Raw genomic sequence first — 72,089 nt, forward strand, 5'->3', positions numbered from 1 at the left:
AACTTGAAATGCTCACAGAAAGGCTAAGTGATCTTAGAAGACAAAATATATGCCTCAGAAATGATGATTAATTTTACTTGCCTCAATCCTCAAGAAAGTTACCTCCGAAAGAAATGAAGTGCTTCTAGTGCAAACAATTCGGTGACCTCATAGCTTATTGCCCCTGCTGGGAAAAGCCAAGCAATAGATGGAAATATCTTCATTGCAATGGATTCACTCGAATGGATCGTCATACTAAGCTCCCAAAGAAAAATGAATCTCCATCATCCTCTTCGACGAGACTAGTGACTGACGTATAAGCCAAAGCTACTATCGATCCAACATGAAGAAAATAACTTAGCTAAACAGAGTCTGTGCTGAAATGAAAATGGTTTCCGAATATGAGTCGTCTGAATCAGAATTAGATGATGAAGATCTCCACATAAGGATAGGAAGGAGCAATAGCTTTCATTTCCTACGAATCATCAGGAAATTCACTCGAATCAGATACTAATGATGATGCTTCAAGTGATCATGAACCAATTGCCTTCTATCTTATGGCGAAGCCTTCTAAGGACCAGGTATCAACAAAACATCCAAAATCCATGAATGGATATTCTCCTGAATACATTGCCTATGCTAAACTTGTTAAGATTGCAAAATCTCAACAAGATGAGCTTGAAATACTTGAGAGAAATCTTAGGAAAACCGAAGGATTACTGGTCGAAGATATGGAGAAGAATCAAAATTTGATCGAAGAGCATGATGGTTTTTCTTCAACTATTGATGATCTTACTAATCGATATGATTCCTTTCTGTCAACTACGAGAGTTTATCAGATGAACTCCTTAACCGGCATCAAGAACTCGAGTCACTAAAAGAGTCTCACAATGAGCTGGCGAAAGAAAAAGCTTCTCTCTTTGACGAGCAATCTAATCGTCTTCCTGATGATTTTGTGCCTCCTTGCTTAAAATGCCTAGAACGTAGCAATGTTGATTCACATGCTGAAACTTCTAATGCTATCATCGGGATTATCTGCCATTATGAATGGTAACACTAACCCCTCCTCCGAGGAATTTGCTGCTATTACCGATGAAGATTGCAAGCTAAAGGACTTTCTTGACACAGAAAAGCGAAGGAGCCTCAAAGGGCATCAAACTCTCTGTGTTGTGCTCAATAAGTCAATACTGCATAAAAATCCTCAAAAGGAAGGATTGGGTTTCGAAAGGAAACTCAACATCGATGGAACCTATTGGAGTCCCGAACAGTATCCTCGAACGAGTTGGGCTTGCTAAAACCAAAACACTTGAACTTGCAATTCTGCCAGGATATGATACTTCTGTTACTGTTGTTTCCGATGAGTCTGATGATTCGAACTACAAATTGTTCAAACAACAGAATGGTAAGGTTTTCGCTCGATATGTTGGGACTAACTGCAGGTCTGGTTCACCCAAGAAGCAAATCTAGGTGAAGAAATGGATCATTGAAAAATTGTCTGTCACTGCTAACTTGAACATGCAGAATAATTTCCTTCGAGACAATGATTATCATTCGCAGCTTGGCGCAGGAAAATTCTCGAATGGGTATCGGTCAAATTTTTGATAAATGTAAGTGCATCTAGTGCCCCTTAGTGATTTTGGTGTATTGAAGACTTACAGGTTAATGGACTGATGCGTTTGTGAGTGTACACAGGTCTATAAGTCTATGAGGAGTTTGATATTTACAGAGAAAGTCGACCCCCAAAAATGAAGTTCTTCGACTGAAGACTTTGGATTTCTAAACACTTTGAAAGTGAAGAAATTGGTGCGACCTTGAAGACTTGGTATTCATTCGAGGAACATGAAGCTTGAAGACTTTTGTTTTCTTAGTTTCATTTTCTCTTTCTTGAGTCATAGGAAACACCATACTGTTAAAGGGGGCCGAGGAAATAATAAGGAAAAAATTCCATGTGATGCTCAACTCAAAATCCTACACCTACCAATCCCTTCAAGTGAAGCCATTGGAAATCTCATAAAGTTCAGTCAATTTCTTCAGTGATAGAGACGAAGTTCTTCTTGTCTCTGAGGAATTTGTTCTGACTGAGGAGTTAGGAATTCATCAGTGCGGATTGCCTACAAGTGAGGAACATGATAGCCCTGAGGAATTTGAGCCTCAAATTTCCGACCGTTGCTGTGCTACGCGCCAGCTGTGCCAAAATATCTTATCCACCTAACGGTCATATCATTGAAGGGCATTTATGTCTTATCATGTCAGGCTACTCCCTAGGCTATAAATAGTCGGCCCCTACAATCACTAGCTGGTTGGCGGCTCCGAGAGAAACTGACACTTGTCATTTTAGAGCATCCCATCCTCCGAGGACTTTGAGCGAAAATCATCAAGTGAGGAAACCCAAACCCAAACACCTACAAACCCAAAGTGATTGAGCATCACTGAAGAGATTGATCCTGTGTGGATCTGACGCTTGTTACCTTTGAAGACTGTGCATCTTCCAAACAGTTAGGCGTCATGGTCTAGAGCATCCAAGAGGAAATTGTGCATCGCCGAGTGACCGAGTTTGTCAAGGTTCGGAAGTCACCTGAAGACTTACCACGAGTGATTGGGCGAGGTCTGTGTAACCTTAGCTCAAGGAGAATACGTTGAGGACTGTGTGTCCGGGACTGTGTGTCCTCAGGTTTAAATACCTAGCCGCTCCAACCAGACGTACAACTGTCACAGCAGTTGGAACTGGTCTACCAAATCATTGTCTTCACCAAGCCTACTAGTTCTATTTCCTCAACTCTACCAAATCACTGCCACAGCAGTTTGAAGACTTTGACTGAAGACTTTCTTAATTTCCTCAGTTCAATTTCTTCAATCTGTTTGTCTTCATCTTGTTTTATCCTGTGTTTACGCTTTCTGTACTCTGTGCTTACTTTCATTTCATCATGATGACCATGCTTCTGTTTGATTATGTTAGCATCTGAATACTTATTCCACTACAAGTAGTTCTTCGCTTAGGAATTCCCTCACCCTGAAATTTCTCAGTCAAGAATTCATAAAAATCGCCTATTCAACCCCCCTCTAGTTGATCTAATGCACTTTCAATTGGTATCAGAGCAAGGTACTCCCTTGTTCTATGTGATTTTGGTTTAACCGCCTGGAGTTTTAGTTATGTCGACCACAGGAATGAAGATTGTGTCATGCCCCATCTTTGACGGTCACAACTATCCCAAGTGGAAGGCCATGATGAAAAAGCGCCTCATGGGGATGAACAACAAACTGTGGACCGTCACTGAGATTGTTCTTACCGATCTGTGCAAGATGGCGGAAGATAATGACATTCGCAAGTACACTCTTCTCAACCTCACGACGAAGGACGTCATTTGCTCCTGTCTATCTCAAAATCAGTTCAGGAATATCATGCATCTCAATCATGCGAAGCTTATCTGGGACCGTCTCCCTGAGGTCTATGAAGGTCATCGAACCCGTCATGATCCTTGGTTTGAGGATTTCAAGGAATCACTCAAAGCAATGACATTCAAACCAGAATTATCATCTTCTACACGATGCCTTATGGCAAAAGGTGCTAAGGTAACTGAATGCTACCTATCCGAGTCCGGTGATGATGAATCTGGTGATGAATTTGGACCCAGTTATGTCAAACTTGCTTCCCTTGCCACTAAACAACAAAGAGCTTTGGAAAAAGTTCAATACATGCTGGATAAGAGCGATGATATGTGGGGTGAAGAAATGGATCAGTCGAAAGCTTTGGCTGAAAGTCTTCAGAGACTTCAGTCTGATTTTGAAACCCTTCAAGGTCATCATAACACTCTCTTATCTGATTATGAGAAGCTTTCCTATGAATTTCTTCAAAGAAAGCAAGATCTTGAAAAGGTGAGGGTGAGTTATGAAGATCTTCAGAAGGAGCGCGATTCATTACTTGCTCAACAAATCAGCCCTGCTCAGGGAGAATTTGTTCCTCCTTGTTTGAAGTGCATTGAACGTGAATCTGCTAATTCTTCACTTGAATGTTCAAATGCTTCTAATGTTACAATTTCTTCACCTATCTCTGCTATCACTAATTCCTCATCTGAGGACAATGCTAGTATCACTGATGATGCACGGTTGAAGGAATTGTACATGACAGGCATGTACAAAAGCTTCAAAGGGGATCAGGCTCTTTGTGATGTGCTTAAAAAGCAGATCCTCAACAGGAACCCTAGGAAAGAGGGTATTGCCTTTGAGAGGAAACTTAACGCTGATGGGACTTACTGGAAGCCTCCGTAGTATCCCAAAACATCATGGGTTGCCGCAAAAGGACCTCCAGTAGATCCATCTACTCTATCTGGCTTTACATGTGAATCTCCTCATTCTTCTGATGAGTCATTTGACTCCAACTATAAACTGTTCAAAAATCAGAATGGTGAAGTATTTGCTAGATATGTTGGCACTAACTGCAGGAATGGTTCCCCTATGAAGAAAATCTGGGTTCCCAAAAGGTGCCTTGAAAGTCTTCAGGTGAATGTCGTCATGACACGACCTGTGAAGAATGGGAACCCCGGGTCAAATTCCTCATATAGACCAAATTCTTCATATGGATCCAAGTCCTCATACGGACCAAATTCCTCACGTGGATCAAATTCCTCAAGAGGATCAAAGTCCTCATATGAACATCATCGTGCTGACACTTCTGTCTCGCGGGGAAGATTTAAGGGCTATGAATATGAGCATTATTCTTCTAACCATTATGTTCATAAGTCCTCGAAGAATTTCTCTGCTTATTCATATGCTTACCCTAACTCCTCTTATGCGAAACGAAGTGGACTGGTTTCAATGCCACAGTTCTCATATGGAGCTCGCCGAATGATGAACTCTTTGCCACCCCTTCAGATGTGGGTGCTGAAGAAAAAGAACTAATTTCTTATGCAGGGTGAGGTCTCCAGACGTGCTTAAACATCTGAAGAATTTGCTGGAGACCTGACATTGCCTAAAAGGACGCAGGCTAATCATGAATAAATGAATCCTCGTTTCTCACGTCCTCATACTGCTTTATCTGTTTATTGCTTGATAAAATTGATCTGGTGAAATTGATGTCATATTCTTCACTGGTGAAGTATATGAGTTCGTAAGCTGCACTAATTCATCTGCAGGATGATCAACCCAAAGCCAATGAGTGGGTCCTCGATACTAGATGTACAAATCACATGACTGGTGACAAGAATCTATTGATGGATGTTCCCTTATCTCCATCGCATCTGAAGCATATCATCTTCGCTGACAAAGGCAAAAGTCAAGTATTGGGTCTAGGTAAGGTTGCGATCTCCAAGGATCGACACATGGACGAAGTCATGCTTGTCGAGTCCCTAGGATACAACCTCATGTCAGTCTCAATGCTTTGTGATCTTGATATGGTTGTTATCTTTGGCAAGTATTGTTGTGTTGTGATCACGGAAGCTGACAATTCCAAAGTCTTCGAAGGCTTTAGGAGAGGAGATCTATATATTGTTGATTTCTCTACAGGACCACAACCAGCTATATGTCTACTTGCAAAAGCTTCAGAAGGCTGGCTCTGGCATCGATGACTTGGTCATGTTGGGATGAGGAACTTGCACACGCTCGCGAAGAAGAAGCATGTCATTGGCATTGAGAATGTCAAATTTCCTCAAGGATCACTTGTGCGGAGCTTGTGAAGCTGGAAAGATGACCAAGGCCAAACATCTAGCAAAGACTATCATGACTACCACACGACCATTTGAATTGCTTCACATGGATATCTTTGGTCCTAATCATTATTCTACAGTTACAAATGATGCATCTCTATATGGCTTTGTTATTGTTGATGACTACTCTCGTTAGACATGGGTGCATATTGTCACTTACAAACATGAGGTGCAGGAAGTCTTCAAATGATTTTCCTCGAGGGCTTCAACCAACTTTGGTGTGAAGATCAAGGACATCAGAAGTGACAATGGAACTGAGTTCAAGAATTCTGGTCTTGATGACTATCTTGATGAACTTGGTATTACTCATGAGTTATCTGCTCCTTATACTCCTCAGCAGAATGGCATCATGGAGCACAGGAACAGGACTCTTGTTGAGATGGCTCGCACTATCCTTGATGAATACAAGAGGCCTCGTCGTTTCTGGATTGAGGCAATTGATACTGTGTTCCACATCATCAACAGGGTATATCTTCACAAATTCTTCAAGAAGACTGCATATGAACTACTCACTGACAAGAAACCCAATGTGATTTATTTCATTGTCTTCGGAGCTAAATGTTGCATTAGAGATCCTAATCACAGTTCTAAATTTTTACCGAAAGCACATGAAGGTTTTATGCTTGGTTACTGAAAGGACTCGCACACCTACAGAGTCTTCAACATCGTTCACCACAAGGTTGTTGAAACTGTAGATGTGCGGTTTGATGAAACTAATGGCTGGCAAAGAGAGCACCTACCTTCTGTGTTAGATGAACAGTCACCTGAGGAAACCATCAAGTTCAAGGCTATTGAGGATGTCATTCCCACCGAAGAATCTGTTGAAGAAATCATTCCAGAACATGAAGAACGTCATGCAGATGCACCTGAAGAAAATGGTGCTGAAGAAAATGCTGATCAAATTCCTCGACGACAACCCGCTCATCCTCGCATTGCAAACAAAGTGCAGATTGAGAAAATCATTAGCGACATCAACATTCCAGGTCCTCTCACACGCTCAAAAGCTTCACATTTGTCTAACTTTTCTGGGCACTTTGCTTTTGTCTCTATCACAGAGCCCACTAATGTAGATGAAGCATTTCTGGAGCCTGAGTGGATTCAAGCTATGCAAGAGGAATTACATCAATTCGAGCTCAACAACGTCTGTGAACTGTTCAAACGTCCAGATCCTCGCAAGCACAATATCATTGGCACCAAGTGGATATACCGCAACAAGCAAGATGAAAATGGCCTTGTGGTGAGGAATAAGGCACGGCTTCTAGCTCAAGGCTACACACAGGTTGAAGGAAATGATTTCGATGAAACCTTTGCACCTGTTGCTAGACTTGAGGCTTTTCGCATATTACCTGCTTATGCTAACCATCATGATATCACTTTATATCAAATGGATGTGAAAAGTGCATTCCTCGATGGTAAGCTTGAGGAAGAAGTATATGTTGCTCAACCCCCAGTTTTTGAAGATCCAAAGCATCCTGACAAATTCTTCAAACTAAATAAGGCCCTCTATGGCCTCAAGCAGGCCCCTCGGGCGTGGTATGACACTTTGAAGGAATTCCTCATGAAGAAAGGCTTCAAACCCGGTTCACTTGACCCAACTCTTTTCACTAAATCTTATGATGGTGAATTGTTTGTGTGCCAAATATATGTTGATGATAACATTTTCTGCTGTACTGACCAACGTTACAGTGATGAATTTTCCTATATGATGAGTGAAGAATATCAAATGTCTATGATGGGAGAATTGAAATTCTTCTTAGGTCTTCAAATTCGTGAACAACGAAATGGCATATTCATATCTCAGGAGAAGTACCTCAAGGATGTAATGAGGAAATTCGGCATGCAAGATTGCAATGGCGTCAAAATTCCTATGCCCACAAATGGCTATCTATGCACTGATGAAAATGGTATTAACTTCGATCAAAAGGTATACCGCTCCATGATTGGTTCTTTATTGTATTTATGTGCATATAGGCCAGATATTATGCTTAGTGTTTGCATTTGTCCCCGATTTCAAGCAACACCGAAGGAATCACACCATAAGGCTGTGAAGCATATTCTTCGATATCTAGCTCACACACCAACCCTTGGATTATGGTACCCCAAGGGCTCAGATTTTGATCTCATTGGATATTCAGACTCTGACTATGATGGTGATCGTGTGGACCGCAAGTCAACATCAGGCACATGCCATTTCCTCGGACGATCCTTGGTCTGTTGGTCCTCGCAGAAACAGAACTGCGTATCACTGTCTACTGCCAAAGCTGAGTACATTGCTGCTCGTTCTTGCTGTGCTCAATTGCTATGGATGAAGCAAATTCTCAAGGACCACGGCGTCAACATGAAGAATGTGTCTCTCTACTGTGACAATGAGAGTGCCATCAATATTGCTCATAACCCAGTTCAGCTCTCGAAGACAAAGCACATTCAGATTCGTCATCATTTTCTTCATGACCATGTGTGGAAGGGCGACATCTCAATTGAGCATGTGAGGGCTGAAGAACAGCTAGCCAATATCTTCACAAAGCCCTTGGATGGGAAGAGATTTAGCAAGTTGAGGTGTGAGCTAAATATGTTAGAATCTTCGAATGTCCTTTGAAAAGGACACACATCCTAACACTTATGCAAAATTGATGGCTTAGATGTGCAACACATGAAGAAACATTTTTCTTCAATCAATGAAGATTAACACTCTAAGTGTGAAGAAATTAACGAAGAATTTGATTCTCAGAACCCTACGACAATTGTACGCGGTGTCTGATATCATCATGCTTATACGGTGGGTCACGCCACCACCAAAAGTTGAAAATCTTCAATTGAGTTTTCCCTCTTTTTGATATTCCTTAGTTGTTCAATTTCTTGAACTTTACAATGTCTTCACTCTTTCCGTTGTTGTTCTTCATTGGCTATATTTATATATGAGTTTAAGTCCTCTACAACATTCACTTATTGCTATTTCGTCAAGTTGTTTTTTTTGCTAAGTGAATGTGATCAGACCCTTCCCCCTCTATGCTAAACTCAACCCAGTCTATTCACAAATTCTTCATGTGCGTTCTATTTGAAACTCGTTCAAAATCTTCAGTGTGTCCTTGTCAGCTGAAGAATTTGCGAATGGGACTTTAAAACTTATCTTATCTAAATTTTCGGCTTTTGCTGCTCAAACCGTTCCACATTCCACGATACATTATTCTATTCACCCACGATCTCACACGATCGCCACCTCTCAGTACGTGGGTGACACATGTCGCGCGAATGAGAAGGGTTAGGGGCACGTTCGTCCAATTTCCTCGGGTGAGCAGTTTTTCACTTCGGCTATAAATACCCCTCCCCTTCCTCACTTCATTTTTACTCCGTTCGACCTCACTCCCTCGCTCGAGCTCTCAAACCCTAGCACCACTGCTACTTCCATCATCGCCGGTGAGGAAGAGTTTCACTGCCTCGACCTCGTCGCCGTCGTACTCGCGCCGGCCGCGGATTTCTTCACTCCGCAGCCGCCGTAGCTGTGTTCCTCAGCCAAGTTAGGGCATGGAAGATCTGAACCGACGAGCTTCAAATATACACTTCCCAGTGCGTTGTGTTCTTCTTCAAGGGTAATTAAAAGTTACTTTTACTACCCTTGTTGATTCTGATGTTTTCTACAAAATCATCAAAAGGTCTTTATTCTTCAAATCTTCACACACTAAACACCTCACATATCTTCTGTTCTTGATCTGTTTCCCTAAGCAACATATTCTTCAAGATTCCTAAATTGTGTGGATTCTTAATCTGTACAACTCTGGAACCTAAGACTAATAACGCTTAGTGAAATTCCTCAAGGCGCATGTGGTCAAATTCCTCAAACTTGTTCTTTTTGCAAAAACTTCTAAGAACGCATATGACCTCTCCAAATTCCTCGCAACTATGCTCTGTTCACAGGTACACATGTCCGCTGCTGAATCACTAGGTTCTCATCAACTTAACTCATTTGCAGCGTTCCTCGAAGAAAAATTGCACACCTCCTTAGAGAACTCTATTGTCCAAAATCCTCAGCTGAAGAAAATGGCTGATGACAAGAGACCTCAGAAGGGTGGAAAGAAATTGGAAGTCAACACATCGTTCGAAATCCCTGATGACATATACAAGGATTATTGCACTCTTGATGAGGCCACACATGGAAAGGAGGACAAAAATCTGCGCAAGGTGCGCATACAAAGGATAGAGAGGAGATGGGCACGTGAATGGAGGGAGTATAGATATGTCAGTCCTAAATACATGAAGAAATTTGCTCTTCACCCTCCATGCCGAAGACCTCCATTGGCACCAGGCCAAGAAGCTGATCCTACCAGCCTCAAGCGTGGTGAGGATTATCCTGATGAATGGGCCAAGCGTCAAGCTAAACTGGCCAAACAGGCGAAAGAAGCAGTGAGGAAATTCAATGAAGACTCTGCTGCTGCCGCTACCACTGCTGAGGCCTCTGCAAGCAAGCCTAAGAAGGCCATGCCAAAGAAGCCTGCTCACAAGCCCAGTGCTTCAACTTCAATGCTCTCACGACCAAGCTCCTCAACAATGCCCTCACAGCCAAGTTCAGCAAAGCCCTCACGACAAATTCCTCAAGCTGAACCAGCTCCTTCACAGTCCTCAGCTCCACGGTCCAAATCCTCAGCACCTGTGCATCTTGCCGCGTGCCAAAGGGCGACAGGCATCTCCATTGCCTCAGGAGTCTCTAGAAGTTCTTCCGCTCTCCCGCATTCTTCAACTAGCCCCACTACAATGAAGACTAAGGCCACTGCTGGACGCGGTTCTCGACCAAGTCCTCACAAGAAGTAGGTCGCCTTCCATGTTCCTTCTGATGATGATGAAGCTGATGATGAGGAACTAGCTGAAATCATCAGACAGACAACAAAGGGCCGCTAGAGCCAAGGGAAGTGATGTGCCACTTTTGCTGGATCCGAAGAAGATCCTGGACTTCATTGATCTATGGCACAAAGATCCAAACACTCCCTTGCTAGAATTGAATCTCACACCTGGCCAAAGTCATATGTTGTCAGCTTTGATTGCTGAAGAAAAATGGAAATTTGAGAAGGCCAGGCAGTTGAAGAAAATGCAGTACAAGAAGGAGCGCATTCTCAAGAAGAATATTGTGACAATGACCACTGATGAACTCATTGCTGCTCAGACTGAGATTAAAAAACTCAGTGATGAATTTGAAGCATACCGTGCTGACTGGCTTGGAGCCAAAGTCAGATTTGTGAAGTTAACCGAGAAATTCACTACCAATGTTGCAGCTCCATCGCAACAAGAAATTCCTCATGCTGACTGAAGAACATGCCAGCACCGCTGATGACAATCAGGCTGCTGATGAAACTGCAAGTACCAGGGCTAATGACTGCATTCGAGCCTCTGATGACTCTGCCAGGGCAACCACTAGTGTTGTGCCTGAAGAAACTGTCAGGACAGCTGAAGCATCAACGGTTGTGCCTGAAGAAACTGAAAATGCGAGGGCAACTGTATCAGTTGTGCCTGAAGTAAATGAGCCAATTCCCTCTGCTCCTCCTGCACCTACCCCAAGTCCAATTCTTCCTTCTGCATCAGATGCGAAGAAGACCAAGGCTGCAGAGCGCGCAGCTGTGAAGAAAAGGATAGCATCAACTTCATCAGATTCTTCAGCTTTGCAGAAGATGAAGAAATTCACTAGCTCTTTTGAGAATCCGATTGATGCTATTCCCGTCTCAAGCATGCCATCAAAGGAACTCGTTCCTTTTGATGGAGAATATGTGATCCCAAGTGGATCAGATGAAGAGATTCCTTCTGCTGCTTCATCAAAGCAGTTGGATGAAGAAATTGAAGCGGATGCAATCCCTTCAACCCCAATCGTCTTATCGCCCATGCCTCAATTCATAGCTGAAGAGGCCGGCGTTGAAGAAAAGGATGATGAAGATGAGGATGTGGACATTGGGTGCACAACACCTGTGATGAACGATGACTTTTGGGAAAGTCAGCACCCCAATTCTCCTCTATTCACACCTTTGCAACAAATTCCTCAGTCCCCAGTGAATACTGAAGTTCAAATGGGATCTGAAGAACCACACCCCACACCGTCTATCCATGAAGAGATTCCAGCCACTAGTTCTGATGAAATTGCTGCTGAAGAATTGAAGACCCAGGCTGCCACTTAAGAAGAACCTGAAATTCCTCAGCCTGTGGATCCTGAGATTGCAATTCCTGAGGTTGTGATGCAATTGACTGATACACCTCAGCCCACGCCAAAGGACCCCTTCTCGAAGAAGCAAAAATTCAAGGCTGATGATTTCTTCGGCGAGCATGTGTTCTTCACCGAGTACAACCCATATGACTTTGCTCGTCTTAGAAGGAAGCGCTTTTGGATTGCCAGCCAAGCCAACTTCTTGTAGCGACCCAACCTCAGACGGTCAAGTCTCTATGCTTAAGTGTCATCCCTGGATCGGTATGCTGACACAAATAGTACTCAAGGATTTATAACAGAGGTAAATCACATGTGTAAAGTAACGTAAATACTATTACCTCAATCCAAATAGCGGAAGTAACAATAAGGTCGTGGATTCCCATCAACACCAACGGCAAAGTTGAGTGTAGAAATCGTAACCCTAACGTATCACTTACTCATCGTAAGAAATCCTGCAACATGAGACGTTGGAGCCACAAAGGGTCAGTACATTGAATGTACTGGCAAATTCACACTGTAGAGCAATGCTGAATAATGGCTATCACTACATGCATATATGGCTGGTGGAAAAGCTCTATGGTTATTGGTTTTTGCGTAAAGCCAATTTTTCCCTACTGCAAAGGAATATAGTTTATTTAACTACAAAGTTGGTTTATAAATATTGAGAAGGTTCCTCCAACTCAATCCCAATTAAATATGAATAACCCAACAATCTTATTAATTAAAGTGATGAGATCAACATGATAATCCAAGAACTAGATACTGAAGATGTCCATAACCAGGGACACGGCTAACCATGATTAGTTTGTACACTCTGCAGAGGTTTGCGCACTTTTCCCCACAAGACTCGATCTCCTCCGTTGGATTTCTCACACTACATGGTGTTTGAGAAATGGATGACCGAGACACAGTCTTTCAGAAGCATTAACTCTAACCCTGGGTAGACAGTACCAACCTACACCCCCTACATCTTCTAGCCTACCACTGGAAGAGGTCATGCAACATACTTAACTATGTTAGAGCCCATAATAGCTTGTGGCTGCACACAGAGAGCATGAATAATCTAATGATCCCTTTGAGCCTGGGTGGCATTCCATAGGGCGGGTCCTCCGGGATCCCCTTGGGCAAGCACTGGGTTCTCCAGGTGCCCGAGCAGACCACTGGGTGCTCCAGGGTGCCCCAACCAATCCACCCATATGTGTATTAAAGTATCCACCTTAGGTTAACCATTAATAATAACTCTCACATCTGTCATGAATCACTCAAACCAAACCACGTCTACGAGCATAGCATAGCAGTATAAGCATAACGTAGTCGTAACTCCCAACGTTTGAATATAAGACAATAGGTTCCTACCTCATCAACTACTTCCCAATACCCACATGTTATCAAATCCTAACCATGCAATGTTTGAGGGTTGAAACTAATGCATAAAAACTGGATATGAAAAGTATGATCAAAGTGTGAACTTGCCTTGTACTGCGGATGAAGATGATTCGCACTCATAATTCCTGATAGTTCTACTCGTCACACTCCGGTCAATATATCGTAAGCAAGCAGTAGTAACCACACATAAGCAATCACTCAAAAGATCGGAAAGAAGAAAGAAAACAATTCGGAAAACTTCAAAACCGAGCAAATAAGTCTTGCAACGGAAAACAATTTCTAAAGTACCAAAATTAAGTGAATTTGGCCTTATCAGAAAGTTTAGGTCAAGAGCTTTAATTTGCAAAAATAATCAACTCAAACGGAGTTATAAACTCAAGTTATGAACAAAAGAAGTTCAAATTCAAATCTGTTTGAATTCAAATTTTAAAACTTTCAAAAATATGTTTAAGTTGTTTTACTGTATAGAGGAGATCATAACGAAGAAGTGGGCGTTGGTTTTGTTGGATCCGGACAAACGAGTAGAAAGTTACGAGCGTTGCAAGATCAGGGACTAATCTGTAAAAAATAGATAAATCGCGAATAGGTCCCTGACGAGAGAAAAAAATTAATTTTTTTAAATGGGCCGGCGGATCCGGCGTACGGGGCGGCGAACGATGGGGCGACAGGCAGCGCTGGGAGGCGACGACGAGGGAAAAAGGTCGGGGGCCGTTATATAAAGGGGAAGTGGAGGCCCGACTTGGAGGAGGGTCTAAGGCGGCGAGGTGGGCTGGAAGTGGACTCTAGCCGGAGTCGGTCGCGGATTTTTTTTCTTTTTTTTACAGAGAAAAATTACAAAGACAAAAATAATAAAACTTTTATATAGCGTATTATATATCAGAAATTTCAGAAAAAGATTGCCTACAACGTGAACATTATTATAGCTCCAAATAAAATCCACAAAAATTCGAATAAAGCAAAGAGTGCTACTAGTCTAATAAGATCCGGTAAAAATCATTTTAAAAATACCAAACTAATTTCAAATTTATTTTTCTCCAATTTTCTATTGTAGTGAATCATTTTACTCTAATTTCCATGTATTTTATTTTTGGAGTAAATTAATTTGAATAAAACCCAAATAACTCCAAATTGAAAATAATTTCAAAAGGACTTTGAATTTAATTCTCTTAAAACTTCCAACTCATATTTCATATGTTTTGGAGAAGTCATTTTATCTTCTCTCATGAAAATCATTGGGTTGCTTAAACTTTCTGAATTGGAAAATATTTCCAAATAAAATTCAAATATTTTCAAAACCCTTTTCATTTATTCAAATGGAAGAAGTCATGTCATCTTCTCTCCGGGGTTTTGTAATGAAAAGAATTTGAATTCACGGAGATCATAAATGAAAAATGAAAGTTTGGGAAAGTCCTTTTATTCCCTCTCACTTAACTTTCAAAAATGTTTCGAATTTCACGCAATGTCACACACGCAACCACACCACAATCAAACAATTAATCAAATCTATTTATTTAATATAACATTCCAAAATTTAGAATTTTGGGATGTTACACTTCTATTCTTCACTGCTCTTCAACAAAGACAAAGTCTTCGACCATGAGCATATTCCTCATGTGGACATGGAATCACTACCTTGCTTCACCCCAGTCCTCAGTGTGCTTCATGACGCAGGACTGCTCAACTTTTGCACTAACATTGTTGATTGGAATGAAGAGCTTATTCTTCAGTTCTATACAACACTGCACATCACAGGAGATGCTGACGATGTCAACTCTTGGGTATTGGACTGGATGACTGAAAATACTCACTTCAAAGCACCGGTCTCTGAATTGCTTCATGCCCTGCGAGTCAATCCTTCCCTTGAAGGTGCTTGTTGCCTATACCATGAACCTGAACTTACCGCTCATTACATGCAAGTTTTAATGAAGCCGCTGAAGCCCGGTCAAGCCCCAAGGACCAAATTCCTCGTGAAGGAATTGGTGTATGTACCTAGAACTGTCTATCGCATTCTGTCGAAGACATTGAGTCCAATCAAAGGCCATGACTCGAATGATGAAGAAGTCATTGGCATCATGAAGAATCTGTTGTTCAACATCATGCATGGCATTCTTGTCAACTATCATTGTTTCTTCATGAGGACTGTGGCAAATGTTGCACTCTCTCCATTTGAGTTGAAGCCTTATGCCCCGTGGATTATGAGGATTCCTCTGAACAAGGTCTTCACTCAACTACAAGGCTGATTTTCAGAATCATCTCAGCTACTTGCCCCCCGTTGAAGTCCTCAAGAGGACATTCTCCTTAGCTGACGAAAAGGGCAAGGCCGCTGCTATTATTGGTGAAGGCATTCGTCTATTAGATGGTCAGTTTTGCAAAGCTGCATCTTACTCCACCAATGATGACTTTGCCACTCGACTATGCCGCTAATGCTTCAAAGCCAAATCCTCAAGCCACACCTCCAAGGGCGATGACTGATCGTGAGCTTCTCCTCAGTCTTCACCAGAAGGTCGATCGCAACCACAAATGGGTTAAGCGTCAGTTTAGTTCTATTCTTCACAACATGACTGCTACACACAATGCAGTGAAGAAAAACCGTTACTACCTCCATGAAGTCTTCGGCCGCACCTGAGCTGTTCTGTCACATCTGTATGGTGAAGAAGATCTGAAGCAAATGGGTCTCAAGCAGGACTTTGACTGGTCTCAACCACCAGCGAAGAAATTCAAGAAGGTCAAAGTTCCCTCCTTGGTGGTCAGCTCATATTCTTCATCACGCGACACGGACGAGCATGAAGACTTGGACGACACTGCGGCAGGCCCTACAAAACAAATGACCCCAACAACGCTGGCGCTCCTTCATCAACATGATATTCTTCAGGGGTGTTAGTCCTCATTTTCGATCCTTTTGGTCATTCGATGACAAAGGGGGAGAAATTTGAGTTAGTCTTCAAGCGGGCCTACCTATATGGGTGTTTTTTGCTAAGTTACAACTCTCGTTCTTTTGAAGACTTTGCTGGATCGAGTTGTAATCTTAAACCCTATGGTGGTCTGATACTTCTGCTGTGTTCTTCTGCATGCTTATTCCTCATCAATGTTAATGCACGCATGTTGAATTACATCAGTCACCATATTTCATCATGCATTTCAAATTCTTCATATTATATGTCAAATGCGTGTATGAATTACAAGATATAGGGAGAGATCTCCATGATTCTACTCTTCAAGTGTGCATTGCTTCAAAAGCAAATTCCTCACTATGCACATCTTCAGGCGGAGTTCTTCTATATCTTGCAATCAAATTCCTCAATTTCAGTATTTGCACTTCATATGGTTATCCCCGTTGAAAACTTAACCTATATTGTCATCAATCACCAAAAAGGGGGAGATTGTAAGTGCATCTAGTGCCCCTTAGTGATTTTGGTGTATTGAAGACTTGTAGGTTCAGGGACTGATGCGTTTGTGAGTGTACACAGGTCTATAAGTCTATGAGGAGTTTGATATTTACAGAGAAAGTCGACCCCTAAAAATGAAGTTCTTCGACTGAAGACTTTGGATTTCTGAAGACTTTGAAAGTGAATAAATTGGTGTGACCTTGAAGACTTGGTATTCATTCGAGGAACATGAAGCGTGAAGACTTTTGTTTTCATTGTTTCGTTTTCTCTTTCTTGAGTCATAGGAAACACCGTACTGTTAAAGGGGGTCGAGGTAATTCTAAGGAAAAATTTCCATGTGATGCTCAACTCAAAATCCTACACCTACCAATCCCTTCGAGTGAAGCCATTGGAAATCTCGTACAGTTCAGTCAATTTCTTCAGTGACAGAGACGAAGTTCTTCTGGTCTCTAAGGAATTTGTTCTGGCTGAGGAGTTAGGAATTCGCCAGTGCGGATTGCTTACAAGTGAGGAACATGATAGCCCTGAGGAATTTGAGCCTCAAATTTCCAACCATTGCTGTGCTACGCGCCAGCTGACCCAAAATATCTTATCCACCTAACGGTCATATCATTGAAGGGCATTTATGTCTTATCATGTCAAGCTGCTCCCTAGGCTATAAATAGCCGCCCCTACAACCACTAGCTGGTTGGCGGCTCCGAGAGAAACTGACACTTATCATTTTAGAGCATCCCATCCTCCGAGGACGTTGAGCGAAAATCATCAAGTGAGGAAACCCAAACCCAAACACCTACAAACTCAAAGTGATTGAGCATCACTGAAGAAATTGATCCTGCGTGGATCCGATGCTTGTTACCTGTGAAGGCTGTCCATCTTCCAGACGGTTAGGCGTCATGGTCTAGAGCATCCAAGAGAAAATTGTGGATCGCCGAGTGACCGAGTTTGTGAAGGTTTGGAAGTCACCTGAAGACTTACCACGAGTGATTGGGCGAAGTCTGTGTGACCTTAGCTGAAGGAGAATACGATGAGGACTGTGTGTCCTCAGGTTTAAATACCTAGCCGCTCCAACCAGACATACAACTGCCAGAGCAGTTGGAACTGGTCTACCAAATCATTGTCTTCACCAAGCCTACTGGTTCTATTTCCTCAACTCTTACATTTCCTCATTATTCTATTGTGTGCTTGTTCATATCTGTTTTGAAGACTTTGACTGAAGACTTTCTCAATTTCCTCAGTTCAATTTCTTCAGTCTGTTTGTCTTCATCCTGTTTTATCCTGTGTTTACGCTTTCTGTACTCTGTGCTTACTTTATTTCATCATGATGACCATGCTTCTGCTCGATTATGTTAGCATCTGAGTACTTATTCCACTGCAAGTAGTTCTGGCTTAGGAATTTCCTCACCCTGAAATTCCTCAGTCAAGAATTCATAAAAATCGCCTATTCACCCCCCTCTAGTCGATATAACGCACTTTCAACCAAAGGAATACATGCATACCTCCTCAAATCATCATACTCATGTCTCTGGAAATCACTTCAATGCATATCCATATGATTACTCTCGAAGTGCACAGGTGTCTTACATATCTCGCCAATAGAATGCTCTTGTTCAGACAGAGAAAATGAGATCCTCATTGCCCACGCAAGTTTGGGTTGCAAAAATGGACTAACCCTTTCTTGCAGATATTATCTCAGGGATTCTTCTCATTTATCTTTTATCCTGAGATCTACTGTTGGTGCTAGTTCCTTGTGTTTTCATTCGTTCTCTTTGCTTATTCGTTGTGTTTGTGTTTTGTCTGAATGTCAACTCGCTCAGAGCTCCGTGGTTTTGTGTTTTCTCTCGTTTGGCTGAGTGTTTTGATTCGGACCATGTTTCCCCTCTACTATTTCTCATCCAATCTATGTTGTCAGTCATAAACATGCAATTTGATCAGAAGAAGATTTCAATCCGACGTCCTTGGTTGCGAATGAAATCAACTTCGAACATTAATCTGTTCTTGGTGCTTGCCCTTCGTCAAACCTTTCGGCCTCTGATACGTCTCCGTCGTATCTACTTTTCCTCTTGTTTTGGACTCTAATTTGCATGATTTGAGTGAAACTAACCCGGACTGACGATGTTTTCAGCAGAACTACCATGGTGTTGTTTTTGTGCAGAAATAAAATATCTTAGATTGGAACAAAACTTTGCGAGGATTTTTTATACAATAAGAGAGAATTACTGGAGCCAAGAACCACCGGAGGGGGGCAGAACCCGCCAACGTGCCCACCTCCTGCCGCGCCCAGGTGGGTTGTCCCGACCTGGTGGCCCCTGATAACCCACAAGTATAGGGGATCGCAACAGTTTTCGAGGGTAGAGTATTCAACCCAAATTTATTGATTTGACACAAGGGGAGCCAAAGAATATTCTCAAGTATTAGCAACTGAGTTGTCAATTCAGCCACACCTGGATAACTTAATATCAGCAGCAAAGTATTTAGTAGCAAAGTAGTATGGAAGTAACGGTAACGGTAGCAAAAGTAATATTTTTGGGTTTTGTAGTGATTGTAACAGTAGCAACGGAAAAGTAAATAAGCGGAGAACAATATGTGAAAAGCTCATAGGCATTGGATCGGTGATGGAGAATTATGCCAGATGCTATTATTCATGCAACAGTTATAACATAGGGGGACACAGAACTAGCTCCAATTCATCAATGTAATGTAGGCATGTATTCCGAATATAGTCATACGTGTTTATGGAAAAGAACTTGCATGACATCTTTTGTCCTACCCTCCCGTGGCAGCGGGGTCCTAGCGGAAACTAAGGGATATTAAGGCCTCCTTTTAATAGAGTACTGGACCAAAGCATTAACACATAGTGAATACATGAACTCCTCAAACTATGGTTATCACCGGGTGTGGTCCCGATTATTGTCACTTCGGGGTTGCCGAATCATAACACATAGTAGGTGACTATAGACTTGCAAGATAGGATCAAGAACTCACATATATTCATGAAAACAAATAGGTTCAGATCTGAAATCATGGCACTCGGGCCCTAGTGACAAGCATTAAGCAAAGCAAAGTCATAGCAACATCAATCTCAGAACATAGTGGATAATAGGGATCAAACCCTAACAAAACTAACTCGATTACATGATAAATCTCATCCAACCCATCACCGTCCAGCAAGCCTACGATGGAATTACTCACGCACGAAGGTGAGCACCATGAAATTGGTGATGGAGGATGGTTGATGATGACGATGGCAACGGATTCCCCTCTCCGGAGCCCCGAACGGACTCCAGATCAGCCCTCCCGAGAGAGTTTAGGGCTTGGCGGCGGCTCCGTATCGTAAAACGCGATGAATCTTCCTCTCTGATTTGTTTGTCCCCGAACACGAATATATGGAGTTGGAGTTGAGGTCGGTGGAGCTCCAGGGGGCCCACGAGGCAGGGGGCGCGCCTAGGGGGACAGGCGCGCCCCCCACCCTCGTGGAAAGGGTGTGGGCCCCTTGGCCTTGATTCTTTCGCTAGTATTTTTTATTATTTCCAAAAATAATCTCCGTGAAGTTTCAGGTCATTCCGAGAACTTTTGTTTCTGCTCATAAATAACACCATGGCAATTCTGCTGAAAACAGAGTCAGTCCGGGTTAGTTCCATTCAAATCATGCAAGTTAGAGTCCAAAACAAGGGCAAAAGTGTTTGGAAAAGTAGATAAGACGGAGACGTATCAACTCCCCCAAGCTTAAACCTTTGCTTGTCCTCAAGCAATTCAGTTGATAAACTGAAAGTGATAAAGAAAAACTTTTACAAACTCTATTTGCTATTGTTGTTGTAAATATGTAAAGCCAGCATTCAAGTTTTCAGCAAAGATTATGCACTAACCATATTCACAATAACTCTTAGGTCTCATGTTTACTCATATCAATGGCATAATCAACTAGCGAGCAATAATAATAAATCTCGGATGACAACACGTTCTCAAAACAATCATAATATGATATAACAAGATGGTATCTCACTAGCCCTTTCTGAGACTGCAAAACATAAATGCAGAGCACCTTTAAAGATCAAGGACTGACTAAACATTGTAATTCATGGTAAAAGAGATACAGTCATAGTCATACCCAATATAAATTGATATTAATGGATGTAAATGACAGAGGTGCTCTCCAGCTGGTGCTCTTTTGATAAGAGGGTGATGACTCAACACAAAAGTAAATAGATAGGCCCTTCGCAGAGGGAAGCAGGGATTTGTAGAGGTGTCAGAGCTCGGTTTTGAAGTAGAGATAAATAATATTTTGAGCGGCATACTTTATTGTCAACATAACAACCAAGAGATGGCGATATCTTCCATGCTACACACATTATAAGCGGTTCCCAAACAGAATGGTAATGTTTATACTCCCCTCCGCCAACAAGCATCAATCCATGGCTTGCTCGAAACAACGAGTGCCTCCAACTAACAAGAGTCCCGGGGGAGTTTTGTTTGCAATTATTTTGATTTGATTTGCATAAAGCATGGGACTGGGCATCCCGGTGACCAGCCATTTTCTCGTGAGTGAGGAGCAGAGTCCACTCCTCTTGAGAATAACCCGCCTAACATGGAAGATACAGACATCCCTAGTTGATACATGAGCTATTCGAGCATACAAAACAGAATTTCATTTGAATGTTTAGAGTTTGGCACATACAAATTTACTTGGAACGGCAGGTAGATACCGCATATAGGAAGCTATAGTGGACTCATATGGCATAACTTGGGGTGTAAGGAATTGGATGCACAAGCAGTATTCCCGCTTAGTACAAGTGAAGGCTAGAAAAAGACTGGGAAGCGACCAACTAGAGAGCGACAACAGTCATGAACATGCATTAAAATTAATGAACAGTGAGTGCAAGCATGAGTAGGATATAATCCACCATGAACATAAATATCGTGAAGGCTATGTTGATTTGTTTCAACTACATGTGCCAAGTCAAGTCACTCAAATCATTCAAAGGAGGATACCACCCTATCATACCACATCACAACCATTTTATTAGCATGTTGGCACGCAAGGTAAACCATTATAAACACCTAGCTAATTAAGCATGGCATAAGCAACTATAATATCTAATTGTCATTGCAAACATGTTTATTCATAATAGGCTGAATCAGGAACGATGAACTAATCATATTTACAAAAACAAAAGAGGTCGAGTTCATACCAGCTTCTCTCATCTCAATCAATTCATCATATATCGTCATTCTTGCCTTTCACTTGCACGACCGAACGATGTGAATAATAATAATAGTGCACGTGCATTGGACTAAGCTGGAATCTGCGAGCATTCAATAAACAAGAGAAGACCAGGCAATATGGGCTCTTGGTTAAATCAACAATAATGCATATAAGAGCCGCTTTAACAATTTTCTTATGGTCTTCTCCTATCGACCCCAAAGAAAAGAAATGAAATAAAACTATTTACACGGGAAAGCTCTCAACAAGCAAAAGAAGAACGGGAAATCTTTTTGGGTTTTCTTTTAATTATTACTACTACAGCAAGAAAATAAACTAGCTAAAAGCTACAACTAATTTTTTTGGTTTTCTTAAGGTTTTTCAAACACACAAGAAGAAAGCATAAAAAGAAAAATAAACTAGCATGGATAATAGAATGACAAAGTATGAGCACCGACAACTAGCAATGAGTGTGTGAGCATGAATGTAATGTCGGTGAGAAATACGTACTCCCCCAAGCTTAGGCTTTTGGCCTAAGTTGGTCTATTGCCACGGCTGGCCTGGCGGATATCCAAAGTTATAGTTGGGGTCATACTGAGATGCAGCAGTTATTGCATCGTGGGCTGCAGCTTGGAGGCGAGCTATCTCAGCCTTCCTCTCGTACTTGTTCGCCTCCTCCCTGGTTATGAAATATCTTCCCTTCGCCTGAAAGTCAAAGAAAGTAGGAGCAGGGAGAGCGACGTGATAGATGCGTCGTGTGTCAAAGATTAGTCGGTACTAGAGGAACTGATCGTTCTTCTCAACAAAACGATGACGAACCATAGCCTCGTAATCTAAATAAACAGGAGGCAACTCAATATCATACTCACGTATGGGTATATTAAGAAAATTAGCTAAACGGTTTGCATAAATTCCACCAAAGAAATCTCAATTAAATCTATTATTATGCAACCTACGTGCAACAATGGCTCCCAAATTATAATGTTTATCTCCTAATACTGCACTCCTCAGAACACTGAGGTCGGGGACACACATGTGACATGCTTCATCCTTACCATTTATGCACCTACCTATGAAGAGAGCAAAATAATGTATAGCAGGAAACTGAATGCTCCCTATGGTAGCTTGTGTTATATCTCTAGATTCCCCCACAGTTATACTAGCAAGAAAATCTATAAATTCAGATTTGCGAGGTTCACTAGGACTACCCCATTGTGGAAGTTTGCAAGCAGTATTAAAATCCTCTAAATCCATAGTATAAGAATTTTCATAAAGATCAAACAGGACAGTTTGAGAATTACGTGAAGATGAAAATTCAAACCTTCTCACAAAGGAATCAGTGAGATAGTGGTACTGACGACACTTGTCTGCTTCGAATCTCACAAGATCAGCGTTACACACATATGCATTAAATTCTTCCTTGATTCCTGCTCGACCCAGGAAGTCCTCTGAAGGCCATTCACAAGCCCGCACTTGAGCGTCCCTTGGTGGTTCATCGTCGGCATCGCGCATTACGAGCCTGGGTCCTTGCTTCCTTGAAGGGCCACCTTGGTACATTTTCCTAAGCATGTTTCTTCCTCTGAAAAATTTCTGAAAGTTTTAGTAAGTTCAAATAAAAGTGAACCAAACTCAACAAAATTGATAGTAACTACTCCCACAAGTGCCTAGAGACTATATCATTCATTAGAACTACTTGGGACCATATAAATTTGACATGCAAGCTCAAGAACATGGTCACCTAGGCAGCACAAATTTGCAATGACTAAAGCACTAGAACAAAAACTAATTGGACCATTGGAGGAGTCACATACCAAGGAACAATCCCCCAAAGCAGTTTTGTGAGAGGTGCCTTGAGCAAGGAGATCGAAAATCGCAGCAAAATGAGCTAGAACTCGTGCTTGAGCTGGTTGGTGATTTTTTTGGGAGGAAGGAGTGTGTGAGTGCAGGAATAAGTGGAGGGGAGCTGCCATGGGCCCACGAGGCAGGGGGTGCGCCCTGGACCCTCGTGGCCAGGTGCCAGCTCCCCCTGATGTGTTCTTAGTGCCAGATATTCTCAAATATTCCAGAAAAAATCATATTTCAATTTCGGGGCATTTGGCGAACATTTATTTTCGGGGTATTTTTTATTGCACGGATAATTCAAAAAACTGACAAAAATACTATTTTTACTTTATTTAATCTAAATAACAGAAAGTAGAAGGAGGGTATAAAAGGTTGTGCTTTCTAACTTCATCCATCTCATGCTCATGAAAAGGAATCCACTAACAAGGTTGATCAAGTCTTGTTAACAAACTCATTCCGAATAACATGGAACCGGAGAAATTTCGAATAACACTATGTTACCTCAACGGGGATATGCATGTCCCCAATAATAAGAATATCATATTTCTTCTTGACAGTAGGTAGAGGAAATTTAAAACCTCCAAAAATAATTGATGGAATTTTTCCAATAGAATTAATACTGTGGACTTGAGGTTGTTTCCTCGGAAAGTGTACCGTATGCTCATTACCATTAACATGAAAGGTGACATTGCCTTTGTTGCAATCAATAACAGCCCCTGCAGTATTCAAGAAAGGTCTTCCAAGAATAATAGACATACTATCGTCCTCAGGAATATCAAGAATAACCAAGTCCGTTAAAATAGTAACGTTTGCAACCACAACAGGCACATCCTCACAAATACCGACAGGGATAGCAGTTGATTTATCAGCCATTTGCAAAGATATTTCAGTAGGTGTCAACTTATTCAAGTCAAGTCTACGATATAAAGAGAGAGGCATAACACTAACACCGGCTCCAAGATCACGCAAAGCAGTTTTAACATAGTTTCTTTTAATGGAGCATGGTATAGTTGGTACTCCTGGATCTCCTACTTTCTTAGGTATTCCACCCTTGAAAGTGTAATTAGCAAGCATGGTGGAAATTTCAGCTTCCGGTATCTTTCTTTTATTAGTAACAATTTCTTTCATATACTTAGCATAAGGATTCATCTTGAGCATATTAGTTAATCGCATACGCAAGAAGATAGGCCTAATCATTTCAGCAAAGCCCTCAAAATCCTCATCATCCTTTTTCTTTGATGGTTTAGGAGGAAAAGGCATGGGTTTCTGAACCCATGGCTCCCTTTCTTTACCGTGTTTCCTAGCAACAAAGTCTCTCTTATCGTAACATTGATTCTTTGATTGTGGGTTATCAAGATCAACAGCAGGTTCAATTTCTACATCATTATCATTGCTAGGTTGAGCATCAACATGAACATCATCATTAACATTATCACTAGGTTCATGTTCATTACCGGATTGTGTTTCATCATCAGAAATACTATCATTGGGATTCTCAGGTGTGTCAGCAACAGGTTCACTAGAAGCATGCAAAGTCCTATCATTTTTCTTTTTCTTGCTTTTAGAAGGACTAGGTGCATCAATATTATCTCTCTGAGAATCCTGCTCAACTCTCTTAGGATGGCCTTCAGGATACAGAGGTTCCTGAGTCATTTTACCAGTTCTAGTAGCCACTCTAACAACAAAATCATTATTCTTACTATTCAATGCATTGAGCAAATCATTCTGAGCCTTAAGTACTTGTTCTACTTGAGTGGTAACCATAGAAGCATTTTTACTAATGAGTTTAAGTTCACCTTTAAGTCTAGGGACATAATCACCCAAATGTTCAATCATATAAGCATTGTGTTTTAATTGTCTACTAACATAAGCATTGAAGTTTTCTTGTTTGACAATAAAATTATCAAACTCATCTAAGCATTGGCTGGCAGACTTATAACGAGGAATATCACCTTCATCAAATCTATAAAGAGAGTTTACCTTTACTACCTATGTCGGGTTATCAAGACCATGTGTTTCTTCAACAGGCGGTAAATTAAGATCATGTATTTCTTCAACAGGAGGTAAATTCTTAACATCTTCAGCTTTTATACCTTTTTATTTCATAGATTTCTTTGCCTCTTGCATATCTTCAGGACTGAGAAATAGAAAACCCCTTTTCTTCGGAGTTGGCTTAGGAGTTGGTTCAAGAAGTGTCCAATTATTTTCATTAGTCAACATATTATTCAATAGAATTTCAGCTTCATCTCGTGTTCTTTCCCTAAAAACAGAACCAGCACAACTATCCAGGTGGTCTCCGGAAGCATCAGTTAGTCCATTATAGAAGATATCAAGTATTTCATTTTTCTTAAGAGGATGATCAGGCAAAGCATTAAGTAATTGGAGAAGCCTCCCCCAAGCTTGTGGGAGACTCTCTTCTTCAATTTGCACAAAATTATATATTTCCCTTAAAGCAGCTTGTTTCTTATGAGCGGGGAAATATTTAGCAGAGAAGTAATAAATCATATCCTGGGGGCTACGCACACAACCAGGATCAAGAGAATTAAACCATATCTTAGCATCACCCTTTAATGAGGACGGAAATATTTTAAGCATATAATAGTAGCGAGTTTTCTCATCATTAGTGAATAGGGTGGCTATATCATTTAATTTAGTAAGATCTGCCACGGCAGTTTCAGATTCATAGCCATAGAAAGGATCAGATTCAACCAAAGTAATTATATCAGGGTCGACAGAGAATTCATAATCCTTAATAGTAACAAAGATAGGTGAAGTAGCATAAGCAGGATCATATTTCATTCTAGCATTGAGAGTTTTTTGTTTCAGCTTAGCTAATAATTTCTTAAGATCACTTCTATCATTGCAAGCAAGTAAGTATCTAGAAGTTTCTTCATCCATAACATAGCCCTCAGGCACAACACGCAATTCATATTTAGGGGGAGAATCTTCATCATCACTTTCATCAATATTATCAGTTTCAATAATTTCATTCTCTCTAGCCCTAGCAAGTTGTTCATCAAGAAATTCACCAAGTGGCACAGTAGTGTCAAGCACAGAAGTAGTTTCGTCATAAGTATCATGCATAGCAGAAGTGGCATCATCAATAACATGTGACATATCAGAATTAATAGCAGAAGCATGTTTAGGTGTCGCAAGCTTACTCAAAACAGAAGGTGAATCAAGTACAGAGCTAGATGGCAGTTCCTTACCTCCCCTCGTAGTTGAGGGATAAATGTTTGTTTTCGCGTCTTTCAAGTTCTTCATAGTGACCAGCAGATATAAATCCCAAGTGACTCAGAGAATAGAGCTATCCTCCTCGGCAACGGTGCCAGAAAATAGTCTTGATAACCCACAAGTATAGGGGGTCGCAACAGTTTTCGAGGGTAGAGTATTCAACCCAAATTTATTGATTCGACACAAGGGGAGCCAAAGAATATTCTCAAGTATTAGCAACTGAGTTGTCAATTCAGCCACACCTGGATAACTTAATATCTGCAGCAAAGTATTTGGTAGCAAAGTAGTATGGAAGTAACGGTACGGTAGCAAAAGCGGAAATTGGCTATGGCTCTTAGGTGCATATACACCCATTGTCTAAATACACATTTTGAAAATTTGATAAATTTCGAACAAAAATCCCGTGTGTATATCCGGACATTCTATGTGCGTGCACAAAGTTTTCGGTAAAAAACGAGGTTTTTTGCGGCTTGTGTAAAAAAGTCAATTTCGGATGCTTGATTATGACTATTCACGAGGCATTTCTTTATCTTTTTTACACAAGCCACAAAAAACGTCGTTTTCACTGAAACTTTGTGCACGCACATAGAATGTCCAGATATACCCGCCGGATTTCTATTCCGAATTTTTCAACTTTTTAAAATGTGTATTTATACAATTGGTGCATATTTTTGAGTTTTGTAGTGATTATAACAGTAGCAACGGAAAAGTAAATAAGCGGAGAACAATATGTGAAAAGCATGTAGGCATTGGATCGGGGATGGAGAATTATGCCAGATGCGATTATTCATGCAACAGTTATAACATAGGGTGACACAGAACTAGCTCCAATTCATCAATGTAATGTAGGCATGTATTCCGAATATAGTCATACGTGCTTATGGAAAAGAACTTGCATGACATCTTTTGTCCTACCCTCCCGTGGCAGTGGGTTCCTAGCGGAAACTAAGGGATATTAAGGCCTCCTTTTTATAGAGTACCAGACCAAAGCATTAACACATAGTGAATACATGAACTCCTCAAACTATGGTCATCACCGGGAGTGGTCCCGATTATTGTCACTTCGGGGTTGCCGGATCATAACACATAGTAGGTGACTAGAGACTTGCAAGATAGCATCAAGAACTCACATATATTCATGAAAACTTAATAGGTTCAGATCTGAAATCATGGCACTCGGGCCCTAGTGACAAGCATTAAGCATTGCAAAGTCATAGCAACATCAATCTCAGAACATAGTGGATACTAGGGACCAAACCCTAACAAAACTAACTCGATTACATGATAAATCTCATCCAACCCATCACCGTCCAGCAAGCCTACGATGGAATTACTCACGCACGACGGTGAGCATCATGAAATTGGTGATGGAGGATGGTTGATGATGACGATGGCGACGGATTCCCCTCTCCGGAGCCCCGAACGGACTCCAGATCAGCCCTCCCGAGAGAGTTTAGGGCTCCGTGGCGGCCCCGTATCGTAAAACGTGATGAATCTTTCTCTTTGATTTTTTTCTCCCCGAACACGAATATATGGAGTTGGAGTTGAGGTCGGTGGAGCTCCCGGGGGCCCACGAGGCAGGGGGCGCGCCCAGGGGGCGCAGGCGCGCCCCCCACTCTCGTGGAAAGGGTGTGGGCCCCCTGGCCTTGATTCTTTCGCCAATATTTTTTATTATTTCCAAAAATAATCTCCGTGAAGTTTCAGGTCATTCCGAGAACTTTTGTTTCTGCACATAAATAACACCATGGCAATTCTGCTGAAAACAGCGTCAGTCCGGGTTAGTTCCATTCAAATCATGCAAGTTAGAGTCCAAAACAAGGGAAAAAGTGTTTGGAAAAGTAGATACGACGGAGACGTATCAGCCCCGCAGACCTCAACCCTGATACTATAAAACCACATTTTCGGAGAAATAAATCAGGGAGCAAGAATTATCACGTTTGACAAGATGGAGCCACAGCCACCCTCCTGTTCTTCATCGGGAGGCCGGATCTGGAGTCCATTTGGGGCTCCGGAGATGGGGATCTTCGATCTTCGTCATCACCAACCCTTCTCCATCGCCAATTCCATGATGATCCCCACCGGGAGTGAGTAGTTTCTTCATAGGCTCGCTGGTCGGTGAGGAGTTGGATGAGATTCATCAAGTAATCGAGTTAGTTTTGTTAGGGCTTGATCCCTAGTATCCATTATGTTTTGAGATTGATGTTGGTATCTTTGCAATGCTTAATGCTTGTCACATTGGGCCCGGGTGCCATGATTTCAGATCTGAACCGTTTATGTTATCTCCATTATATCTATGTTCTAGATCCGATCTTGCAAGTTATAGTCACCTATTACGTTTTATGATCCGCAAACCCCAGAGTGACAGAAGTCGGGATCCTTTCCGGTAATGACCATAGTTTGAGCAGTTCATGTATTCACTATGTGTTAATGCTTTGTTCCGGTTCTCTATTAAAAGGAGGCCTTAATATCCCTTAGTTTCCAATAGGACCCTGTTGCCACGGGAGGGCAGGACAAAATATGTCATGCAAGTTCATTCCATAAGCATGTATGTCTATTTATAGAATACATGCCTACATTATATTTATGATCTGGATCTAGTGCCGTATCGCCCTAGGTTATGGCTGTTATATGATGAATATCATCCAACGAATTCATCGATCCAATGCCTACGACTTTCTCTCATATTGTTTCTTCTAAGTTACTACTGCTATTGTTACTGTTACACTTGCTACAAAATCATTGCTATCACTGTTACTGTTACTATTGCTGTTGCTACTACTATCGAAACTATCATATTACTTTGCTACTGATCACTTTACTACAGATAATTAATCTCCAGGTGTGGTTGAATTGACAACTCAACTGCCAATACTTACAAATATTCCTTGACTCCCCTTGTATCGAATCAATAAATTTGGGTTGAATACTCTACCCTCAAAAACTGTTGCGATCCCCTGTATTTGTGGGTTATCAAGACCTATTTATGACGCCGTTGCCGTAGTTATATTTGTTGAGTCACTTGGGATTATTGTCAAATTATCACTATTAAGAATCTGAAGGATGCTAATACTAAGATTTTTACCTCTAAGACGAGGGGAGGTAAGGAACTGCCATCTAGCACTGCACTTGATTCACCTTCTATTATAAGTAGACTTGCAACCCCACCACATGCTATTAATCCTGATATGTCACAAGTCATTGATGATGCTACTTCTGCTACGAATGATACTCATAATGATTCTAGGACCTTGCTTGATGATAATGTGCCACTAGGAGAATTTCTTGATGAACAACTTGCTAGAACTAAAGCTTTTGGGAATGCTGAAACTGATGAAATTATTGAAACCGGTGAAGAGCTTGAAACTGAAAATCTTGAAACACCTATTAGATCTAGTTCTCCTAGATATGAATTGCCTAAGATACCGAAATGTTATGTTATGGATGAGGACACAATTAGAGACTTTCTTGCTTGCAATGATAGGGATGATCTTAAGAAATTATCATGCAAACTGAAAGAAAAATCCTTGAATGCTAGAATGAAATGTGATTCTAAGTTTGCTACTTCACCTATCTTTGTTGATGACAAGGATTATGAATTCTCTGTCGACCCAGAGTTGATTACTTTGGTTGAATCTGATCCTTTCCATGGTTATGAAACTGAAACTGTTGTGGCACGCCTTAATAAGTTGAATGACATAGCCACCCTTTTTGCTCATGATGAGAAAATTTGCTATTATTATATTCTCAAATTATTTAATTCCTCATTAAAGGGTGATGCTAAGACTTGGTATAATACACTTTCTCCTGGTTGTGTGCGTAGCCCCAAGGATATGATTTACTACTTCTCTCAAAAATATTTTCCTGCTCATAAGAAACAAGCTGCCTTACATGAAATATTTAACTTTGTGCAAATTGAAGAAGAGAGTCTCCCAAAAGCTTGGGGGAGGCTTGTCCAATTTCTTAATGCTTTTCCTGATCATCCTCTTAAGAGAAATGAAATACTTGATATCTTCTATAATGGACTAACCGATGCTTTTAGGGATTTCCTAGATAGTTGTGCTGGTTGTGTTTTTAGGTAATGAACTGTTGAACAAGCTGAAGAATTATTGAATGATATATTGATTTTTTATGATTGGACTCTCCCCGAACCACCGCTTAAACTTACTCCGAAGAAGAGGGGTATCTTATATCTCAGTCCTGAAGATATGCAAGAGGCAAAGAAATCTATGAAGGAAAAAGGTATTAAAGCTCAGGATGTCAAAAATTTACCTCCTATGGAAGAAATACAAGGACTTGAAACACCACCACTACCTAAGTTGGTAGAGGTAAATTCTTTAATGAAATTCAATGACAATGAAAATCCTTATAATATGCATCCTAGTCAATGCCTTTATGAGTTTGATAATTATATTAGAAAGGAAGATCACTTCAATGCGATTGTTATGAAATAATTGAAATATAATTCTGATATGATTGCTCGCGAGAGTGGCTTATTATTTAGAATTACCAATGAGGTCAGAGGTGTAGGAAAACATGCCTCTATGGTTCAAACTCAACTAGAAGAAGTTGCTAAATCTCAAAGAGAATTGCTTGGTGAAATGAATAATAATATCAATGATCATGTTGTTAGAGTAATGACTAGAGGAGGTAGAATGACTCAGGAACCTCTCTACCCCGAGGGACACCCCAAAGGAATAGAACAAGATTCTCAAAGAGTTAACATTGATGCACCTAGTCCTTCTAAAAAGAAAAAGAAGAAGAAAAATGATAGGACTTTGCATGCCAATAGTGGACCTGAAGTAGAAAACCTCCTAATAATGATAATGATAATGATGTTTGTATTTCTGATGCTGAAACTCAATCTGGTAATTAACATAGGAGTTTGCATGCCTCTAGTGGACCTGAAATAGAAAAACCTCCTGATAATGATAATGATGTTTCTATTTCTGATGCTAAAACTCAATCTGGTAATGAACACTCACCTTCTGATAATGAAAAAGATAATGACGATGTTCTTGAAGACACTCAAACAAATAATAAAGAACCAGATAATGATGTTGTAATAGAACCAGCTATTGATCTTGATAACCACAACCCAAGAGTAAAAGATATGATAAACGAGACTTTATTGCTAGAAAACACGGTAAAGAAAGAGAACCATGGGTTCAAAAACCTATGCCCTTTCCACCTAAATGAACTAAGAAGAAGGATGATTAAGAATTTCAACGCTTTGCTGAAATGATTAGCCCAGTCTTTTTGCGTACCCGCTTGACTGATATCTTAAAAATGGTCTCTTATGCAAAGTACATGAAAGACATCATCACCAACAAGAGAAAAATACCAGAAGCTGAAATCTCCACCATGCTTGCTAATTATTCTTTTAAGGCTGGAGTATCTAAAAAACATGGAGATCCCGGAACACCAACTATACCTTGCTCCATCAAAAGAAACTATGTGAAGACTACTTTATGTGATTTAGGAGCTGGTGTTAGTGTTATGCCTTTCTCTTTATGTAAAAGACTTGATTTGAATAAACTCACACCTACCAAAATATCTTTGCAAGTGGCTGACAAATCAACTGCCATACCTATCGGTATTTGTGAGGATGTGCCCGTTGTTGTTGCAAATGTTACTATCTTAATTGACTTTGTTATACTTGAGATGCCCGAGGAGGATATCACGTCGATTATCCTTGGTAGACCTTTTTTGAATACTGCAGGGGCTGCTATTGATTGCAATAAAGGCAAGGTCACTTTTCATATCAATGGTAATGAGCATATGGTGCACTTTCCGAAGAAACAATTCCAAGTGAATGGTATTAATGTTATTGAAAAATCTCCGACAATCACTATTGGATGTTTTCAATTACCTCAACCTACTGCCAAAAAGAAATATGAAATGCTTACTGTTGGGGACATTCATATCCCCGTTGAGGAAACTTAGTGTTTTACAAAAGTTCTTCTGTTTCATGCTAACCGAAAGTGGTTGTTAATAAGACTTGATCAACCTTATTAATGAATCATTTTTGAGAGGTATGAAGTTGATGAATTTAGTGAGCACTACCTTCTATCCATACGTTTTCTATTTTTATTAGTTAATAAAAATAAAATGCCATGTTTTGTCTGTTTTCTGAATTTCCCACGCAATAAAAAATGACCCAAAAATAGAAGTTCTCAGAATGATCTGAAAATTTAATACAATTTTTTTCTGAATATTTCTGATTTTTTGATGCAAATAACTTCAGAGTGGGTGCACCAGGTGGGCACATCCCACCTGGGCGCGCCAGCACCCCTAGGCGCGCCTTGGTGGGTTGTGGTCCCCACATAGGCCCCTCAATTATCTCTTTAGCCCATGTCACCACCTACCTCCAGAAAAAAGCCACCATTGCTCTCTCTCTCCTGTTCTTGCTCTCTGACCCACGGAATTTTATCTCTCTGCTCGAAGCTCCATTTCGGAAAATATTTCGAGGGATTGTTGCTTGGTATGTGACTCCTCTGTCGGTGCAACAGACCCTGGGTCCGTTGCCCATACTGTGCACAGGCCCATGGACGAGATTACAGCACCAAGGTCAGATCAAAGCGCGAGTGATTAGTTCTTTGAAGGATCAAAGTGCAGACCAAGAAGACCAGGACTAGCCAGAGAGGCAAGATACCACTGTGGGAAGAACCTCCCTTGTCGGGCAGGCGAGCCTGGCAAGGTTGGGGTTACCCCGGAAGCAAGCCTCCAAGATCACCCTAGCAGGCCTGCCGGGGCTCGCGGAGACAAACCACTCCACCGAACCACCTCACAGCAACGCATGTCGTCGATCTGTGCGGTGTCAAGCTCGTAAGTGACTAGGTGGCTGCTTCCTGCCATTTGGCAGCCACTTCCTACAGAAAATACGTCCAAATGACACCCGTCCTGAGACGTGTCAAGCAAGTTGGCGTGAAGCTGGCAAAACAGCCCGGCAAGGCCTGCCGGGCAAGCTATGATGTTACACTGAGCGACGCATTTAATGCGCTCTGTCAGCCTGTAGAGTTAGGTATGATAGCACTGTTTGCTATCTAATCAGTGTGTAAAGACTGATTTGCCATTATGGTGACCCCTTCATCTGTAAAAGGAGGCCCATGGCAACCGTAGAAAGGATTCGGACCCTCACACATTCATACGCGTGTAGCAACTATCGCCCTGAGGCAACCTTGCCAGGAAGAGTGCTGCGTTTTACACCATTTTCCTCCATCAATCCAGCAAAGCAAAAGTAGGGTTTTACGCCTCGCGGCGGCCCGAACCTAGGTAAAACTTCCCATGTGATCTCTGTCGTGCTGAGTTACGCCTCCGCTCTTTGTCCAACGTGCCCATCCCCCCGCCGAACCAACAGGGGCTCATGGCCCCATAGGTGGCCGTGGTTTCCCACGATATATTTGGCGCGCCAGGTAGGGGGATCACTTGCGCGAACCCGAGAGCGTAAGAAGCGCGTCACCTTCATCGCCATTTTCATCATCGACGGCTCCATCAACTATGGCTCCCAAGAAGAAGCCCAGTGCCGCAGCTCATCCGTCCACCTCGAAGGCCTCGCCGCCCGCTACCACCGATGCTGCGGGGAATGCGGAGGCGCGTGAGGATGAGGGCACTGCGGGGGTCGTGGTCGGCGCAAGCGGCGTTGTCACCACCTCCCCCACGGCCGAAGCAGGAGCGGGAAGCACCGGAGAAGGACATCACCAACAACATCCCAACGACCATGCTCCGTGAGGTACGGGTAGAGAAATTATTCCTTCTGTCCCTCCCGACCTGGCCGAGGGGCATAGCTAGGGTAGTGAAGTTCGTTCTGAGGCGAATCGCAATCCTCCGGCCACCCTCGCCGTGGGCCCGGTCGCAGGACATGCACCGCCGCCGGAGCAAACTGAACATCACCAATGCAAAGCACTGCTTCAAAGGCCATGGCATGGGCCCAGCTGCTGCTGAGGTTTCCGCCGCAGCAGATCAGATGGATGAGTGCAGAGCCACCATTCAGAGTCATATTGGCTTTGCTGAGGCTGGAGGCTCACAACAAGCTGGCCCGCCACGGCCTCCCCAGACGACGATAGCGGCCCACGCTTCTGGCCGTGTGGAAAGGGCCACCCCATGGTGCAATCCCCACTATGGCAACCAGCCCGAGGGCCACGAGACTAAGAGCTTGATGACACCTTGATGGCTTCGTCCAATCCACGAGCACGTCAAGGCCGACGGCGAGCCCCAGAGGACAGTTAGATGGAGGGCGCACACGTCACCATCGAGCGATGCCGCGACAACCACCACCAGTCCAATGGGGGTGATGGCCCCAACGTCGACGAGCCTGCGCTCGGCAGAGGCGGGTACTTGCCTTTCGAGGCTGGGTGCCCTGCCTTCACCCGTGAGATGCGGCAAGTCCGTTGGCCTTCTGCTCGCACATTCAAGCCAGAGATACCAGAGAAGTATGATGGGAGACTGAACCTGGAAGAGTAGTTGAGCATCTACACCATCGCTGTTCAAGTTGCCGGGGGAAGAGATGAGAAGGTTTTTGCCAACTACTTCCCTTTGGCCCTCAAGCCAAACAAGAGGTCTTGGCTGATGCATCTGCTGGAGAACTCCATCTCGACCCGAGCTGACCTGTGCCATGAGTTCGTTGGTGCCTTCACGGGCGGCCACCAAGAACCAGGACCGCCCAGCGATTTGCAGCTTCTACCGCAGAAGGATGGAGAGAATATGCGGAAGTACATGTAGAGGTTTAGCAGAGTCCACAGGAATATTCTAGATATTCACCGCAGCTGTGATAGCTGCATTCTAGTCCAACGTACGCAACCGTCGGATACGTTCCAAGATGAACGTCCGGTTGCCCAAGACTGTGAAGGAATTTTACAGCTTGGTGGACAAGTGTGCTCACGTGGAGGAGGGGAGGAAACTCCCAGGAGAAGAAGATGGTGTCGACGTCAACTGAGAAGATGACGACGAGGCCACCAGTCAGAAGAAGAAGAACAAGAAGCACAACAAGAAGCGCAGGGATAAGGCTGTGCTAACCATTGAGGGACCGGGCATGCCTAGTACTGGCAAGAAGGCCAAGGCCGAAGACCCCGGCAAGGAAGTTGCCACGTGCACTGACTGCCGAGAGGCTACGGCTGCCGAGAAGGCAGGGAAAGGTGATGGGATGTATAGCAAGATTCATCGGACCAAGGGCCACGATTTCCAAGAATGTCATCAAGTTGAGCAGCTCGTAAAGAAGCAAAGGGCTGCATATGAGAAGCGTGATAAGGAAAAATGGCCAGAATGGCGCTGGCGGGAAGGGCCAAGGCGGTGAAGCAAATCGCCCCGGCAAGGCTCTTTAGAACCAAGGAAAACCTGCCAGGGGCCGAGAGAAGGAGGATTGCAATGATGAAAGTGATGGAGTGGATGAAGAGGAAACTAGTGAGTAGGAATTCCAAAAGGCCACGCACGCCCTATGCGTTTACGGGGATGCATCTCTGCACTCCTCTCACTACCAACTTAAACAGTGGGCGCGTGAGGTCAATGCCGTGGAGCCAACGGTAGAATCTCGGAAGCCGCTCAAGTGGTCAGCACGCCCATCATCTTTGAAGAAGAGGACCATCCTGACAGCACCACTGTGGTAGGGTGCTTGCCGTTGTTGGTTTCACCAACGATTCGCAACCTCAAAGTAACAAAGATGTTGGTTGACAGTGGGGCCAGGTTGAATCTGATTTCTCCAAAGGTCATCAGCAAACTTCAGATAGCAGAGGAAGAACTCAAAGTTATGGGCACGTTTCAAGGAATCAACCCCGATAGGAGTCAGCCTAAGGGAAAGATCACGTTACCAGTGACATTCGGAGGAGAGTTGAACTACCGGACTGAGAAGGTTGTGTTTGATGTGGTCGACCTCCCCCTATCGTACAACGGAATCCTTGGACGCCCAGCTCTAGCAAAATTCAGAGCTGCATCCCACTATTTCTAAAACACCTCGATGATGCCAGGGCCGGTGGGTGTCATTTTTGTTCCGTCAGATGAGAGGGATGCAAATTATTGGCATGGATAAGATGTACCGGGATGCAGTCACGGCAGAGGCTGCAGTTCCCGCCAAGGAAAGCAGAGGAAAGAAGAAGGCTAGCAGGGACACCAGCAAGGAATCCGGGAAGCGTACCTCTTTGGAGTATGCTGCGCCTGTTGATGGCTTGCTGGAGAGTTCCAACAGCAAGAAATCCAAGGCTGCTGCACCTCATGTGAAAAAGGTCCCGGCAGGGCTGGCTGGTGCTGATGGTACCTTTACTATCAGTGCCACCCTTGATGACAAATAGGAAAGTGCGCTCATTGCCTTCCTGTGGGCGAATATCGGTGTGTTTGCTTGGCAACCATTTGATATCCCCAGTGTTCCAAGGGAGGTAATCGAGCACCACCTTGCTATCTGCCCACATGCCTGACCCATCAAGCAGAAGGTCCAAAAGGAAGCCTTGGAGCAGCAGCAATTCATTACAGAGGAAATCAAGAAACTTGAGGCAGCTGGTTTGGTCAGAGGAGACTGCATCCGACATGGTTAGCAAACCTAGTGGTCGTACGCAAGGCTAACGGAAAATGGAGGCTTTGCATAGATTTCACAGATCTTAACGATGCCTGCCCGAAGGACCAATTTCCCTTGCCGTGCATCGAGTATATTGTGGATTCCACTTCAGGATGTGATTTGCTCTCATTTCTGGATGTGTAATCTAGATATCATCAGATTTTTATGTCCAAGGAAGACGAAGAGAAGACCTCGTTCAGCACCCCATGTGGCACATACTACTTCGTGCGCATGCCTTTCGAGTTGAAGAGTGTCGGGTCCACTTTTGCTAGAGTAGTCCAGATTGGTTTTGAATCACAGTTGCACAGGAACATTGAAGCTTATATGGATGTTATTGTGGTCAAGACCAAGGACAGATCAACCCTCATCCAGGATTTAGAAGAGACATTTGCTAATCTGCGCAAGATCAACTTGAAGCTGAACCCGGAGAAGTGCGTGTTTGGCGTTCCCTCTGACAAGCTACTTGGTTTCTTCATGTCCCATCACGGGATAGAGGCCAACCCCTATAAGATCAAGGCTACCGAGAAGATTCATGCACCTAAGACAGTTAAGGACGTGAGGATTTTGACAGGATGCATTGCCGTGCTTAGCAGATTCATCTCCAAGTCTGCCAAGGGCTCCTTGTCGTTCTTCAAGATCTTGAAGAAGGCAGGACCCATGAAGTGGACACCAGAAGCAGATACAACACTGCAAGATTTGAAGATCTATTTGTCCTCTGTGCCCACTTTGGTTGCTCCCAAACCACAAGAGCCCATGCTTCTATACCTAGCGGCAACTAATCAAGTGGTTACTGTAGCACTAGTGGTGCAACGGGAAGTGGAGGAAGCGGCAGCCTCAGCTAGTGTCCCTTCCAGGGGGAGAGTGAGAACAGCCCGGCAAGGCCAGATATGGATCAGGACAAAGAAGAGCACAGTAGTGGAGACAACCCCAAGGACACAGTAAGGAAGAAAGTGGTGCATCGCCCAGTGTACTTCATCAGCTCCCTATTGCAGGGGGCTAGATCCAGGTACTCTGGTGTGCAAAAGTTGATTTTTGGCCTTGTCTTGGCCTCAAGGAAACTGCGCCACTACTTCCAAGCCGATGAGATCATGGTTGTCACCCGCTTTCCTTTGCAAAGGATACTCCGAAACCCTAAGGCTACCGGAAGAATAGTGGAGTGGGCATTGGAGTTATCCAGCTTTGGCCTCAAATTTGAAAGCACATCAACAATTCAGAGCAGGGCATTGGCAGAGTTTATTACAGAATGGACGCCAACACCTAATGAAGAAGTGCTAGAAACAGTTATTCCCGGCAAGTAAGCACCCCAAGAATGGATCATGTGTTTCGATGGTGCCTTGTCCCTACAAGGTGCAGGGGCTAGCGTGCTTCTCATTGCTCCCATTGGAGAGCACCTGAAGTACGTCGTCCAGCTGCATTTTCCTCAGGAGGAGGCGACCAACAATACAACAGACTTGTCGGGATCAGGATTGCCACTGAATTGGGAATCAAGAAAATGATCATTCGAGGAGATTCACAACTTGTGGTGAGATAAGTAATCAAGGATTACCAAAGTCCATTAATGGAGGCATACGTTGAGGAAGTGAGAAGACTAGAGGAATGTCGGTGGAAACGACACCTATGGGATCACTGGAATCCCTTCTACGGTTGGCGGGGGCGGGGTCATGAGAAGAGCAGGTCTAACAGGAAGCACACGGATCGTTTACCCAGGTTCGGGCCGCGAGGATGCCTAATACCCTAGTCCTGCTTTGGTGGATGTATTGAGTGTTCTTGTGTTCTTGAGCTAGCTACGGGGTGTAACTCGCCCAAAAGAGCCGAATCCCTCTCCAGTATGCCATGGGCCTCCTTTTATAGTCGAAAGGGGCTGCCATAGTGGCACACAGCAGGTGGAAAGGTCTACAATGCTGCGAGCTTATCGCCCGTATTACCGGACAAGACGCATTTAATGCATCGCTTAGGTGTCCCTTAGTTTTATCGGGGGCGGGAACGAGGCCCGTCTCGTCCGTTGCCGCCTCACCTTGCTTCCAGGCCAGCGATGCATGCGGCACCATGTAGGCAGGCAGGCAGCTGAGGTGGCGTGGTGGTAGGGTCTTCACGAAGATCTGCATGCCACCACGAAGGAGCTTGCTGAGTTGGTGAAGAGGCCGCCCGTCGCCACGCAGGTGCCTACCCAGCTGGTTGAGCTAGCATCTGCTTGGGGACGGCGGTGGAGCCTTGGCTGGTGCGGGCCTGGCAGTGGCCCCGCTGATGCCCTCGGCAAGGGTCTTCCCATGGCGTTGCAGTTTTCCCCAGCAAGGAGCTTGCCGGGGGCCTTGTGAATCCCCTCGGCTAGGATCCTGCCGAGTGTCGTCGTCTTCTGGTCCTCATCTGATCTCACACATTTATGATCTTGACGAAGATCTGCATGCCACCACAAAGGTGCTTCCCGAGCCCTAGTTCCAATGTAGTCGTCGGCGGCGTTTGGAACTCTTGGGCTCGAGGGTGGCTCGCTCTGCTGGTATCGAGCAAGTTGCCCCGGCAAGGCTCTTGCCGGGGCCGCGGAGGCCGCCCCGGCAAGGCTCTTGCCGGGGGAGTCCACCTCGCACTTTTGCTCCTCTGTGTTTCTGGTCTTGGCGTGGCCTTGGTTGCCTTGTGCCTTTGGCTTCTCTCCGGCTTCCCTCCCCTGTCCTGCTTAGTGTGGCCGTGGGCGCGGCTCCGACTGTCCGTGCACAAGTAAAGGGGGTAAAAAGGAGCATCCCTACTTTTGGACACCAACAGGAGCCCCCGGGCCTGGGCCACACATAAGCGCGACACGTTGTTGGGCCAGGCCCAAAACAGTGCGTGGGCAGTCGGGGCGATTTCACCGCAGTAACTTTTCGTCCACCGCGCTTCCCCATGACCCGCGCGCGACGTGGAGGGTCGTGCATGACGTGGGGGTCATGCGTGGGGCGGTTCCCGCACGCATGCGTCACGTCGTAGTAAAGAGGCGGCTCGCGCCTTCCCCATAAAAAGAGGGAGGCGCGGAGGCGTCGCTTATATACTGAGTGGACTCGGGCCGCGGTCTTCAAGGCGCCCATGCCCCATGATCACGGGGCGGGGAACGGTCGCCTCACCCGTCCCCTCGATTCTGCTCGCTCGCCACGTGTCCTCCATGCAAGTGGCACGCGGTGGAGGCGGGAAACCGGGCCGTCGCTGATTTGGGCAGCGGGTCGGTCCTGATTCCCTGCGCCTCCGACGGGTGGATTGGCTGAGTGGGGCGGCCGAGCCTTGACCCCGCCCCTTTGTGAGGAGGGGGAGGGGGCGTCATTCCACATTCCTTCAGTATCCATCCTCCTCCACCTTCGCTCCTTTCTTCCACCCGCCATGGCGAGAGGAGGTGCTGGGTGTTCGAGGGTGGCGGCGAGGGTTGCTGCTCGTCAGCGCGTCCCTCCTTCCCTAGAGCCTGCGGTGGCGGAGCCAGCCACGAGAGGAAGGGGAGGGGGCGTGGCCGAGGTCGCCGCGGCAGTCGGGTGAGAGGGGGACGAGGCGGCGCGATGGCCGTGCCTCCGCCAGCGATGCCTCCTGCGACGGAGGGTCACGTCGGGGACCAGCCCCGCGAGTTCTTCATCAGGCTGCGCCGGCCACCGCGCCGTCGTCTCCGTCTCCCCACCCCCTTCGCTCGGGAAATGGAGCTCGATCCGCCCCAGACCCTCAGATTGCACATGAGGGGCTGCGGGACCGGCGGCACACGGGTCGACGTCGACTTCCCCGCTCCTCATGTTATGTTCCTCCGTTCCGGATGGAAGACATTTGCTCCCATCCATAGCCTGACGGTGGGGCTCGTCCTCTACTTCAAGTTAATGGAGGGCGGCTTGCTCTTCGTCAAGGTCTTCGGAGATCTTGGAACTCGCCTGAAGTGCTCCGTGGAGAGCTCCTCCGACAATGAAGATTCCTCCTCAAGCGGGAGTGATGAGTAGGACAGCGACAGCGACGACGAGCGAGTCGAGCGGCAGGATGCCGACTCGGACTTCGACTGACCGCGCCGCCCCTCCCTCGGCCACGCGCCCAGCCGAGGTCCTTCCTCGCCAAGCTCTCCATCGGGGCGCTCCCTGTCGTGTCCTTTCGCGTCTGGCATAGGAGGGCTGGAGAAGGCGGGTGGCGGCCTTCTTGTTCCACCTTCTGAGGAGAGGGACGAGAAAGGGATTACGGGCACCTTATGTCTTTTTAGTTTGTAAGCCTGCGGGCACTTGTTAGATTTAAAACTTGTAATCCCCTTGTTCATGTTTTTTTATTCCGTACGAACTGTACCTGTATGGGACGTTTTTAATGAAAAAGGGTGCTTGCCGGGTTCTTTGTGTGTGAGCGAGGCCCATGCCAAGGAACGAGTCCTTATTATTTCTAACATAAACATTGTCGCCCGGCAACAGGCCTTGCCATTCCCCCACTTCGATCAACCATTCTCGCGCTCTTGGCGGAGGCAGGGGCGAAGTAGAGTTAGGCCCTTCGTGTATCTCCTGGCCACCGTGTCTGCGACCCGGTTCTGTCCCAGTGGCTGGGGTACAAGAAGAAGGGGGAGCACAGTGGTTTCGGAGCAGAACGAGGTCTCATTTGTCCCAGTTCCATACGGAAATGCATAGCAGGGGATGAAAGATTTATCTGAATCCGCAGCCCCCGGCAACCTTGGCTTGCCATGGTTGGATCCTTGTATCTTCAGCCCCCAGCAGTCTTGGCTTGCCGGGGACAGAGCGCCGGTCCGTTCTCTTTCTGCCAGGCGGCTCGGCAGAAGTGTCCACGTGCCCTGCGAACCAAAGAGGACAGAAAGACGCACACTCAACCTCTAGGCAAGGGGTTAGTCGCCGCTAAGCACTATCAACCCTAACTGAGGGAGAGACTTAAACCTAGCATGCATGCTATAACTTAGGGCGCCAGCGCTTCGTTTATTTATGCTCAGGGTCTGCGCCTGGCTTTGTATAGAGGGTTACATGCCTTGTCTGCAAAGCTTGTACAAAAGGTGGCTTGCCGGAAGGCCCGGCGGGCCGCGCCTTATGGGTAAAACTTGCGAAGATGCTCGATGTTCCAGGAGTTGCTCACTGGGACGGCATCTTCGGTCTCCAAGCGGACTACGCTGGGCCTGGTGACTCGTATTACCCGATAAGGGCCTTCCCACTTCAGCATCAACTTGTTGGAATTCTTGGCCGACTGAACATGCCGAAGAACAAGGTCGCCTTCCTCAAAGCTTCGGGCATGAACCTTGCGGCTATGGTAGCAGCGCAAGGCTTGCTGGTAGCGTGCTACTCTCATAGCCGCCAGAAGACGATCTTCCTCATGGAGCATTGCGTCATCTTGCCGCAATTGCTCTTGCTCAACCTCCTCGTATGTGAGCACTCGAGGTGACCCGTATATGAGTTTTGTGGGGAGAACTGCTTCTGCCCCGTATACCAGGGCAAAGGGTGTCTGGCCGGTGGCTTGATTTGCTGTCGTCCTGATCGACCAAAGAACCGCCGGCAGCTCATCGATCCAGCGCCTTCCGCTCTTGTGCAACCTGTCAAAAGTCTTTGTCCTCAGGCCACGCAACACTTCAGCATTTGTCCTCTCCACCTGGCCGTTGCTGAGTGGGTGTGCCACGGAAGCGAAACAGACCTTGCTGCCGAGGTCTTGGATGTACTGCATGAAGGTGTGGCTCATGAACTGCGTGCCGTTGTTGGTGATGACTCTGCTTGGCACATCAAAACGGCACACTAGCCCCTTGAAGAACTTGACGGCTGACTGTGCTGTCACCTTCCTCACTGCTTCCACCTCCGGCCACTTTGTGAACTTGTCGATCGCAACGTACAAGTACTCAAAGCCCCCGACAGCGCAGGGGAAAGGGCCTAGTATGTCGAGCCCCCAGACCGAAAATGGCCAGGAGAGAGGAATTGTCTGAAGGGCTTGAGCTGGTTGATGAAGCTTCTTCAAATGGAACTGACACGCTTTGCACTTGGTTACTAGCGCCGTTGCATCTTGGAGGGCAGTGGGCCAGAAGAAACCCTACTGGAACGCCTTGCCGGCAAGGGCCCTCGACCCTATGTGGGAGCCACATATGCCTCTATGTATCTCTGCCAATAGCTCCAGTCCTTCCTACCGGGGAATGCACTTCAATCTCACACCGTTCGGTCTCCTCCTGTACAGGACGTCATCGACGAACTGATACATAGCAGTCTGACAGGCTACCTTCTTCGCTTCTTCCTGCTCCTTAGGAAGCTCCGCTGTTTGGAGGAATTGGACGGTATGCTGTGCCCATGCGGGAGCCTGGGGCTCGATGGCAAGGACCAAAGGCATCTCTTCTGCCATGGGAGCGGCTGTCTCTATGGCCAAGGCTTGACGGCCTGCCGGAGTCGGTTGCTCCTCGGCAGGCTCAGCATCCACGGCAACACCCTTGCCGGCGGCCCCGGGGCGCTCAGCGGGAAAGTACTTGCCGGGGCCTGATTTCCTCCGCTTGTTCTGCTCTATTGATGGTTCGATGGATGGTAGATTTAACCGAAGCAAAAAGGTACCTGGTTCCATAGGTAGCTTGAATGCAGCGCGCTTTGACAGGTAATCGGCGATGCCGTTCTCCGCTCGGGGAACGTGCTCCGCTTGTATACCGTGAAAGCGCTCCACCAGCTTCCTCACCTCATCTACGTAGGCCTCCATCAACGGGCTCTGATAATCTTTGTTGACTTGCGTGACGACAAGCTGTGAATCACCCCTGACGATGAGCTTTTTAACTCCGAGGCCTGCCGTGATCCTGAGACCGGCAAGCAACCCCTCGTACTCAGCAGTGTTGTTGGTGGACATCTCCCTGGGAAAGTGCATCTGGATTACATAGTTGAGGTGCTCGCTGGTGGGTGCGATGAGCAGCACACTAGCACCGGCGCCTTGCAGCGAGAAAGCTCCGTCAAAGTACATAATCCAGTCGCGAGCTGTTTCCTTGCCCGGGAGAGTGGTCTCCTGGATCTCTTGATCAGGCGTTGAGGTCCATTCTGTAATGAACTCTGCCAGGACTCTCATCTGGATGGTTGAAGTACTTTCAAACTTCAACCCAAAGCTTGATAACTCCAAGGCCCACTCCACAATCCTTCCGGTTGCGTCTGGGTTGTGCAGTATCCGTTGCAACGGGAGGCGGGTGACGACAGTGATTTCGTGGGCTTGGAAGTAATGACGTAGCTTCCTCAAGGCCATATGGAGGCAGAAGAGCAATTTCTGCACACCGGAGTATCTTGACCTAGCCCCCTGGAAGAGGGAGCTGACAAAGTAAACCGGGTGTTGCATCATCTTCTTCTTCTTCACCACTCCACCTGACTGCGCGGGCTCTGTCCTGATGGCATCAGACTCTGCCGGGAGCCTTGCCTTGCCGGCACCAGGCCCTGCCGGGGGAGTCTCTGAGTTGCCATCTGCTAGTCCTGCCGCTGCTACTGCGTCTTTGTCAACCTCCCTCTGCGCCACTAGCGCGGCACTGACCACTTGATTCGCCACCGCCAGATACAGCAGCAACGGCTCTTGTGGTTTAGGCGCAACTAGTATAGGTGTAGAGGAAAGGTATCTCTTCAGGTCTTGAAACGCCGCCTCGGCCTTTGGGGTCCACTCCATTGGGCCCGCCTTCTTCAAGATCTTCAAAAAGGGAAGGGCGCGCTCGGCAGAGTTGGAGATGAATCAGCTCATGGCGGCAACGCAGCCAGTGAGCCGGCGCACATCCTTGATCTGCTTGGGCACCCCAATCTGCTCGATAGCCTTGATCTTGTCTGGGTTTTCCTTGATCCCACGCTACGACATAAAGAACCCGAGAAGTTTGTCGGACGGAACGCCGAAGACACACTTCTCAGGGTTCAGCTTGAGGTTGATCTTGCGCAGGTTGGCAAACGTCTCTTCTAAGTCTTGTACAAGAGTTGCCCTATCCTTGGTTTTGACCACTATGTCATCCATATAGGCTTCCATATTTCTATGTAGCTGGGGTTCAAAACCAATGTGGACTGCCCTTGCAAATGTTGAACAAACACTCTTCAACCCGAAAGGCATCCGTAAAAAGCAATACGTACCACATGGGGTGATGAATGATGTCTTCTCTTCGTGTTCTCTTGTCATGAAGATCTGGTGGTAGCCCGAGTAGGCGTCGAGGAATGATAACAGATCACACCCGGCCGTGGAGTCAACAATCTGGTCGATGCGCGACAACGGGAAGGGTTCCTTAGGACAAGCCTTATTGATATCTGTGTAGTCAATACACAGCCTCCACTTCATGTTTGCCTTGCGCACCACCAACGGATTGGCCAACCACGTCCAATGGAGCACTCCCCTCACCAAGCCTGTTGCTTCCAACTTTCTGATCTCCTCTGTGATGAACTCCTGCCATTCCAAAGCTTGTTTCCTGACCTTCTGCTTGACGGGTCGCACGGGTCTTCGTCGAAAAGCTAACTCCACCCGGCATTTTCATACCCGCATGGGGATAGACAGCAAGATGGTGCTCGATCACTTCCCTGGGAACGCCGGGGATGTCAAATGCTTGCCACGCAAACACATCGACATTCGCCCATAGGAAAGTGACCAGCGCGCTTTCCTATTTGCTGTTAAGGGTGGAGCTTATGGGGAAAGCCCATCCCGTACCATCCTCCTTGACGGACACCTTCTTGGTCTCTGGTGGCGCAGCTCTGGATTTCTTGCTCTTGCTGGTGGAGCTCTCTGGCACATCCTCGACGGTAGCACAACACTCCGATGAGGTGTGCTTGCAGGAGTGGGTGCGAGAGGTCTTACCGGTCTTCTTCTTCCATCCCAGGGCTTCAGCGGCAGGAGCAAGTGCCTTGCCGGCAACTGCTGCAACTGCTTCCCGGTAGAGTAGGTCGGCGCAAATCAGCGCGTCTTTCTTGTCGGAGGGGAGGGTGATGATGTTCATCGGCCCAGGCATCTTCAGCGTGTTGTAGGCGTAGTGCAACGCTGCCATGAACTTGGCTAGTGCCGGGCAGCCGAGGATCCCGTTGTAGGGCAAGGGGATCTCGGCTACATCAAATACAATCCTCTTCGTCCTGTAGTTCAAATCGCCTCCAAACGTTATAGGCAATGTGACCTTACCCTTCGGTTGGCTCCTTCCCGAGGTGACCCCTTGAAACGTGTCCGTTTCCTCGAGGTCTCCATCAGGAATTTGCAGCTGTTTGATCACAACGGGCGAGATCAAGCTCAGACCGGCCCCGCCGTCGACCAGCATCTTGTTCACCTTGAGGTTGCATATCGTTGGTGAAACCAACAACGGCAAGCACCCGACCGCAGTTGTGCGATCAGGGTGGTCCTCGGCATCAAAGATGATAGGCGTGCTGGACCACTTCAGTGGCTTCTGAGCATCAAATGATGGCTCCGCTGCTGTGATCTCACGCGCCCACTGCTTGAGCTGGCAGTGAGAGGTATGCAGCGAGGCCCCACCATCTACGCACATGGCCTCTGTAGCTTTCTGGAACTCATGCTCACTGGACTCGTCGTCCTCGTCATGATCATCGTCTTCCTGCTTCTTGTCGCGGCCCCGAGCGGGCCTCTCTTGCTGGTTATCCTTGCCGCGGCGACCTCCTTGGCCGCCACGCTTCTTGCCAGATCCCTCGGCACCATCCAGGCCCTTCTCCTTGTCCCGCCTCTCATACTCAGCTTTTTGCTTCTCAACAAGGAGCTCGACTTGCCGGCAGTTCTGGAGGTCGTGGCCCTTGGTGCGGTGGATCTTGCAATACTGCTTGTCGGAGCCCCCTGGCTTGTCGGCAGCCGCCAAGGCCCGGCAGGCGGTGCACCCGGCAATTTCCTTGCCGGGGTCGTCTACCTTGGCCTTCTTGGCGGCGCCGGTGTCGTTGGATCCCTCGACGGCAAGCACGGTCTTGCCCTTGCGTTTCCTATTGCGACGCCGCCCTTCTTCGTCGGGGCGGTGGTGTCTTCATTAGTAGAGTCAGTTTCCACACCGGCGTCTTCGCCGGGGTACTTCCTTCCCTCTTCAGCCCGGGCGCACCTATCGGCCAGAACATAAAGTTCGGCCACATCCTTAACCTTGCTCATCGCCAGCTCTTCACACATCATGCAGTTGTGCACGTTCTGATGGAACGCGCTAATCACAGCGGTGGGATGAACATCGGGGATGTTGTACTACACCCGGCTGAACCTCTGGATGTACTTGCGCAGGGTTTCCCCTTCCTTCTGGGGAATGATTTGCAAATCACTGGCCTAGCCATGAGCTTGGTGGCCTCCTGTGAATGCACCAACGAACTCGTGGCACAAATCCGACCAAGAAGAAATGGAATCCGCCGGCAAGTGCATCAACCAAGACATGACGTTGGGCTTCAGTGCCAATGGGAAGTAATTGGCAAGCACCTTGTCGTCGCGAGCTCCGGCAGCTTGCATCGCGATGGTGTAGATGCTGAGGAACTCTGACGGATGGGTCTTTCCGTTGTACTTCTCGCTGACGTCGGGCTTGAACGTGCGGTGGGACGGCCACTGGAACTGCCGCAGCTCACGGGTAAAGGCTGGGCAACCCACCTCATAAGGAAGGCTGCCGGAGCCCCCGGTGCTGAGCGGTCCATAGCGGGTCCCGCCCGCTTATCCGACTGGTGGCGTGTATCACGCCGACGCTCGATTGTGGTTCGAGCGTCTTCATGGGCTCGTTCTCGAAGAACTTGGCGCTGGTCGCGGTGGGTCCGTTGGTCGGACGACGCTATGGAAATGTTATCACATGCGTCGTCACGACGGACCGGCACCGGCGGCAACTGACGCGGGGGAGGAGAGTGTACTGTGGCAATAGCTCCCCCGGTTCCCCACCACTGACATGTGGTGGCTCGACGGAGCGCCGACCCGAGGGCCCCGCCGGTCGCGGACCATCTTTATTGACGACGGCGACGAGGCTCTGGATGGTGGCTCTCCACTCGTCGAGCTTATCCGCAGCTGTGCGCGTGCCAAAGCCTCTGCTGGCGTGGGTGGTGGCAAGAGCTGCATGGACCGTGGCGTGCTTCGACTTCTAACCACGTTAGAAGGAGCTCTATCACGGCCCAGCGGCTGCGTGCCATTTTCGCCAGCACTTCGGCAGACATGCTGGACTCCTTCATCCCGCGGACGATGCACGGGGCTCTTCCCACGGCGGTGTCCAGGGTCACCGGCGTGGTGACGCTGCTCGTCGCGCACACCATGGGAAGAGCACGCTATGGCCGCCGGGGTGGGCATCTTGGAGGTCACTACGCCGCCTGTACGGGGCACAGCGACGCCCCTGGAGGGCCCTGCACCGCCTGTGGGGGCCCAACCCTGTCTTTGGATTTGGCGATGCACGGCCCGTCGTCTGGCGCACGAACGACGCCGCTCGCCAGGCTCTGACTTCCAGAGCGATGCTGGTGCTCGCGGGCCGCTGCTCGGGTTCTGTCCGTGACTGGCCTGCTACTCGTCCGCACTGGCACGGGCCGTTCGGCTCCCGACAAGCTGATCGCCGTGATCGTCTTCTTCTTGGGAGCCATGGTGATGAAGAACCGCCAGGCTAATCTGCTAGATCAAATTCTCACGACTGCGCCCCCTACCTGGCGCGCCAAAGATGTCGGTAGAAACGACACCTATGGGATCACTGGGATCCCTTCGGCGGTTGGCGGGCGCGGGGTCGTGAGAAGAGCATGTCTAACAGGAAGCACACGGATCGTTTACCCAGGTTCGGGCCGCGAGGATGCGTAATACCCTAGTCCTGCTTTGGTGGATGTATTGAGTTTTCTTGTGTTCTTGAGCTAGCTATGGGGTGTAACTTGCCCAAAAGAGCCGAATCCCTCTCCAGTATGCCATGGGCCTCCTTTTATAGTCGAAAGGGGCTGCCACAGTGGCACACAGGAGGTGCAAAGGTCTACACTGCGAGCTTATCGCCCGTATTGCAGGACAAGACGCATTTAATGCATCGCTTAGGTGTCCCTTAGCTTTATCGGGGGCGGGAACGAGGCTCGTCCCGTCCGTCACCGCCTCGCCTTGCTTCGACACGCGTCCAGGCCAGCGATGCATGCGGCGCCATGTAGGCAGGCAGGCAGCTGAGGTGGCGCAGTGGTAGGGTCTTCATGAAGATATGCATGCCACAATGTAGGAGCTTGCTGAGTTGGTGTAGAGGCCGCCCGTCGCCATGCAGGTGCCTGCCCAGCTGGTTGAGCTAGCAGCTTCTTGGGGACGGCGGTGGAGCCTTGGCTGGTGCGGGCCTGGCAGTGGCCCCGTTGTTGCCCTCGGCAAGGGTCTTGCCGGGGGCTCGACAAGGGTCTTGCCATGGCGTTGCAGTCATCCCCAGCAAGGCGCTTGCCGGGGGCCTTGTGGATCCCCTCGGCTAGGATCCTGCCGAGGGTCGTCGTCTTCTGGTCCTCATCAGATCTCACACGTTTATGATCTTGAGGAAGATCTGCACGCCACCACAGAGGTGCCTCCCGAGCCCTGGTTCCAATGTAGTCGTTGGTGGCGTTTGGAACTCTTGGGCTCGAGGGTGGCTCGCTCTGCTGGCATCGGGCAAGTTGCCCCGGCAAGGCTCTTGCCAAGGCCGCGGAGGCCACCCCGGCAAGGGTCTTGCTGGGGGAGTCCACCTCGCCCTTTTGCTCTTCTGTTTTTCTTGTCTTGGCGTGGCCTTGGTTGCCTTGTGCCTTTGGCTTCTCTCCGGCTTCCCTCCCCTGTCCTGCTTAGTGTGGCCGTGGGCGGGGCTCCGACTATCCGTGCACAAGTAAAGGGGGTAAAAAGGAGCGCCCCTACTTTTGGACACCGACAAGGAGCGCTTTGATGGATTGCAAATAGAGCACATACCCCATGTAGAAAACAACATTGCTGATCATCTGTCAAAGTGCGTTGCGCAGAAGATTCCTCTGCCAGGAACTTTTGTTCTGCATCTTACTCAGCACTTCGTATCCCCGGCAACAATGGCCCAAAAAAGGAGGAAATTGGACTCTCGTAAGCCTCTCCCGGCAGAGCCTCCCGAGGCTCCTGGTAGGGACCTTGCCGGAAACAACTCCCCTTCGCTTGCCAGACTACACCCTCCTGCCCGGCCACTGGTCCCTGCGGTCGAGGAAGGCGCTCCCGCGAATGAGAAACTAAAATAGTAGCCTGGAGGGCCAGTATGTATTAGTTTTTTGATGACACACTATACAGAAGGACACCCAACAGTGTGAAATTGAACTACATTTACTAGGAAGAAGGAAAGGAACTACTGGCAGAAATACACAAAGGCATGTGCGGCTCCCAAATTGGATCAAGGGCGCTGGTTGGGAAAGCATTCTGGCAAGGATTCTATCGGCCAACAGCCCTCGAAGATGCGGTCGAGCTAGTCACCAAATGTGAAGCCTACCAGTTCCATTCCAAGAACATCCATCTTCCTGCTGAAGCTCTTTAGACAATCCCTTTATCATGGCCGTCTTCGGTCTGGGGGCTCAATATCCTCGGCCCTTTCCCCCGAGCTGCCAGGGGCTTTGAATTATTGGTCGTTGCAATCGACAAGTTTATAAAGTGGCCGGAAGTAGAAGCCGTGAGAAAGGTGACTGCTCAGTCAGCTATCGAGTTCTTGAAAGGATTGGTGTGCCGCTTCAGGGTCCCTGCCCGGGACATCACCGACAACAGCACCCAGTTCACGAGCCGCGCCTTCATGTAGTATGTTCATGGCTTCGGAAGCAAGATCTCATTTGCCTCTGTTGCGCATCCCAGAAGCAATGGACAAGCTGAGAGGGCGAACACTGAAGTGTTGCGAGGACTCAAGACGAGAACATTTGATAAGCTGCAGAAGTGCAGCAGGCGATGGATCGATGAGCTGCCAGTGGTTCTTTGGTCCCTCAGAATGACACCAAATCGAGCTACCGGGTAGAGTCTCTTCTCCCTAGTCTACGGGGCAGAAGCAGTTATCCCGACGGAACTCATTTACGGGTCACCTCGAGTGCTTGTTGGAGATATGCCCTAGAGACAATCATGTATGATGATATTTCCTATGTGTTTATGAATAAAGATAGTCCTTGGACATTATCAATGATATGTATAAACAAGTACGTGACTTGTTTGTGGGACTATGCATTGTATGATGACTGACCTAAAAGGTCCCTAGCCGAAAGGGCTGTGTGGACGCGCAACCGACTAGACTAGCATATGACACGGTCAATGGCTTGGTCTCACTAGCCATGGATCATTGGATGCTAACCGGATAATATGGACTCGGAAGGATCTGCTTGGATTCGACATAGTCGGATCTGAGTTGAGATAAGGTCCGAGTCGGACAGACCCAACTATGAGATGCAACGATATGTCATCTGTGAGTCTCTAGTACAACATACGTTCTATGTCCTAAGACCTGAGCTGGCGCATGTACTCGGGGTGGTGGAATACTTGCTTTGGGCCAACCAAATGCTACTCTGTGACTCTATGACTAGGTAGGTACAAAGGTAGGTTTCGGGCTTGTCCAGTCGCATGCTGCGAGACATGGTCGAGCAAGATGGGATTTGCCCCTCCGATCAGGAGAGATATACTCTAGGCCCCTCATGTGATCCTACCAAGATAAGCATGGCCATGCAATTAGGATTATGAGATAATACGGTTTGTGGTTGGCATCACTGGAACGAGAAAGAGGTCGGAATAGCACAAGGATGACAGACTCGCCTTGAGCCCGACAACATATATCGTGTGGCAAAGGGAACAGAAGTGTGATGTACAGGTTCGCCTAACCAGCTTTATCGGACACTTGGAGTCAGCATGCTTTGCTAGAGGCCGCTACCGATGAGCTGAGTCAGATGTGATCGGACTCGCAACGAAGTGAACGAGAACCTAAGGGGTCGCGCACTTAATGGAAGGAACCTGTGAGGCCCGGTTCGACTCCACGAGTTAGAAGTGATCCTACACGGATTAGGATCAAGGCCGAACAGACTTTGGGCTTTAGGATCTATGCGAGGCCCAAGTGTTGAGCATGCGACGGATGCCTATATAAAGTGGTGGTGCGACACACTCATTCGCTTGATCGCTTCGGCGCAGTCACTAGGGTTTACATGTGTTGCGAATAGCTACCTCCACTCATCGCCAACTGTGTGGTCGGATCTAGCAGTCCGCCGCATGGTGTTCCTCCTGCACGCGAGGATACCGTTAGAGGCGGTGCACTAGCGCCGCTCTGGCGAACCTGTACGAGGGATCCGACGGCCGGCTGTTCGAGGGAGATCGGACGAGGGGGAGACAATCGACGCTGACGTGCTGCCCCAACTCTTCTTCCGTTGCACGGCACTGCGCGTCTAGTGGTAACGATCTGTGATCCATCTCCCGTAGCATGTTCTTGGTTGTTCTGCATGTAGGAAAACTTTATTTGCAGTCGACGAACCCTACCGTAGATCCCAACAGTGCTTGCCTATGATGAAGTAGCACTGGATCAACACCGGCGTGACGACGCTGTGCTTCTCGATGAGAACCGTCTCCGGGCTGCTACATGTGCGGCACGCTACCAGCAAGCCATGCGTCACTATCACAGCCGCAGGGTTCGCGCCTGGTGTTTTGAGGAAGGCGGCCTTATCCTTAGGCGCGTCCAGTCTGCTAAGGGTGCAAACAAGTTGACGCCGAAGTGGGAAGGACCTTACCGGGTAGTACGATTCAACAGACGTAGCGTAGTCCGTCTGGAGACCGGAGATGGCATTCAATTGCAAAAATCATGGAATATTGAGCATCTCCACAAGTTCTACCCGTAAGGCACGGCTGTCGGGCCCTGCCCGACAGCCACCCTTTTGTACAGGCCTGGCCACAGTTGCATGTAACCACTTGTACAAAGCCAGGTGCAGACCCTGAGCAACAGAGAAATAAATGACGTGCTGCGGGGCCCCTGACAAGTTGCATGGATGCATAAGTATTTCATGAGCATCGCATGTTCACATAGATAAGATCGCATCTGGCATCATTTTCATCTGCATAAGCTGCAGGCTCCTGCCGAGGACTTGGTCCCCAAGAGGAGATGGAAATATAAGCCTACACTGCTATCTTCGGCAAGCCAAACTGATAAGTTCTTTCTCTTATCCGTACGTGTTGTGTAAGCAAGGACTTGTGCATAAGAAAACCTCGCCGCTTTTTGAAACTTAGGTGCTCCCATTACTTGACTCGAACGTTGCTTCGGTCAGGATGGTCGTAGTGGACTTTTGTGAAAAAAGATTGGCGGGGGGCTGGTCCCTCTTCATGATTTGTGCCCGGTAGGCCTAACTCCACGGCAACAAAACTGAGGGTACCGGCAGGGTTGCTTGCCGGGGGGAAACTTGTTTACTTAAAAGTATAGAGGCGTTCCACCTCTGCATGGACATATTACATGCACGAGTCCCCGGCAAGGTTTGTCTTTTGAATTAATATGCTGATCAAACAAGTACTAATCTTACAGGACACAAACATGGATTCAAGAGATTACATAATTTGAACTAAAATTTGGCAAGTGCCTACATATTTAAGATTGAAAAAAGATAAGTGCCCTGTGATGCCCTTTCTTGTCCCTCTCCTCCTAGGAATTGCGGTAGGAGGTGAAGAGGGCAAAAGGACTGCCTGGGCAAAAGCCCAGCCTGACCCTGTCGGGCTCCAGGACAGGTAGCCCGGCGGAGGCGGGAGGGCACTGACGAAGGTGATGGTGAAGAGATTGGCGGAGGCGACCCGTTAACTGCCACCACCAGGGACAGCAAGACATGGCAGGGTGAACGGAGCTGCAGCCCATGAGGAAGCCTGCCGGGGTCTACCTGGAATGCTGCTGGAGGAGCCGGAGGCACCACCTCCACCCATGCTCCCAACTTCCCGGCAAATCACCTTGCCGGAGAGGAGGTGCAGATGCAGATGGTGCTACCGCCGCCTGACGGTGATGGTCCGGCTGATGCTCAGCCGGAGTCAGAGTCGCCGCCCTCCTAGTCGGTGCCGTCGTCATTGCCGTCACTGTCCCCCTCGTCGCTATCACTCGAGGAGGAGCTTTCGTCATCGGTCAAGCTCTCCGCGCAGCACCCTAAGCGAGCACCCGAGCTCCCAAAATCTTTGACGGAAAGGAAACCATCCTCCATTAACTTAAAATGGAAGACGTGCCCTTCCGACAAGCTATGTGCACAAGCAAAATTCTTCTAGCCTCGACCTAAGTACATGACAGGAGGGGTGGGGAAATCTACATCCACCCGTATGCTGCCATTCCCGCAGCCCCTCATGTGTAGCCTCAACGCTCGCTGTCCGTCGAGCTCCATCACCCTTACAAATGGAGTAGGGAGGCGGAGGAGGCCATGCAGAGGCTTATATAGCCTGATGACGAACTCCGGAGGCTGATCTCCAACGTGGCCCTCCAACGGAGGAGGAGCGTCTGATGGGGGCGCGATCAGGCCATCACCCTGTCCTCCTCCTCCTTGGGCGCCACGACGACTGCGACCTCGTCCTCTCCCTCCCCCTCTCATGGCGGGTTCCGCCCTCGCGTCTTCAGGAGGAGGAGGGAGATGCTGTCGAGCAGAAGCTCTCGACGCCGCCAATTGAGCGCCACCGTGTCCTTGTCCTCTTGCCATGGCGAGCGAACAAAGTTTGAGGAAAGGGAGAAGGAAAGTGTGTGAGCAAACACACCGCTCCTGCCCCCTTTTATAGTGGAACGAGGCAGGGGGCTGGCTTCTCATTCAGAAAGCAACCGCCCCGCTCCCCCAATACGGCTTCCCTGCACCTTCGATAGCTTAGGGAATCAGAGCCGACCTTCTGCGCCAACCAACAATGCCTGGTTTTCAGCCATGGCGCCCGTCCCCGCACCCTCCGCATCCACCACCTACCTTGCGCAATGCATGCAGTACACGTGGTAGATGCACCCAAAGCATGAGGCAAGTGGGATGGCAGTTTCTACCCCATGATCGTGGGGCGTGGGGATCCACGGGTCACGATCTGGATTTTCCCATAACGTTCAACACGACATGTGGGAAAACCGGAAACTAGCCCGAGCTCAGGTTAATGAAGAAGAAAAGAAGATCTCAAGGGGCCAGCCAACTCTATGCCCCTGCCTGTTTACTGGTTAGGGCTTGCCCCGACGACGCCTGACATCGCATTCGGGCCAGGCCCAGGGGCTCCTGTTGGTGCAACAGACCCTGGGCCCGTTGCCCAGACTGTGCATAGGCCCAAGGATGAGATTACAACACCAAGGTCAGATCAAAGCGCGGGGGATCAGATCTTTGAAGGAAGAGCCTCCCTTGCCGGGCAGGCTAGCCTCCCTTGCCGGGCAGGCTAGCCTGGTAAGGCTGGGGTTACCCGGAAGCACCCCTCCAAGATCGCCCCGGCAGGCCTGCTGAGGCTCGCAGAGACAAACCACTCCACCGCACCACCTCACAACGACGCATGTTGTCGATCAGTGCGGTGTCAATCTCCTAACTGACTAAGTGGCTGCTTCCTGCCAGATGGCGGTAGCCACTTCCTACAGAAAATACCTCCAAACAACACCTGTCCTGAGACGTGTCAAGCAAGCAGGAGCGAATCTAGTGAAATAGCCCGACAAGGCCCGCAGGGCATGCTATGATGTGACACTAAGCGGTGCATTTAATGCGCTCTGTCAGCTTGTCGAGTTAGGTATGATAGCACTGTTTGGTATCTAATCGGTATGTAAAGACTGATTTGCCACTGTGGTGACCCCTTCATCTATAAAAGGAGCCCCATGGCAACTGTAGAATTGATTCGAACCCTCACACATTCATACACGCGTAGCCACTCTCGCCCCGAGGGAACCCTGCCGGGCAAGAGCATTGCGTTTTACACCATTTTCCTCCATCAGTCCACCAAAGCAGGAGTAGGTTTTACCCCTCGCAGCGGTCCAAACCTAGGTAAAACTGCCCGTGTGATCTCTGTCATGCTGAGTTACGCTTTCCCAATCTTTGTGCAACATGCCCATCCCCCCGCGGAACGAAAAGGGGCTCATGGCGCCATAGGTGGCCGTGGTTTTCCACGACATCCTCCATTGGTCCAATTAGTTTTTCCTTTAGTGGTGTATAGTTTGAGTAATTAGTTACTCTTGGTACTGCTGTAGATGAGCTTGCATGTTGAATTCTTAGAGTTCAAAGTAGTTTGAATGCTTGATATGGCCTCTATGCATCCCTATGAGTAGTTGCTATGAATATTGTGAAGTTTTGTTGAGAAAAATTTTGTGGACTAAAAATTTCAGAATTTCGTTCATAGGAAAAAGATGAGTTTTTTAGGAAGTTTTCTTCCAAGAAGAACTCCAAGGTAGTTATTGGGTTGTGTCCCCAACACGCCCAAAACAATGGTATATTGTATAGGTGCACTAGTTCGGCGAAGAGATGGTGATAAAAGTGTAATAGGGATGGTAGATATTGGTTTTTGTAATCTGAAAATATAAAAACAACAAGGTAGCAAGTGGTAAAAGTGAGAGAAAATGGTATTTCAATGCTTGAAAACATGGCCTAGGGTTCATACTTTCACTAGTGCAAGTTCTCTCAACAATGATAACATAATTAGATCATATGAAAATTCCTCAACGTGCGACAAAAGTCACTCCAAAGTTCCTATCGCGGAGAACATAAGATGAAATTGCTTGTAGTGTATGAAACCACCTCAAAGTTATTATTTCTTATCAATCCATTGAGCTATTCATAGAAGTGTCACAAACAGCCCTAGAGTTCGTAGTAAATAACACCATATGACACACATTAATCAACCCTAATGTCACCTAGATACTCCAATGTCACCACAAGTATCAATGGGCCAATTATACGATATGCATCAAACAACTTCAGATTCATAATATTCAATCCAACATAAAGAACCTCAAAGAGTGCCCCAAGATTCCTACTGAAGAAACAAAGACGATAACGTGCATCAACCCCTATGCATAGATTACCCCAATGTCACCTCGGGAATTCACGAGTTGAGTGCCAAAACATAAATCAACTGAATCAATAGAATACCCCATTGTCACCACGGGTATCCCATGCAAGACATACATCAAGTGTTCTCAAATCCATAATAGTATTCAATACGATAATAGTGAAATCTCAAAGGTAAAACTCAATTCATCACCAGAAGATAGAGGGGGAGAAACACCATATGATCCAACTATAATAACAAAGCTCGCGGTACATAGAGATCGTGCCATATCAACAACACGAGAGAGAGAGAGAGATCAAACACATAGCTACTGGTACTTACCCTTAGCCCCAAGGGTGAACTACTCCCTCCTCGTCATGGAGACTGCCGGGATGATGAAGATGGCCACCGGTGATGGTTTCCCCCTCCGCCAGGGTGCCGAAACGGGCTCCAAATTTGTTTTTCATGGCTACAGAGGCTTGCAGCAGCGAAACTCCCGATCTAGGTATTTTCTGGCAGTTTCTCGATTTATAGGAATTTTTGGCATCGGTTTCACATCAGGGGGGTCCATGAGGCAGCGACAAGGTAGGGGGGTGCGCCCTAGGCATGTGGGCGTGCCCTCCACCCTTGTCGTTGACTCAGGACTCTTCTGGCCCAACTATTGTGCTTCGGGGGCTTCTTCTGGTCCATAAAAATTACCGTAAATTTTCAGCTCGTTTGGACTCCGTTTGATATTCATTTTCTTCAAAACTCAAAAAACAAGGAAAAAAGAGAAACTGGCAGTGGGCTCTAGGTTAATAGGTTAGTCCCAAAAATAATATAAAATAGCATATAAATGCATACAAAACATCCAAGATGGATAATATAATAGCATGGAACAATAAAAAGTTACAGATACGTTGGAGATGTATCAATGGCATGTGCAAGGTGAACAAGAACGGAGTTATAGGTGATGATTTCTGGACTTTGAAACCACCATAATGAGTGCATAAATCCTTGGATGAAATATACAAGTTGTAACTTCATAAATTTCGTCCATAGGCTATTCTATGTGTTGTGTCACCTTATTATTACGCCAGGCCCATGTAATTTCGAAATACTTGATTATAGGTTGTTTTTAGAGTCCGTATGTGTGGGGAAACAAGAGTTAGGGTTGGTTTCGGACCCCTCCACTAAGGGCAACGAAATTCCACCCGTCTTCCTTCATATATAGAGCCGTTAGGGCATCGTTTAGACTTTGGGTTTTGTTTATATTAAAAGTTTGCCATAGCTGCAACTTCGCATACTTCATTTGTGTTCAACGACCGGACCAGGACGTCACAGAATGCCACTTGATCAATAAAGATTTCCTCTTTTATTCACAATAACCAGATTGCAATTTCAGTTTCTTGCTTGTTCTTCGTTTGCTTGCAGGAAATAGACCTTCCTGGTCAAGTTGATCATGCTCCGGGGTGGTCAATAACCTCTTGGAGTTGGTTTAGCGGCGCGACGTCCTTGCACATCCATAGTCGGATCATCAAAGTATACTCCATCAAAAACGATGGCCACCATCTCATCGAAATACGGGACACCTTAGCCTCTATCAAAGACGCTCCAAGAAAAACTTATGATATGTGACAAATAAAAATATAGCTCAAAGTAAAATACCGACAGTTGTTAGAAGAAAGAGGGGATGCCACTCGGGCATCCCCAAGCTTAGTAGCTTGCTTCTCTTTTTGGTAATAGCTGGGGATGCCATGTGGCATCTCCAAGCTTAGGCTCTTCTTACTCCTTAGTACTTCATCCATCGTGATCTCACCCAAAACTTGAAAACTTCAATCACACAAAACTCAACAAAAACCTTCTTGAGATCCGTTAGTATAACAAAGCAAATCACTGCTCTAAGTGTTGTCGCAAACCCATTCATATTTTATTCTTGCATTATATCTACTGTAATCAAACTTTGCTATGGCTCATACCCCCCGCTAGAGTCCATAGATTCATCAAAATAAGCACACAACGCAAAGAAAAAAGACTATGTCAAAAACAGAACAATGTGTAGCAATCTGAAAACTCCGTATACTTCTGTAACTCCAAAATTCTGGAAAATTACGACGGTATAGGCCATTTGTACATAAATCTTGTTTAAAAAATTCAGAATTTTCGTCACTTATGTGATTTTTAAAATTATTTTACTGGATGAAAAAGTTTCTGTTTTCCAACAAGATCAAATCAACCATCACCCAACATGATCCCAAAGGCTTGGCTTGGCACAAACAGTAATTAAAACACAAAAAACATAATCACAATAGTATCATAATTGTGCAAACACTCAAGAACAGAAAGAAAAAGACAAAAATAAATTTTATTCGTTGGGTTGCCTCCCAACAAGCGCTATCGTTTTACGCCCATAGCTAGGCATAAAATTTCAACGATGCTCACACAAAAGATAATAATTTAAACACAAAGAGAGCATCATGAAACATGTGACAAACACATTTCAGTCTAACATACTTCCTATGCATAGGAATTTTATAAGAAAAAAATTATCAAGACAAGCAATTTTTAGCTGTCGGCGTTTTGGGAACCGGGGTACCCAGACTTGCCTGCCTGCAGCCCGCGGCGTGACTCCATCAACAGCCTGGTACGGCCCATGTTTAGCACCAGCAGCACAAGACCCTTGCGAGGGGGCAAGCCTCGTGAGGCGGACAATGTCAAGACCTCCAGGAGGAGCGGCCTCCTCCGGCTGGCTCCAAAGGAGCGGAGATTTCTATGCAAGCTCTCACCTCGTGAGGTTCGGACGACGCAAGCCATGACGACCAAGGTCACAGCGGGCGTAGAGCAGTATGTTTCCTCTTTTCTGCTAAGGAGGCAAGCGCAGGCGCGGACTCCCGAGGAATCAACCAAAGGATTCCATTTCCATGCCACAAGACCAAGACCGACAGGATGGCAGGACGGACGTTATCCCCGAGCCCATCACGGCGTCACGACCAGAGGCTTTGCAGGCGAAGACTACCTTTTGTTAGGATAGGATGTACTAGTTGTCTCCCTTCGAATTTGGCCATTGTGGGATCCCTTCCCGCCCCTAGCAGGGAAGAGGACCAAGGCCACTATGTGTAGAGCAACACCACCACCGTAGAGAGGAACCCGGACGGATCCATTCCATCCTTACACCCACCAGCTCAATCGAGCACAAGAACACACCTCCGCAGGTTGTTCTCCCACTATACTAGTTCATCCTCAACCCACCTTGAGGCCAATCCACCACAAAGCATGAGTAGGGTTTCACACCGCATGGTGTCCCGAACCTGGGTAAACTGTTGTGTCCCATTTCCTTCCAGTTCATCCAGCTAGGCCGTGGGATCGATGTGTTGGCAGACTGGGGAGGTTGAGTTCTTCGCACACACCCCAGAGTTTGAATCTATCAAGGGACCGCGGAGCCCAAAATCCGACATTTGGCGCGCCAGGTAGGGGTGCCTTGGAGCCTCTATTCCTTTGGTTGATCTGACCCGGTTTTGCCTTCCCCATGGCAGATGCTCGCCAAGTTCTTGCTGAGCGTCGGGCCGCCCTCGCCGCCCGCGTTGTCCAGACGGCGCTGGCAGGCGACGGCACTCCCCGTCGTCCACCATCGCCGGCGGCCAACGCCACCACCGTTCCCGCAGCCCACGAGTAGCAGGCTTCGTCGATGCAGCCCTCTGTGCGGCGTGATGGGCGCACCGTGCAGCCCGTCGCTGACTCTGGTGGCCGCTTCGTCTTCTCATGCTCGCCACGGGACGGCGAACGCTCAGGCCGCATTGCTGATGGCACGCGAGCTTCTGCGCTATCGCCCGACCGTCGACCTCTACAGGGACTAGCTGGACCACATAACCGAGCTCGTTAACGCTGCAGGAGAGGCGCCTGCACCGTCCCGCTCACGGTGCTCCTCCTTCACCCCCAGGCAAGACATCGTCCCCGAGCCAAGGCGCAAGGCTCCCCAGTGCAACGCGCCGCGCAGGGCGCCGACGCATGATGAAGAAAGCTGCCGAGTGGTGCAGCGGCCCCAAGGAGAGGCGCGTGCGCTCCCAACATTGCCACGTCAAGACCGCGCACCACCCAAGGCGGTGGTGCGCTTGCGCCAAGCTCAGGCTCCACCTCCACGGCGGGCTCCCGTGACCACGGTGGGATGTCACGTGTTCACCCTGGAGCTACGCCGCGTCGTCTGGCCACGCAAGTTCAAGCCCGACCTGCCTCTGTGCTACGACGGACCCCCGATCCTACTGAGTTCCTGCAGCTCTACGAGTTGAGCATCGAGGCGGCCAAAGGCGATGAGAAGGTCATGGCGAAGTGGTTCCCCATGGCCCTCAAAGATGGCGCGCGCTCATGGCTCCTGAACCTTCCCACGGGATCGATCTCCTCCTAGGATGAGATGAGAGAGCGCTTCGTCGCCAACTTCCAGGGCACTCGCAATCGCCCACCGGCTGCGGCTGACCTACGGTGCACCAAGCAGCAGCCAGGAGAGACCTTGCACAAATACATCCAGTGCTTCAACAGCGTTCACCTCAAGATTCCCAAGGTGTCGAACGAGGCTATCATTTCGGCATTCACTAATGGTGTCCAAGACGTCAAGATGAAGGCATAGCTCGCCATACATGAGGACCTGTGCATGGCTCTGGAGATGTTCAACATGGCAACCAAATTTGCGAGAGCCGAGGAAGGTCGCCTCTGCCCCTAGAGCTTCCGGAGGCTGACCCAGAAGACAAGAAAACCAAGGCCAAGGATGTGATGCGCAAGGGGCCAGCTGTGCTCGCAGCCGAACCCAAAATGAAACGCGGCTGCGACCACCCGGAGTCATCAAAGAGCACTCGCCCGTCCTGCGTCTTCCACAACGTGCACACCCACAACACCAATGACTGTCAGGATCTCAGGGCCATCCGCGACAGGTGCCTCGGTCGTTGCCCCGAGCGCAACGATCGAGGCTACGGCCGTGGAGAAGGCCGAGGCACAGGACGCTAGGACAACCGCGACCCCCACCAGGACTAGCGCGATCAGCCTCGTGAGGACCGCTGGAAAGGCCAGCCTTGCGAGGGTCCCTGGAGGGATCGGACTCGTGAGGACCGTCCTGAGGGCAACAACGACCTTCCCCCGCTGCCGCCAGCACGAAGAAGGAATGTTGACCACCACCAAGATGATGGGGCCGGACGCTTCCATGAGCCTCGTGCCATTGCTTGCATCCTAGGCGGCGCTCAGGCCCCTGCCTCCCATCGCATCTTCAAGCAGTTCCCTCGCCAGGTGAACACAGCCCTCCCCAAGGTCAAGGCGACGTGTCTGCTCAGGTGGTTCAAGTACGCTATCACCTTTGATTCTACTGATCAGCTCAAGTGCGTGGCCACTGCTGGCACCCTCCCAATGCTCTGCTCGCTTACCATCAGCAACGTCCTCGTCACCGAGACACTCATCAATGGCGGTGCGGGGCTCAATGTTCTCTCCGTCGAGATGTTCGACGGACTCCAGGTGCTCTATGACCAGCTTCAGCCCACCAAGCCTTTCTCAGGAGTGACCGACGGCTCCACCATCCCGATAGGGCACATCCGCCTCCCTGTCACCTTTGGCAAGTGTGACAACTACCGCACTGAGCTCATCGACTTTGACGTCGCCCACATTCGCCTCCCGTACAATGCCATCCTTGGGTATCCGGCCCTGGCCAACTTCATGGCTGCAACACATCATGGCTACAATGTCCTCAAGATGCCAGGAAGCTGCGGCATCATCACGGTCGCCTGCGACGAAAAGGATGCAGTGTGCTCCCTCGAGCGTGCATACCTCCCTAAGGTCATCCCCAATAACAAGAAGCAACTGCTCCGACTCGGACCTCAGGAGGATGGGGCAACCGACGGCCGTGCTTCAGGACCTGCGTCCACTAATGGGGTGATTTCCCATGTCCCATAGGAAGGCACGCACGGCGCCCCTCTCAGGATGGGCTCGAGGGCTCTCCTATGGAGGGCCTCTGACTTGGCTAGCATCCTGAGGGAGGCGCTCGGGCACCATGTGGAGGCGTGCTTCAATACGCGTTTCTGCAAAGAGAGCGCAGGGCGCGATGCGCCAGGCGCTTAGGAGTTCATCACCAAGGCAACCAAGGAGCTGCAGGAGGCAAGAGCCATGCGAGGCGAGCGTCGCCCAGCACCACACCGCGCAGCTCCCTCCCCCAACGAGGGCAATGAACTGCGTGTGTGCCTCAACGTCCCAGGGCTCAACAGAGCCGTGCCTAAGGAGTTCTTCTGGCTGTCCCATGTTGGCCGGTGCAAGGGCACCCCACACAACTACGTTCGCATGCCTTTCAGCCTGCCGAACGCAGCTACTACATTCCAATGACACATGGGGGCCGTCCAGGAGGCTCGCGAGGCCAGGCGCAGGGCGATCCAGATGGAGGTGGCGCTGGATCATCGCGAGCCCCCGGGGACTTCAGAGCCTCATGAGGTTCAGGACCGGGACAACTCGTGAGGAGCGACTTCTGCATCACGCGTCTTTAGCTACTTCAACACTTCTTCAGCAACGGTGCCAGGTGACATTTTTTGGTTTGTTCAGTTGGGGGTACCCCTCGGGCAGCATTATCCCCAAGCCGTGTGGGTCTGTCCCTCCAGCATGTATCTTTCTTTGCATCTATTAGAACTGGCTTTACCTCTTCCATGAGTTGCTTTGTGATTATCACCCGCCTGTCCGGTGCTTCGTTTCCATGAACGTTGTGCGCCCTTGCAAACCCGCCCACGACCGCCTCATGATTAAGGACTGGCACGACATCTGTGCTCGGGTCTATCCCTGCAGAACCGCTAAACCCAAGTGGCTGAGCTCTGGCTCGCGGGCCATCTCCCGTGCATGTCACCTCCCATGGTCCTTGGTGCCTTGTTCTCGCATGAGCTAATCGGGGGCGGTTAAGTTAGGCACGCGACCCGGTGCCTCGCCACCACGGGATCCACGTGCCGGTTGTCTTTCTTCAGGATCTTTGCATGAGAAGACTGGGCACGGCGTCTGTGCTCGGGTCCGTCCCTGCAGCATCGATAAACCCAACGGCTGAGCTCTGTCTGGTGGGCCGGTCCCGTTCATGTCACCTCCTGGGGTCGTTGGTGTTTGGCCTTCTCATGCGATAACATCAGGAGATTCACTTGGTGCAGGCTACCTAACCATCTCGCAGGACCATCACAAGTGTTCTGAATCAAATTCAGGCGCAACCTGCCTTGAGGTAGGGCCTCCTGAGTCCCGTGCTGGCTCACGAGTCCCCATACACACCTCCTCCAGTCATGTCATGCAAGACACGTGTTAGGACGGGGCTGTACACGCCCCGGAGTCTCCCCTCAGAGGGAGCTCCCACCCACATAGCAGTGGAAGCCCCATGCTCTGGCGGACGACACGGTCGAGGAGCGGCTATGGACAACCTAACGGTTGCAGTAAACAACTAAGGGCAGCCTAACGGTTGCAGTAACCTCAGAGAGCCACTAGGCTCGCTGCTCAACCTCACCGCGCCGCTTCCCCCTCGGGAGAGTTGCACGAGGGGGTTGGGCACGGGGACTACGCTCAGGTCACGCCTGGCGCACGCCACCTCGCCAGCGCGCCCCTCCCGAGTGAGAGCCTGGTGCGAAAATGTAGAGGTTTGTTCGTACGTCAAGAGGGACCCCTGAGCATCACGACTCAGGGGTCTAACTGGTCATGTAGCCCCTCAGCCCTTGGTCTCGTCCTGGTGATTCGGACGCCCCAACGGTGGCTGAGGTATGCGCGGGGCCGAGCCCTGCCGACGCAGAACGCTAAAACCTCACTACAAAAAAAGACACTTCCGTGAAGATATGTGTTTGTCACAGTAGGTCAGGTTTTCTGCTATGCATGTACATCCATGACAATTTTATGACAGAATCAAGATAGTCATACCTGCGATGTCGTAGAAGTGTTCCATGACATTACCAAAATTATCATCACTGAAGTGTCCACTTCCATGACGATAAATCGCACGTCATAGAAGTGCTTTCGTCAAGGGAGACCGACATGTGGCATCGGCCGTAACGGGTCGCCGTTAAGCTATCGGGTCCAGTTTTGGATCCGATAACCCGTTAACAGCCCGGACCAATGGGGATTTTCCACATGTAAAATTCTCATTGGCCGGAGGAAACACGTGTTGGCTCAACGTTCGGACATATGTCATCCACTCATTGGACAAGAGGCGCCTATGATACGTCGACATGTGGCACGGCCCAACAAAGGCCCATTCCGGTGAAAAGGTGGGCCCAACTAAAGGCCCACCATGTTTTTCCAGACACTAGTGGGCTGGCCCGTTAACAGCCTGCCATGTTTTGGGTCAAATTGAGGCTCATACCAGATCAGGCCCGTTCACAGCCTGCCGTATTTTTGGCCAAATTACGGCCCATATCGGATCAGGCCCGTTAACAGGCCACTGTTCTTTTGGGCCCATACTAAGACGGGTTAGTATTTCAGCCTGTTAAATGGTCGTTTACCAGTTCGACCCTATAATAGTTTCGGCCTGTTAGTGGCCCATGGTGCATCTGGGACGTTGTCGACCTGTTTAACTTTAGGCCATTTAACGGCCCATGCTGAAACTGGTCTATTTCTTGTCTGAAGTAACTTTAGGCCTCTTAACGGCCCGTAGTCTTCGTGGATAAATTTCAGGACAACTAGCCTATCGGCCTGTTAATGGCTCGTGTAATAGTTGGGCCTAATTACAGCCCGCGTTGAATCCGGCCTGCTTACAGCCCATCTGATAATGGCACGTGACACTTTTAGGCCTATGGCCCGCGTAGATACCGGCCTGCTTAAAGCCCATAATTTTATTGGGCCAAATAGGCCCGAGATATATTTTGGCGTGTTAACTGCTCGTCCTATTTGGGCCAAACATGGGCCTTAGGCAGTTTCGGCCTGTATTGGCCCATGAATTTTTCGGCTCAACGCTAGCCCAATCTAGGTTTTAGCCTGTTAGAACCCCATGGTATTCTCTGGCCCAGCTGGACAGAACTTTACTCGGCCTGTGAAAGGCGGGAAACAACTATAGGTTTAGACCTGCTAATGGCCCAAGATGATTATAGGCCCAGGTTTTGGCCCATATGAGTAACGGGCCGGCGTGAAGACCGACAACACTGAGATCCACTGAACCTTCCGGCCTAAATTACAGCATACCGACCAAGAATAAACCTAGACTATACAACAAAGAAATTACAGCATATTACATCCCCTCGGCATCAAAGTTCGCCGCCAGTGATAATAAAGGGCAACCAGAGAGAAGATTACATAAACTCGGCAGGTCGCCACCAGTGGAATTTAACAGGCAGACAAAATAATAGACAGAACCGACAGCACTTCAACACAGTTCTTTGGCGCTCATATCCACCAACTTAAGCTGCATAGCATCAATAAATGTCCTGTACTTATGGTTAATCATGCATAGAGATTGGAGTTCCAGTCGTATTTGAGTAGAAGCATGTATTTATGCTTGATTTCAGACTGAATAAGTCGAACAGACTCAGGCGGCAACTTCATCGAGCTTGTGTCACTGAGTAAGTTTGACACAACATCAAAATGTGACTTCGTGGTTGTATCCCTACCCTCAATATGTGTTGCCTTCTCCTCTGGAATATGTGTTAGAGGGAGACACAATGGGTTCGTCTCACTATCATTGTGGCAGTTCTTCCTAGCAGCAGTGTTGTCACCCTAAAAGAGAAAAAAGTAGGTAGATAACAAGTTTTGCACGTATAAGCATCAGCACTGTCAATACATCTCATTTGTTTGTCGGAAATAAAGAGACACGGTTTAAAATAGCATTAACATAATAGGCATTGTTCATAGTTAAGACGCCAGGAAATGGCATTGTGCAGGAGCGGCCAGCTTCACCAGACCACTGGATTACAGATCAAGAACACAAGCATAGATGTAGTTCTAAACAACATATAAGCATGAATGGTGAGTGCACTGTCAATTTATACCATTTCAGATTGGTAAATAAAGAGACACGATTTAAATAATATTAATATAATATGGCATTGTTCATAGTTGAGACATAGCAGGATATCACATTGTGCTGTTGTTGGTAGTCTCACCACACCACTGGATTACAGATCAAGAACACAAGCATACACATAGTGCTAAAGAAGATAACTTGCTATGCTTAGTTTAATTTACATGGTACGAATAAGGAACTAGATTGTATAACTAAAGGCTGAAATTGACAAGGACAAACTTATGTTTATGTACTTCTACTTTATACACTTTGAACAAGCAATTTTATCCAGACGACAAAAATAAACAGCATTTCACTCATAGCTATCCAAATATAAACAACAAAGTTTGAAGGATTGAGGAGGACAAACTTACATTAGTAGTGAAGACAGGCTCTATAAAGGCCTTCTCCATATTGATAGGGGGAAATTCAAGAAGTCTACCGCACACTCTTCTTCAAGAGTATTGCCTTTATTCTACATTTTGGTAAGAGTAAATATGGATGGGAAAATATAGGAACAAATGGCGATTATTTAACTTAAGATGCAGAGTAGAAATGTAAATACACCATACAGGCAGAAGGCACTGACAAGAGCAATGCGGAGCTAAACTTCTTCAGTAACATTGGTTTTATTCAATATTTTGGCAAGAGTAAATGTAGATCTGATGTGTAGAAAAATGGAGGACAAGGGAAAATAAGCTGCAAAGTGTACATGAAGAACTAGCTGACAAATATAAGTACAGTAATGAAGGACAGCAAATACTTACAAGAACAATGCAGAACTAAATTTCTTCACAGGCATTGGGTTTATTTTACATTAATTTAGGCATTAATATAGATCTGATAATTTGGAGCAAATAGTGGATAAGCAAGCTATAATTCACAATGATGTCACATAATCCACCAGGTCTGAATGTAAGGGCAACGATAGGACAATAGGTACTCACAAGAGCAAAGCAGTGACCAGCATAGTTGCGATATCCTAGGTTTTGCGGCGTTGGTTCGATTGCCTATATACGTCGGGTGCTATGTGATTTCTCCGGTAGCACCACCTTTTTCAAGGACTTTGCTTGTACTCCTTCAGGTTCTGCAATCACCCTCTTCCTTTTAGATGTCTGAAACACAAGAACAACATTTGAATGGAAAAACATGGTATGACGACAAATGGAATAGGTGTTGATAATGGATAGGCATCGCATCTTCACATATATCATGAGTGAACTAAGCAGATGGCTGTCGGCGTTCTAGGAACGGGGGTCCCCGGACTTGCCTGCCTGCGGCACACGGCGTGGCTCCACTAGCGGCCTGGTACGACCCATCTTCACCAGCATACACTCAAGACCCTCGCGAGGAGCCATGCCTCACGTGACGGACGACACGAGACGTCCTCAGGGGCAGCTTCATTAGGCTGGCTCACGAGGAGCGGAGAGATCAAGGCAAGGGGCACCTCGTGTGGTTCCCGTGATGTGAGCCATGACGACCAAGGCCAGGAGGGCGCCAGCGGTCGCATAGTACTGGTTTCCTCTTCGGTGCTAAAGGAGCAGGCGCGGGCGAGGAGTCCCGAGGCATCAGGCAAAGGTTTCCATATCGGTGCAACAAGACCAAGACCAGCAGGATGGCAGGACGCAGGTCATCGCGGAGCCCACGACGGCGTCACCACCAGAGCGTTTGGCAGGCGAACTCCACCTTTTGTCAGGATAGCTTGTACTAGCTGTCTCCCTTCAAATATTCCGGTGTGGGATCCCTTCCCGCCTAATATTTGGGAAGAGGACCCGGGCCCCTATAAATAGGACTAGCCACCACCATAGGGAGGGCAACTGATCGGGGATCGGATCCATTCCATCCACACACGCACAAGCTCACCGAGCCCAAGAACACCTCTCCTCAGGAGGTAGTTCTTCCCTTGTACTTGTTCACCCCAGCCTATAAGGCAATCCACCACACCACACTGGAGTAGGGTACTACAACACATTGGTGTCCCGAACCAGTATAAACTCTTGTGTCCCTTGTTCTTCTGGTTCGGTGAGCTAAGCTTTGAGATCGTGGTGAGAGCGTGAGCTAGGGGGAGAGAGATCTTTGTGCGGACGCCAGAGTTCGAACCTCAAGGGTTTTGTTGGAACCCGTGATTTGACATTTGGCGCGCCAGGTAGGGGTGCGCTGAAGCTTCCCTTCCGTCGATCCACGGTCCACCGCTCCACCATGTCCATGGCAGACGTGCGTCGAGCCTGCGCCTAGTGCCGGGCCGCCCTAGCCACCCGTGTCGCTCAGGCAGCCCCTGTCGGCGGGCCTTCCCATCGTTCTCCGTCGCCCGCCGCCACCGGCCCGGCGGGAAACGAGCAGCAAGCATCTTCGTTGCACCCCTCTGTGCGGTGAGATGGCCACACCACCACCCTGTCGCTGACTCCGGCCGACTCATCGAGGATCGTCGCGCGCCCACGAACGCGTAGGCTGTGGTGCTCATGACACACGAGCTCCTACGCTACCACCCGGTCGGCGACCTCTATGAGGACTGGCTGGACCGCATCGCCGAGCTCGTCAGCGCCGCCGGGGGCTCCCCCGCACCGTCCTTCTCGCTGCCCCGCCCTCCTCCAGCAGCGGGCGATGTAGCTCATGGAGCACCTTCGCCGCCTTCGCACCAAGACGGCGCCCTGGCACCAAGACGCACGGCCCCTCGGCGCGACCTGGCACACCAAGCAATTCTTCCACCAGGTCGGCACCACCTCCGTGCAGCAAGGAGCTCCTCCAGGATGGGCAGCACCCAAGGCCGACCTCACCTTCGACTCAAGGGATCACCCTGTCACCACTTCCAGCTCGAGCGTGCTCCCAATGCTTTGCACGCCCAGCATCTGCAATGCAGCCGTCACCAAGACCCTAATCGACGGCGGGGCCGGCCTTAACGTGCTCTCCATGGAAGCTTTCGGCTTGCTTCATGTGCCGCATGAACGGTTCCGCCCCACCAAGCCCATCTCCGGAGTCGACAGCGGCTCCACCAGCCCCCTAGGGCAGATCCGCCTTCCTGTGACCTTCGGCCAGCGCAACAACTACCACACCAAGCTCATCGACTTCGACGTTGCCCACATCCGTCTGCCGTACAACGCCATCCTTGGGTATCCAGCATTGGCCAAGTTCATGGCAGTGACCCACCACGGTTACAAAGTCCTCAAAATTCCAGGAACCGGCGGAGTCATCACGGTCCCCTGCAAAGAAAGAGATGCGGTGTGCTCCCTTGAGCACGCATTCCAAGCCGTAGCAATCGAAGACCCCGACAACGAAGGCACACTGTACCCTCCTGAGTCCATCCCCAAGAAGAAGAAGCAGCTACTCCATCTAGGGCCTCAGGAGAGAGGTGTCTCCAGTGGCACCACCTCAGGATCTGTGCCCACAGCTGGGGCGCCTCCCTCCCTCGCATAGGAACGCGCGCCCGGCGCTCTCCTCGGGCAAGGCTCGGAGGCTCTCTTCTGGAGGGCCTCAGACCTTGCCAACATCACGAGGGAGGCGCTCGGGCACCATGTGGAGGCGTGTTTCGCTGCACGTTTCCCTCAAGAGGGCACAAGGCGAGGAGCGCCTAGTGCTTAGGAGTTCGTCACCCAGGCAATCCAGGAGCTTCAGGACGCAAGGACCATACGCGGCGACCGCCACCCACCACCAGGTGCAGCTCCCCGTCCTGGCGAGGACGGCGGGCTGCGTGATAATCCCCAAGTGCAAGGAATCATCATAGCAATTTCCAAAGGTGGAAGTGATAAGTATGGAGTGTCGAACCCACAAGGAGCTAAAGGTAAGATCAATATTCTCTCAAGCCCTATCTGCCACTGATACGACTCTACGTACGCCGAACGTTTGCTCTCAACTAGAAACGAGAAATAAAACTATGTTGTGCGTATGAAGAGGATAACTTTGTATGATATCGGAGAGCTGAAATATAAAAGTAGGTGCTGTTATCATAAAGTTAGTATATATTACCAAATATTATAAATAGCGTGTGTGGAATAATGGTGGATCGGTGTGCGGAATTGTCCTAGGCAATTGTTAAAAAGACCGGTAATCACTACTGCAATTTCATATGAGGGAGAGGCATAAGCTAACATACTTTCTCTACTTGGATCATATGCACTTATGATTGGAACTCTAGCAAGCATCCGCAACTACTAAAGATCATTAAGGTAAAACCCAACCATAGCATTAAAGCATCAAGTCCTCTTTATTCTCATACGCAACAACCCCCTTACTCGGGTTTGTGTTTCAGTCACTCACCAACCCACTATAAGCGAATCATGAACGTATTGCAACACCCTACAGCGGGAATCCCTCACGCTTGCGCGAGACGGAGGGCACCATAGGACAGCATCAAAGTAAAACATACAACTCATACCAATCTAGATCATCAATCGACCCAAAGACAAAAGATATCTACTCAAAACATCATAGGATGGCAACACATCATTGGATCATAATATGTGGCATAAAGCACCATGTTCAAGTAGGGATTACAACGGGGTGCGGGAGAGTGGTGAAGGAAATATGCCCTAGAGGCAATAATAAAGTTATTATTTATTTCCTTATATCATGATAAATGTTTATTATTCATGCTAGAATTGTATTAACCGGAAACATGATACATGTGTGAATACATAGACAAACAGGGTGTCACTAGTATGCCTCTCCTTGACTAGCTCGTTGATCAAAGATGGTTTTGTTTCCTAGCCATAGACATGAGTTGTCATTTGATTAACGGGATCATATCATTAGGAGAATGATGTGGTTGACTTGACCCATTCCTTTAGCTTAGCACACGATCGTTTAGTATTCTGCTATTGCTTTCTTCATGACTTATACATGTTCCTATGACTATGAGATTATGCAACTCCCGTTTAAAGGAGGAACGCTCTGTGTGCTACCAAACGTCACAACGTAACTGGGTGATTATAAAGGTGCTCTACAAGTGTCTCCGAAGGTACTTGTTGGGTTGGCGTATTTTGA

Source organism: Aegilops tauschii, chromosome 4, assembly GCF_002575655.3.
Source record: "Aegilops tauschii subsp. strangulata cultivar AL8/78 chromosome 4, Aet v6.0, whole genome shotgun sequence".
Taxonomy (NCBI): Eukaryota; Viridiplantae; Streptophyta; class Magnoliopsida; order Poales; family Poaceae; genus Aegilops; species Aegilops tauschii.